The 72089-nt window shown below is 43.3% G+C and overlaps 1 protein-coding gene across 1 annotated transcript; it reads right to left on the bottom strand.

Moving 5' to 3' along the window:
• Positions 1–28796: 28796 nt before the first annotated feature.
• On the bottom strand, positions 28797–59580 carry LOC124797815. The gene is made up of 4 exons (XM_047260843.1): positions 59467–59580; positions 51163–51241; positions 36987–37078; positions 28797–29034 (listed from the first exon to the last, which is right to left on the bottom strand). The coding sequence occupies exons 1-4, from the start codon at positions 59543–59545 to the stop codon at positions 28973–28975; spliced, it is 312 nt and encodes a 103-aa protein (XP_047116799.1). The 5' UTR covers positions 59546–59580; the 3' UTR covers positions 28797–28972.
• Positions 59581–72089: the final 12509 nt, after the last annotated feature.

The following is a 72089-nucleotide window of genomic DNA, read 5'->3' as shown; positions in this document are numbered from 1 at the left end:
TTGTTGGAAGGTTGGAGTGTCGTTCGTGTTCGCAATGTGATCATTAACAGAAAGCGGTTCTGTGTGAGTACACCAGCAAATTTTCTTCACAAAGTAGCTGCTACAAACCTTCAGCTAAGCAGGTAGGAAGCTTGCTGAGTTAAGGTGTTGAGAATTAATTTGACTATCATAATTGTCCAAGATCGGTACTTAAGTTCGTTGCGTTTCTTCGTAAGTTCAATAAACGCAACAGATACACACAATAGATACTTAATCATGAATCATATAGTCTCCTTCACTATTTACAAGAGTCTGTCCACGCTGTGGTAAATTTTCGAGCCCACGACGACAGGAGAAATTGCATAGTTTTGAGTCAAAGAAGACGTCGAGTCATTTTCGGAGAGAATTTTTATTCAGAAAGGAAGGTCCTTGAAGGCTGTTCGATAGAGCGCCGAACAGGTGAAAATCTAAGGGCCCAAAGTCAGGTGCGGAATGGCTTCCCAGCCCAAGTCCTATTTAGTGCTTTTTTCTCAGCCTAGCAGAAAGCGTGCGGGCGTTATCTTAGAGTAGCATCACTTCACACAGTCTTCCTGATCGTTGTTCTTGGACTGGGTCTGTAAGACGTCTCATTTGTTGACAATAAATGTCAGCAGTGATAGTTACATCTCGGCTGAGCACTTCGTAGTACATCACACCGTGGCTGTTCCACCAGATGGATAACATTATCTTTTGTGGATGTGAGAGGGTCGTTGTATGGGTAGTTGCTCCATTGTTTGGGATCAACCATTCCTTTCTTTTGCTTATTTTAGCATAAGGACACCATTTCTCGTCCCTAGTAACGATACAGGACAGGAATGGTAGGTGTTGTTCACGACACGAGCAAGCAAAAATGCACTTATGGCCACGGGCTAATTTTTGTGATGTTGGTTTCGAGCATGCGGTACACATATACCAGATTTCTGAACCGTCCCTGTTGCATGCAGACGTCGCACTACGGTGGAATTATCGCAATTCACCACATTTGTCAGTTCTCGAGTACAACAACGTTTATCGTTGTAGAGTAATTCGTATAAACGATTTTCATCAAATCCCGTAGTTCTTCCTGATCGTGGAGCTTCACTAATATAAAAAAGATTCTTCTTAAAACAAGAAAACCTTTCACTGAACCTTTACTGAACTGAAACAGAAGAATATGTCGGAAACGTTCCGATTTCCCCACTTGACAATCCTTTTTAAAGCGACCATAGCTCCACTTACTATCTCTAAATGACAAGACGACAATATGTAAACTCGAATATCAACAATGAGCTACAATTTATAACGAGGAAGCAGAGATCCACGTATGGACACCCTCTGACTTTTGTGATTTTGGCTTAGAGCATGCGGTACGTATACACCCGATTTTTTAACCTTCCCCATTGCACACAAATGTCGCAAGATGGTGGAATGATCATAGCTCATCATATTTGCCACTTCTCTAGTACAGTGACGTGGATCATTGTTGATTAAAGCGTTTAAGCTATCTTCATCAAACCTTGAAGATTTTCCTGACAGTGGAGAATCACCGCTGTCAAAACGATTCTCTTAAAACGAAAAAATCATTTTCTTGCCGAGCTCTGTCCAGTGGCACTACCCTCGTGCGTGGGGCAAATGTTTCCGGTTGCCTTCGCTGCTGCTCAAACAGAAGAATACGTCGGAAATGTTCCGATCTCTCCAATTGGCACTTCATTTTCTAGCGTTCACAGCTCCATTCACTATCTCCAGATGACAAAATCAATATATTAACTCAAACAGCAACAGTGGACTACAAACAAAAATAAGAATCGATAAACAAACCAGTAACAAGCGGAACACGAAATGCAAAACAGAAACACTTCGAAATTATGCACCGACCTAATATTTCCGTATATGTTTACACTCATCACGATGAGCACAATGGAAACAATGTTACGGTAACTATGAGAAATCTGTCGATCAGTGGTAAAAATTAAGGGGAAAATTATTGGGCTATGAACAAATACACCGGAAATCGCCATTTGGAAAGACGTATTGTATTTACGAATCATTTAAGAAAGTCTTTGGACTGTGGTTTTTCTACTCAGTAGTGTGGTTTTAAGTCCCTCGGGCGTTTCACAAGAATCCGAATTAATCTCTTCATAGAGACGGCAATGAAGTGTCTATTTTTAGGGTTCCATACCTCAGTCGCTAGAAACTGAACTCTTATAGGATTCCTTTTTTGCCGTCCTGTCTGTCTGTCTGCCCGACAGTTGAAACCCATTTTTGTCAGGAATGGGTAGACGTATCATGCTGAAATTTATATCGCATACTAGTACCTCTGATCCCTTGGCGGTGTAAATTATTTTAGTTTCTGAGTCAATGCAGTCAAAAGTTACGGCCATTTTTGTCACATGTTTTGATACTCACACACTCATTATCATAACCTACACGACCGAGCGAGGTGGCGCGGTGACCAGCACAGTGGACTCGCATTCGGGAGAACGATGGTTCAAACCCGCGTCCGGCCACCCTGATTTAGGTTTTCCGTGATTTTGCTAAATCGCTTCGGGAAAATGCCTGGATGGTTCCTTTGAAAGGGCACTGCTGACTTTCTGCCCCATCCTTCCCTAATCCGATGGAACCGATAACCTCGCTGTTTGGCCCTCTTCCCCAAATCAACCAACAAACCAACCAACCAGAACCTAAAGGGTACTTCTGCTGACCTAAAATCATGAAATTTGGCAAGGTCTCACAGTAAAACTACAGGGAAAAATCCCAAGAAATTGCTAATTTGAAATTATTTGGCACAATGTTTTTCATTTGTTATCGGACTATCTGTCTGTTCATCACGTAAGATCCCTTTTCCTCAATAGCCAATAGGCGTAACAGCTTCAAATTTATATCACATACTAAGGTAGAAGTGAACACACTAGGGTTACTGGTCAACGATGACAAAGAAAATATGCCGTAGTCTCATGTCGACAAAATGACATGGGGGTCGTCAATAAGACGGTTACACTTTTGAAAAAGTCGAAACATTCAAGTACCTGGGGTCAATATTGTCGAATAAAATAGAGAAGGAAATTCTTAGAAGAATAATAAATGCGAACCGGGTGTACTACAGTTCAAACCACCTATACATGTCACGCATTGTGCCCCAGGAAAGCTAGGTATAGCTGTACGCGTCGCCAATGCGACCGGTTTTATTGTGTGGTTTGTGACACATGGGCAAATTATACAGGCAATGGAAGAGCACATGCGTGCATTTGAGAGAAGACTAAGAAAAATTTATGGTCCGGTATACAATACAGAAATTGGAAGATGGGAAACGAGGCACAGTGAAGACCTCTATCGGCGGTTTCAGAAGCGAATGTTGTAGTGATTGCAAGAAGATTTCAGTGGGTAAGACATAATCTTCGAGCAGGGAGCATTCTCCCTACCAAAGTAGTAGTACATCAGGAATGACAGGGGTGAATGGAATGGAAAGGGAACGGGACAGGAAAGAGATAGGAAGGAAATAATTACTTCCAGCTACACAGGGTATTGCGGTAACGGAACGGCGAGAGTTGAAAATTCGCACCGGACTGTGAGTCGAAACCAGATGTTCCGCTTCCCTAGAATAGTTGTTTTAGCTGCTTCGGCAACATAGATACGCATTCCGTCACACAAACATTCCTAACTTTCCGCTCACGCCACCGCAACGGTCACCGCTCGTTAACCCCTTACTCGTAGATTTCTGATTCCCGTAGGAGCTCGGACGTTGGCTGTGCATCGGCAATGAAACTTTTTTTCATCAAACAGCCGTCGCACCCATAGAATTATACATACGAGTCGTATCTGTTCTGTCCGACAGAACAGATGTCACTGAGATTCGTTATATTTTGTGTTCATGTATCACTTTATATGTGTTAAGAAACTCCATACCTAATATAATTTGTGTACTGAGTAATGAAACAATAATAAAATTATCAGAAAATTCATATTCTTGACAAATGAAATTTAAATTGGTCCGTTGTTTGACTTCCACACTTTTTCCAGAAATAGCTCCTCGAATTGTGGTTTTAGAAACAGGTAACACAGGACAAACAATAGTTCTTACTCATATACACATACGAAAAACTGATTCATTAATAACATTCAATGGGCTCCCTGAATCTAAAACCGCAGTGAACTTAGTCTTACTTACACATACTTCAATAACAGGATGCGTCTACATTATTTTCCTTTTCGTATAGCAAAATATCTCTCATGTCTTCCAAGCGTACTGTAATGGTACTTGAATTACGTAACCATTATGGTACCTCACCTGAACCTCTCGATACCAGTAATATTCTACTGTATTTCTGTTAACTACTTAACATACTTCTGAGACAACATTCAGATTTGATTTCACTTTTGATACATCGATATGTTTATATTGCAATGATATTATTCTTATGTGTATTCTTTCTTTTGTCACTATGATCTTTGACGTACTTGTAACTCTGATTTTTGGGCGCGTAAGCGATTATTAGTTAGTTGTTGTTGAGTTGTCAGAGAGTCGGACCCTGAGAAAGTCAAGTCTTGGACGTCATGTTGGAAAGACGCCTATTGTAGTCCACTTATAAAATGTGAACTTTAACAGTGACTGTGAGGAAGATGTTTTCAAGTATGTTTTGTATTGTGAAGTGATGTTTAGTGTGTCGCGTGATATTGCAAAAGAAGTTTAACTTAATTTCGGAGTGCTGATTACCTTTTTTACATCATCATTGTCCAGCAAAAGTGTAATCTTCAAGAATGGTTTGTGAAGCACATCTACAAAACTTTTGAATATAGCACGATAAAACCTAGGCCTCTCTGCATCCGAGCTTGGAATCATAACCACCTAGATTTTCAACGATTGAGTCATGATTTTAAGACGAGACCAGCGTGGGAAACACAAAAAGATGAGTGCCTAGTTTTTTCATTATTACGTGAAATGACTATTAACTGTGCTCTAATGACACCTTCCACATAATATGACTGTTGTTGCCCAAAAATGCAGTATTTAGCAGCGTGAGCAACACCACAATCATTAAATTTTGACCTTTGTTGTGGTAGTGTTGTTAGAGTACGTAGTGTAAAGTCGTAGTGTCATTACTTTCTGAACCGTCTGTATTGCTGCCAGAAGCCGAAGCTACAAGTCATTGTCGAGCGAGAGAGACTGAGCTAGCGAGGCGAGCGCATCGCTGCTGTTGCGCGCTACGCTTACTCGGCCGTTGAGAGCTCGTGAAGAGGCTTCTGTGCTGTGGGCGCCGCGGAGAGCAGATTGTCGTGCGTTGTTTTTACAACGCGTGCAGATTGTCGTGTTCCGCGCCTCGCAGCATGGGAAAGAAGGGTGCGCAGAGGAAACCTGCCGCTACGAAGGGTTCTTCGGTTGTGCAACTCACTGAGTCTGCAGACCATGCAAGGAACTCCCGAGAAGACGAGTTCCGGCCTGTCCCCCTTTGTACGTCAAGTGCAAAGGCGGGTGGACAGCGCTGTTCGACACTATGACGAATTGCGCTCGGAACGAGGTGGTCTACGAGTCTGTCGATGCAGACTCGCTGATCTGCGTTCGAGCTGCAAACATGGCCGACCACAGGGCGATCGAGGACGCAGTGGCCGACCACATCGTCGACGCGCCGCCCGCGCGTGTGAAGGCACCTTCCGTAGGAAGGTTGAAGACGACCAAGGCACTCCTCAGGGGGCTACCTTGGTGCTGTGATGAGGCAGCGGTCCGGGAAGGGCTGCTGCGAGCCGGGTTTGGTAATGCAACCGCAGGGTTGCGTAACCGGACCAACAGGAAGAGGGCGCCGCTCTATGCCGTAACCGTGCAAACGGTCGACGACGGGAGCGACATCTTCGACTTGCGGAAGCTGCTTGGCTTCCCGGTGACGACAGAGGCTCTCCCGACCGCCATTGATCCCCAGCCCCAGTGCTTCAAGTGCCAGGGCGAGGGCCATGTTGCGAAGTATTGCCGCAACGCAGCGCGGTGCGTCAAGTGCTCAGGGGAGCACGACAGCCGCGCCTGCGACCGCGGCAGCAACGTTCTGCCGACTTGTGTCCGGTGTGGCGGCCCGCACATCGCCAGTTGGCGCGGTTGCGCGGCTTTCTCAAGCCGCAACCGTGCCGAGGGCGGCGAGGCGGCCGCGGCCGCACCGACGCTGCGGCAGAAGCGAAGACGACGTCGGAAACGGCGTAGGGCGCAGAACAGCCCGGCGCAGCAGAGGGACGGCGCAGCAGCAGCTCCACCTGCCAGGGGCAGGGACGACCGCTCGGAAACGGGCGGCCAGGACGCAGCCCGCGCTCCCGAGAAGATACGTGACCTCGAACTCGGCACCGCCGTGAAGGGGGCCACTGCAGCCCTCAAAGCCGTCATTGTGGCAGAGAGGGCTGCCTTCGCAGCCGCCGTGGCTGCAGAGAAGGAAGAGGCCTTGAGGCAACTGCGTGCAGTCTTCGCCCAAGGCCCCAGCGCAGCAGTACCTGCGAACACTCCTGCGACCTCGCAGAAGGACGTTCGCGCGCCTGACCCAGCGGTTGCCCCAGCAGCACCGCAGGTGAAAGGTGCAAAGAAGAAAACCGCCGCCCCAGCTGAACCGGTGGCAACGCCGACTGCTGCGGGAGCGGGCCCCGCAAGGGATCGAGAAGCCAAAAGGGCAGCCTTCATCGCACAAGCGCGAGCGAACGGTAATACTTCCTCCGACGCTGAGCTGGCGCAGCTCTCCGAACAAGCGGAGCTCATGGAAGCTACATTACGGAAGGGCTGCGGCGTGCAGTAGAGGAGGACGCTGAGTGGTAGCCGATCGCTGCCGTTCTGCACCAGCCTGATGAAGCTGCACCAAGTCACTGACGACAAGGCGCAGCAGAGGGCCTAACAGCAACGCATGAGTTGCCGCGCCGAACTCTTATGTTACAGGGAGGAAGCCACTGCAGCCAGCACAGGAGACTACAAGCCAGCCCAGCCGCAGCACCCGGACTGACCCAGCTAACGAACACGCAGCACGTAGGTAACGATGTACGGTACCTCACGCTAACCTTACCTCACCTTGCATGCTCTGTCGCAGCTAGCAAGCCGCTACTGCCCTTACTACCCGTCCTACTGTCGCAGAGGTTTTTTTCCCTTGGCGCTGGCCTTGGCACATTTTTTCCTCTGCCCTTACAACCGCTACCCTTCGATCGTTTTCGACCACTTCTATCTCCTGATGGACCATGTTAATGAGTAGTCTTACCCAGACGCATGGATAACATCACAGCCCGCATCCTGTGACGCCTGATTCAAAAACTAACATGTTTACGTAGGTGACAGTAGAACTTTTGGTTTGGTCACCACGTTGGTGTGGGCGTGGAGGGGCCCCATCCCATGTAGTCATTGTCGATTGTTTGCGTCACGTCTTTGATTATTTGTGTCACTTCACGGATCAATTTCTACGATTTGCACTTGTCTCTTTGAATTTCTAAAAACGGTTCAAATGGCTCTGAGCACTATGGGACTTTACATCTGTGGTCATCAGTCCCCTAGAACTTAGAACTACTTAAACCTAACTAACCTAAGGACATCACACACATCCATGCCCGAGGCAGGATTCGAACCTGCGACCGTAGCAGTCGCGCGGTTCCGGACTGCGCGCCTAGAACAGCTAGACCACCGCGGCCGGCTCTTTGAATTTCTGTCACGTGGAGGATGCCAATTAGGTCCCTCCTGAGTGTTAGATGTAAATTCTTGGTTGTGTCTGTTATTAAAATTTCTATGTTCATGGCTATCTGCATTACTACTTCTTGTGTAATTTCGACTGTCACTTCTGAAATTATTGTTAGGTCTAATACCCTGGTTATTTCTGTAGTAAGAATTTCTATTATTGTATGAATAATTTCTGTTTTGATGATACTGACTACTGTTTCCGTATGATTGATCATTCCGGTAAGAATTTCTGTTATTATAATTGTCTGTGTAATTTCTGTTAGAACGTCTGTTATTGTCGTGAGGCTGGTATGTATTGTCCTGTCTGTTTCGTCTGTCATTTTCAAAACTTCAGTTATAAAGTCCGTTCCGATCATTATCCCTTATCTCTGAAAATCTATTGTGATTACCGTTACTAAAAAAATTACAAGAAGTTCCGTCGTCATCATACTCAAGTTCTTGTAGCAAAGTCTTATAAGTTTCAACGTCATCGTTACTTCTTCCGGCTAAAGCAATGTGTCTTATCGATTGTGGCAGCTTAATTAAACAAATACTAATTAATTCAGTCGGGCTATAAGGGTTGGAAAGGAATTGATTCTTTCGAATCATGTCTTCAGAGTATTCTACCGGCGTGCGGAACTCAGACTGTTTAAAATTACGCTGCATAATAAGACTATGTTTGACTCTGTCTTGCGTGTTTTCGGGCAAATATGCCGATAGAAATGCATGATAAAAATTATTTAAATTATTAAAATCTCTAATAAGTGCGCGCATGCGCGTCGCCGGTTCGTTTTCTAAATATCCACGCATAAATTCCAGTTTGTGACTTAGTGCCAATTTGATCTAGCCATGAACATGGATGTATGTCATTATTAGAATTGCGAAAGATCTTAAATTTCCGAACAGTTAAAAGTGTTTATAGTCAAACTTTTCGCCTCGTGGCGACAGAGACCTACCGCGTCCGTTCCAGTCCGAGTCTCGATTATTGTCAAGTTCGCGCGCCTGTCGCTCTCTTGTTGCATCTCGTAAATGAAATAAATTATTTTCTTCAAAAACCCCCGCTATCGGTGATTCTAAATTTCTTCTACTGTCTTTTCCTACTATTTCGCTTTCACTTTGTTTAACTTGCTTCTGTAAAGCCTCAAATTCCCTTTTAACGCGTTCATTAATTTTTCCATGATTTTCAACATGTTTATTTATATTCTGGTACTCTTCTGTTTCTGCAAATGGCAGTCGAGCTGTATCATCTGAATCTCTGTCCCCATTTAAACTAAGACTTGTCAATTTATCTGAAATCTACTCAACATTTTCCGTTAAATCACCTATTTGTTCTCCTGTTTATTTACGTCTTCCATAAGTGTCGCGACTCGGGTTTCAGTATTGACGCATTTACTTGTTAACTGTTCATACTGTTGTGTTAGGTTATTTATTCTGTCATTTTGTACGGATTCCTCGATTCTTTTAAATATTTCTTCCTTATTGCGTGCACGTTGTAAATTTAACTCTGAAAATTTTTGTACTATAACATGATCTCTTTCTTCCTGTTCTCCATCCTGCTCCTTTTGTCTATTTTCTATTGAAGTTAATCTATTATTCTGAGCATTCAAAATCGGTTGTACTTATTCTCTAATTTCTTTCTTTAATTCATCTTTCATGTTTTCAAAACTTGTCCCTATTCGTGAGTCTAACCGTATTGCCATTGTTCCCATCTCTGTTTTAAATTCAGATCCTAACTGTGTTTCCATTGTTCCCATATCAGTTTTAATTGTTCCTATTTTTGATCCCAAATTTAATATTGCACTCATCAACTGCTCCATATTAACTGGTTCGAAATTGTTTTCGCCTCTAACATTTCCTGTAAAACTGACTTCCTTTGTCATAGCCGTAAAGCTGTCTGTGTTCGATACTATTCCAGAATCTTCTATCGTTAATCTCGTATTCAGAAAATTTTCCGATTGTGAAAAAATCTGAACTGGTTCCGGACTATTTTCCTGGCTTATTAAATTGTTTTCTACTCCATTATTCACCATACTCTTCTCCTGTGTTGGCGAGTTCGCCATGTTAACCATTTCGTTATTCTGACTATCCATCGTTCTTGCCTTTTTCATCGATATCGTAATCATTTACAAAACATACAAAACTCGTCACTGTACGAAAATTACATACAATATAACACTTTAGCACCAACAATACCATTCACACGAAATGCTTCCCGACAAACACGATTAACGAACAATTAAAACCATCAGAATTGCACAAAATTGTCAAACCCGTATACAACACATCGAAAATTAAATTCTGCAAAAATACCGTTAGAAGAATGACAAGATAACTACAAATGTTCAATTACAAAATCTACACATGCACTATAGACTACAATTACTAAACTACAAATTACTACAACAATACTACTGTCTACTATTTTTACTATCAAAAGAATTCCAAGGGACGATCCTGGCAGGGTCGCCACGTGCATGGGGGCTTAATTAAAAAGAAATGACTAACATTAATGAATAAATGCAATAATTTTACTAGCTGTGTCACTGGTTACGAAGTCTCATGCTGGTAGTGTGACTCAACATACATGTATCTGGCTCGGTTCTTTCTCAATACGACAAAATATTTTAAACACCATTTACAATGAACTAATTGAAAAACCAAAAATACTATAATTGCACATAGAAACCAGAATTACAAGTCTAATAAATGAACATGAGCCAGATGCTTTGTTGACTGAACCTGTGAGCAAGAGGGATTGTTATTAAAGAAAACTGTAATACTTTTTTACCTCTTTATATATTGACGAAAATATTCCATTACACCAGCATTATAAATCAAAAGCCCACCTCCTTTCTCAAATATATTCTGACAATTGCGTCTTCTTCCATCTATACATTACACCAACCGATCAGTACAACATTTCAGTCAACACTCAGATCGTCTACTCTCTCGCCCAACAGAACAACGACTGCTCTCGACATCCTCTGAACTACTACTGTGCCCAGTGGAGGCGACGGAATAATAATCTTTGGCACAATCTCTTTCGCTGTGACTCAGTGTAGCCACCTTTCAAGGTGTGTTAATGCACGCCATATATTATGGCCATATGAGGCTGAAATGTTGTAGCTGTCAACATTGCTGCAATGTATGGTGATACAGTCAAACCTCGATATAACGAATTTCATGGGACCATGAAAATTAAGTTGCTGTACCAGTGTTATAGTTATAATGAGGTTTTATTATCGTGACTCAGAGCAAGGGGCCATGTTTTTCCGTGGCTGAGAAGTACATTACTGTAGTACTTTTCTGATGAAAAATAACATTAAATTACAAATAATGAAACACATTTTGTTCACTTCATTTATTAATACTGTGCCTATAGAATATCTTACTTTTGTGTACGGAAAAATTCACTATTTTCATTTGTTTCTTTTTTGTTAAATATTCTCTTCTGAATATTGTCTTTATCTCTCCTAACGCAATAAACTGCTGCGCTGAAACACTGTGGATTGATTATGCTACTTGCAGAATGGTTTCCAACTGACCTATTAGTTCCATCAGAGGAGGGAGATTCGCACTTATCACATCACTGTCATCGTCAGAATCTGAAGCAGGCGAATTACCCTTTAACTCCTCGATGACAGATTCGTCGGTATATGCTTCAAACACCGACGCCTCATCATCCACTGACAAGTATTCAGCTACTGAAGCATCTATGGTTTTAACAGTAACTGCGGAATAAATCTCCAGATCACTTTGAATATCATCCTGCGTCATTTCATCCCCCACAATATTCTCACCAACATCTTCGCTTTCGGAAATTCTTATATTTTTCCAGCTGTTCACAATCACATTCGACTGTACGCTGTTCCAGTCAAAAGCTTCATATTGAAACTGCGTGGATTGCCCACCTTTCTTTCAATGTCTGCGTTCACGTATTGAACTAAATGTGAAAGGTATTTTGTCTTAAAGTTCTCAATTGTCCACATATCTAGTGGCTGAAGAATCAAGGTACAGTTCGGGGAGAATTAACATAGTTCAACTTTCTTCAACGCTGGCCTGTTGTTATGCGCACTACAATTATCCATCAGCAATGCAATTTTCTTATTCTTCATTGACATCTCTTTAGCAAGCGAAAGGAGTCACTAACTAAAAAGAGAAGACGTCATCCATGCTTTTCCATTTACCTTGTAATTGACTGCAATAAAAGAAATCACATTTACAATACGACTGTAGCAAAACATAACAGCTGAGGCTATACTGTACTGAATTAACTTATAAATTGAAAGAAGGTAAGATAAAATGTATGTACCCTCTTACCTGGTAAGCTTCTTACATTTTTGAAGCACCATGGGTTTGCTGATCGTCACCAGTGATGTCAGTTTATGTGTCCTTGACGCGTTGCTGCAGAGCAGCGTACTTTACACTGCTTCCCTCCATTACACTTTTCTCCTCTAAAAGCCATCGTCTTCTCTGGTATCAGTTGATAAAACAATTCCTCTCATCTGCCTTGTACAAGTTTTCAGGACTGTATTTTTTCTAACAGTTTAAACATGGTGTTTTTCCTCCAAAATTCTGCATCACCTAAAGGTGCTGATTTTTCTTCTCCTGAAACCACTTTAAAAATGACCCCATGGCTGTTCTTAAATCTTTGCAACCATCCATTACTTTGCCTTAAAATATAATGGCCAAGCAACTTAGCGAAATATAAGGTTCTTCGACATATCAACGGACCATTAATTGGTACATTTTGCGCACGAATTTCATTAAACCACAGCAGTGTAGCTCTGTCCACATCGCCAGCAGCACCTCTCTTCATTCTTTTCCTTAAAGGGTTAAATTTACCACCTACAAAACTTTCTTCAACGTCTTTTCGTTTTTTAAGGAAAGTAGCTAACGTTGATTGTGCAAGTCATTACTTCCTCTCCACGTCCACTTGTTTCATTCCGTTATCAATGTCTTTGAAAATCTTCATTTTTGTCTCTAACCTTGTTTCCGGGTTTCAGCCATTGTCCAAATCTTAGTGAAGTATAAAGCGTTTATATCAACTAAAAACATTCACAGATTGCAAAAATCACGGAGCTAAGCCGCGTATGAGTCCGTTGCGGGACTAGTTGTATTTATTTAATTGCAACATAAAAAACGCGTCGTAACTCTTACGACTCCTTTACTAGAATATTAAACAATAGAACAGCGTAAAAACAAATGAGAAAACATAAGTCAGAGACTGCGCCAGATACAATAATTACAAATGGCAGTCACTCGCACACAGCAGTAAACTGCACGCAACACTGCGCTTCAAGCCCAACACAACACTGTTGCTGAAGCTCGACAATGGGCATACTAAACACTCGTTCAAAGGAGCTCTTTCTTTGACGTTTGCGCTCAGCACAGCTCGCTCGCGACTGTACGCCATTTTCTTTACCGCTAGAATAAATACAGTACTGTAGTATGTAGCGAAGCTTCTGGAAATAAAGCGCAGAAAGCCTTATAGATAAATAAACAATACTCACCTCTAAAGCGAGCTTCTTAGAACTAGGAAATAGCAAATTCCTCGAAATTTTTCCTTCATTATAAGAGGCTGTTGCTAAATTTACTTCATCGTTGTAATGAGGAGTAATTAAGATAGTACATATAGGAAATCAGGCGCGTCGATATAAAATTGTCGCTGTACCCGGGTTTATCGTTGTGTTGGTAATCGTTATACGGAGTTCTGACTGTATTACAAGGCCTGGCAGACTGATAACGGATCAGGCTGTCGCAAGTAGTTTCCGAGGCATGGCCACATGTTGACGGCGTGGCCCGCCTGCCTGCGATGTGGAATGTTTACTCGTATTCCGGCGGGATCATACTTCTCTGTGTGTTTAAAATTGGTCTCCTCTCACGCAAACCCTTGTGTCCTCTTTGCCGTGCCGATAGGGCAGCGATGCAAAATGGCTCTGAGCACTATGCAACTTAACTTCTGATGTCATTAGTCGCCTAGAACTTAGAACTAATTAAACCTAACAAACCTAGGGACGTCACACACATCCATGCCCGAGGCAGGATTCGAACCTGCGACCGTAGCGGTCGCTCGGCTCCAGACTGTAACGCCTAGAACCGCACGGCACAGCCATGCATTGTCACGTTATCTGAGAAGCCGAAAAAACATTATTTCGCTTTAGTTCAATTGTTGGTCCTCATACGTGTTGGCACTCAATTTAATTGTTGCTTACAAGAACAGAAATGGACAAACGAGAGAACCTCGAATTTCATAAATGCGCTGTATCTGCGACCACAGCTATGCAACGCTAGTTTAAGGTCGAAACGGTCGCCTGGGGCCCCAGGCGGGGAGATTTGTACACTGGGCGTATCATAATTAGTAGCGAAAACAATTTTTCCCCACAATCACAAGACTTAGATTTAGTTTTAAAATGTCTTACTAAGATTCCAAGGAACGGCAACAAATGTATGAGAGCGAGAGAGAAGAAGGGGAGCGGTTACTTGTGCAGAAAAATAGGGTGGGGGAACCAAATGATATCCGGTTCGTGCGGAAAAACGGCCTCGGAACGGCCCTGCAGCTATGGTAAGTACACTACAGGCCATTAAAATTGCCACACCAAGAGGAAACGCAGATGATAAACGGGTATTCATTGGACAAATATATTATACTAGAACTGACATGTGATTACATTTTCAGGCAATTTGGGTGGATGGATCCTGAGAAATCAGTACCCAGAACAACCACCTCAGGCCGTAATAACAGCCTGGATACGCCTGGGCATTGCGTCAAACACAGCTTCGATGCCGTGTACAGGTACAGCTGCCCATGCAGCTTCAACACGATACCACACTTCATCAAGAGTGGTGACTGGCGTATTGTGATGAGCCAGTGACTCGGCCACCATTGACCAGACGTTTTCAGTTGGTGAGAGATCTGGAGAATGTGCTGGCCAGGGCAGCAGTCGAACATTTTCTGTATCCAGAAAGGCCCGTACAGGACCTGCAACATGCGGTCGTGCATTATCCTGCTGAAATGTAGGGTTTCGCAGGGATCGAATGAAGGGTAGAGCCACGGGTCGTAACACATCTGAAATGTAAGGTCCACTGTTCAAAGTGCCGTCAGTGCGAACAAGAGGTGGCCGAGACGTGTAACCAATGGTACCTCATACCATGAAGCCAGGTGATACGCCAGTATAGCGATGACGAATACACGCTTCCAATGTGTGTTCACCGCGTTGTCGCCAAACACGGATGCTACTATCATGATGCTGTAAACAGAACCTGGATTCATCCGGAAAAATGACGTTTTGCCATTCGAGCACCCAGGTTCGTCGTTGAGTACACCATCGCAGGCGCTCCTGTCTGTGATGCAGCGTCAAGGGTAACCGCAGCCATTGTCTCCGAGCTGATAGTCCATACTGTTGCAAACGTCGTCGAACTGTTCGTGCAGATGTTTGTTGTCTTGCAAACGTCCCCATCTGTTGACTCAGGGGTCGAGACGTGGCTGCACGATCCGTTACAGCCATGCGAGTAGGATGCCTGTCGTCTCGACTGCTAGTGATACCAGGCAGTTGGGATCCAGCACGGCGTTTCGTATTACCTTCCTGAACCCATCGATTCCATATTCTGCTGACACTCATTGGATCTCGACCAACGCGAGCAGCAATGTCGCGATACGATAAACCGCAATCGCGATAGGCTACAATCCGACCTTTATCAAAGTCGGAAACGTGATGGTACGCATTTCTCCTCCTGACACGAGGCATCACAACAACGTTTCACCAGGCAACGTCGGTCAACTGTTGTTTGTGTATGAGAAATCGGGTGGAAACTTTCCCCATGTCAGCACGTTGTAGGTGGCGCCACCGGCGTCAACCTTGTGTGAATGCTCTGAAAAACTGATCATTTGCATATCACAACATCTTCTTCTTGTCGGTTAAATTTCGCGTCTGTAGCACGTCATCTTCGTGGTGTAGCAACATAACGTAAACAAAGACCACAGACTAAAAAAGAACAATGGGAAGGGATTCACGCGTCATGAAACTTGCTTACAATTTCGAAGTCTTCGAACCTGAGCAAAATTTGAGGTGAAGCACATTGCACAAAAAGAGTGGAAGCACTGACAGGACTTCATCCACATGATTTAGGTATGATGCCATGACTTTTATACTGTACAGAGATGTGTCAAAAGCAGTGGCTGATAGCGAAAAAGCAACTGCCGAAACGTCTTCTAAACATTTTTCACGCTTCTGATGATGGCTCTGAGCACTATGGGACTTAACTTCTGAGGTCATCAGTCCCCTAGAACTCAGAACTACTTAAACCTAACTAATCTAAGGATATCACACACATCCATGCCCGAGGCAGGATTCGGTCCTGCGACCGTAGCGGTCGCGCGGTTCCAGACTGAAGCGCCTAGAACCGCTCGGCCATTTAGGCCGGCTTTCACGCTTCACCACGTGCTATTTCCAGCGGTCATGGGCAACAATATGTCAATTGTTTTTTTAAAAAAGTAATCTTTGTTAAGGCTAGTTCCGCCGAAGCGACAATTGGGCAACGTGTGGCATGTGCCCACAACGCATGCTACAAGGAGGAATTCGACCAGGTCGACCCGTGGCAACACGCCGCTGGCGACACCGCCGCATCCGGCACTGCGTATGTCGTTATCAGCCGCATGCGTCGCCTGTCGGCGAGAAATGATTATATGTTACCTCTTGTCGCCAGCTGTCCAGCTATCAGTGGATCCTGCTGCTTTCTGGATGGGACGTGGAGTAGACGATTGACAAAAGTACGTCTTTCATTGCAGATTAGCGCAATTCACCTGACGTGGGCGACATGAAAACCAAATTACCAAATTTAGTGATCCTTTTGTAATAGCCTGTTACTCTCAGTCTCAGTGATTCACAGAAATTCATGGATTATTTAGGTATGAGTGTTCGTAGTTCAATTTAGTTTCCATTTCTTTGCATTTGTAAGTAGGCTGTTTAGGTTTTTTTATTGGTAACGCCACCTCTGTATGAAAATCACTGGCTGTGCTGTGGGCAGTCTGTGTCTGCTTTGCATTGTTGTAATACTCGCCATTGTAGTGTTGGGCAGCGGCAGCTGGATGTGAACAGCGCGTAGCGTTGCGCAGTTGGAGGTGAGCCGCCAGCAGTGGTGGATGTGGGGAGAGAGATGGCGAAGTTTTGAAATTTCTCATGAACTGCTATATTTATATATGATGATATCAAGGTAAATACATTGTTTGTTCTCTATTAATATCTTTCATTTGCTAACTATCCCTATCAGTAGTTAGTGCCTTCCATAGTTTGAATCTTTTATTTAGCTGGCAGTAGTGGCGCTCGCTGTATTGCAGTAGCTTGAGCAGCGAAGATTTTTGTGAGGTAAGTGATTTGTGAAAGGTATAGTTTAATGTTAGTCAGGGCCATTCTTTTGTAGGGAATTTTGAAAGTCAGATTGCGTTGCGCTAACAAAATATTGTGTGTCAGTTTAAGCACAGTCGTGTATAAATTGTTCAAAGGGGAAGTTTCATATGTCGACCCTTAGCCTAGGATACCTCACTGGAATCTTCTGATTTTTTCTTGTAGTTTGTGTATTTAGTGTACCTTTTGTTTATTGCTAGCGCGTAATTGTAGAGAGAATCTCCTTTGTAGTTGTAGCCTTTCATTGTTGTACAGTAAAACAGTTGTGGCATGCATATAGATTTGCACCAAGTATTTCGCAGCTACGCTTGCAATTAACTAGATATTATTTTCAGTGTTATGTTAATGTGTTCTCCTATTTTTGCACTTCAAATTGTGCTTTTCTGTGTTGTCGTGTGAAATACTGTGACAATAATGGCGTGTGAAAAACGTAATACTAGGCTCCAAAGTAAACTGAGAAATGACAGTGAAAATGAAAGCAGTGTGTTAGCGCCACCGAGTAATGAATTAACTGATGTTCAAAGTAGTAGTTTGGTAATTGTGCATAGGGAAATGGAGCGGGCGGCAAACAATGGTGTAGGCAGTGAAACAATTAGTGAAGAGGGAAGCATTATCGATCGATCGGTCGGCAATAGCTCGCCTCAGGAATCCGAAATGACAGGACACAATTTTTCAAATACTGTAGATTCAGGTTTTGCGTCCTCACCGTTTTCCCAAATGAGTCAAGACACGTTTTCCGCTTGTCAAAATGTGAATGTTGCCGGTGCAAATTCACTGCCGAAAAGCACTGAGGAACATGTTTTAGACACCAGTGCATTGTTATTACAGTTAATGCAACAAATGGGACAAAAGCTACAAAAGTTAGACACAACACTTGAACAAAATCAGAAACAAATGGGACAAAATCTTCAAAAGTTAGACACAATGGAACAAAATCAGAGACAAACACAGCAAAAGCTTCAAAAGTTAGACACCACACTTGAAAAAACACGTGAAGATTTAACTACTGAGTTACATAACATTGAATCGAAATGTCAAAAAGTCTGTAATGATGTAAAAACACAAATTTGTGAGCATTTTCAACCTATTTTTTCGCGGCATGAAAATGTATTACAGAATCACGAAGCAGCCATAAAAAAACTGCAAACTATTGTTCATGAAAATCATGAGACCTTGCAAGCAAAATTTGACTCAGTTGCATCTATCGATTCGGTTACGCAACTTGCAAAAACTCAGGAAAACTTAAAGGACACAGTAGATACTCTGAAACTTGGTTCAGAAAAACGCACTGAGGAAATAAGTACACTATCGGAGAAAGTAGCCGAACTTTCGGATCAGTTCACTAATTTATCTACAAAGGTAGATGATGATCTGAATAACACAACACCTGTAGCCTTCACTGACACAGAAGAGTATGAACAAATTAGAAAATTCAAACAGAATCAAAATCAAATCAATACACAGTACAAAAGAGAAATCCGGGAAGTACAAGATCAGCTGACACAGGTAATTCAAGAATTACGTATTTCAGAGGATACTCGCGCCCCAATACGGGAAGAGGGACATAGAAATACGGAACAGCCACAAAATAATAACACAGCGCATTTCGGAAATTATGAAAGAAATTGGCAATGTGCACCGAATTTTGAGATTGAACAGCCGACACGACGTAACAATGACCGATATGTGACTCGCCGACATGATGATTTTGACTATAAGCTGTTCATTACTACACGTAAATTCAAAACATTTAAGAATTCTGGCAACGACATTCATCCACAAGCATGGCTCCATCAATTCTCTCATTGTTTTCCTCCCAACTGGTCGTTGGAACACAGATTAGAATTTATGTGTGGCTACTTAGAGAATGAACCAGCTGTAAGAATGCGATCAGTCATTCACGATTGCCACAGTGAAGGAGAGTTTTACCATGCCTTCCTCTCAGCATATTGGTCTCAAGCCACACAAAACCGAGTAAAACATAGCATCATAATGATGAAACGTTTCGAACAATCTGAATTTTCCAGTCTTATGAAATATTTTGAAGACATGTTGCATAAGAATCAGTACCTGTCAAACCCATACAGCCCTTCAGAACTCATCCGCATTTGCTTAATGAAATTACCTGAACATTTACGACACATTATTTTGGCAGGACGTTGCAAAGACGACATTGATGCATTTCAGGGACTCTTACAAGAATTAGAAATTGACACTGACAATCGCAGAATGCGAAACCAGGAACACAACAATTACAGGTCACATCCGTCACAATTCCTAGACGACAGAAGCAATAACTGGACACGACAAGCCTATTCTGACAACGCAAATCGTGACCAAAACAGACACCACCCATATGACAACCACTGGCAGAGTAATAGTTACAGAGAAAGATCGCACTTCCGTAATTATGAATATGACAGAGATAACCATAGAAACAGACAATATGGAAACCAAAACAATTATTATCAAGGGAGACAGAATAATTTCAGACGCAACAGTTCAGCGCGCAGTTACGATTCAGGGAGAAATTCTCCACCACGTGACCGACACGAAAGAAACTGTGTAAACTACCGACAAAACGACAGACCTGAATTCCATCAGAACTGGCGAGCTTTAAACAGAGCTGGGCCCTCTCGGCAAGGCGAATTTGTGGAAGTTAGGCCTCCTAATCCCAGTAACGACGCGCGGCAACAAAGAGACAGACAATGACTCGCACCGCAGGCATACACGTGCGCCGGCTGGCTCCGAGAAAAATAACATTATATCTGGTACTGCTAATGAGATTTTAATGCAACATTTTGGTTTACTTGAAAATATATTCTGAATTTAAAGTACTTTCTGTGAGATACCAGACGACAGAGTGATTAGTTTATGTGACAGATACACGATTTTATCACGCCGCTACTAATGAGTGAAAATTTACAATGTTGCTTTTGCAGTGTTTCTGTTTTATATCTGCACAGTTTTCTGTTTTATTCTGGAAAGTAAAACAGGTTTTAGTAGTAACTTTTGTGGTATAGCTACAATGAGACTGCCTTTCCCGTAGCACAACAATACGTTACAGCAAAGTACTTTCCTCATCACGGCAATAAGCGTAATAACTAAGACATTTATACGCAAACCATTTCACTTTTGTGTATTATGAGGTAAGTACATTGACTTCTGCAGAACTTAGCTTTCGGAGGACGATAACTACGACACTTCCACACAGATTATGTTGCAACAAGACGCACATTTAGCGCTACAGCACACGTATTTGAGTGATTAATTTTGTACTTAAACCATTTATTTTTCAAGATTTTTGAATTACAAAGAAAGTTTTCCGTGATACATTTCATTCCATTGCTGTAATCTGTAACACCTGAGGGTATAATTACATTAATCCTCAGGGGGGTACACGCTTACTTTGTGTACCATGTGTGTGGCAACCACCAGGAACCCTAGCTAATATGGTATTTGCTTATACAACTTTACACATCGGTACCATATTTCTCTAACACACAAATTACACAGCTATCTGATCATTTAACTGAGAGATAAACATTTTTTTACTACATCAGTGACACATGTTTACGCAATACACAGTTGGGTAACTTCACACTTATGAAACTGTATTTTGTCTGTACTTTGTAAACTGTTCATATTTTTTCGGAATCATTGTGATACTATGAGAGCTTTGAATGATGTATTTGGTAAGGGAGCATGATTTTAAAGTACGTTTGAGGTAGATGACACTATTGAAATGAGCAGAGAATTTTTTTTAGGTTTTGAAATTATTGGAGGAAGTTACGACGATTTTGAGATTTGACTGAGGTGTTATGATGTTATTATTACGACGACGATGTGTACTATGCTGTTGAGATATGTTTATGATCAATAAGATGTTGCTACCGTATATGAGGAATAAGAAGTATGTTGGAAACCAAGAATCGTACTTTAAGAGTTATGAAATGTGCGTAAATGCGTGACTGTATCACAATGCTGACGAATATTTTATTTGGACACTTATATTTATAGGATTTTCTTTCTACAGATTTGCAACGCTAATTCCTGACCTGTGAAATATTTTTATGTGAGACTGTCACTGTAGCGGAAACTGCTGTCGTAAATATTTCCGTAAGAAAGTTAAGTGACCACCTGCACGTAATGCGTCGTGGGCACCCAGCTGTGTCGGATGCCTGGAGAGAGGGCCATTGGCGCGAGCCTTTCAGAGCACAGGAAGGAAAAAAAAAAGGGAGGCCATTATCCTGGCCATTGTCATTCCTTTAGAGAAAGCATCGCAAATCCGACACGCTAATTACTTGGATACATATCGTACTTTCTGATATTTACTGAAATGCCTAATGAAATGACAAGAAATAGTTTGTCCACACACCTGACTATGACTACTGTCTTTCTAGATGAGAGATTTTTTTACTACTTATGAAATGCCACATGACTATTGAACGATGTTCTTACGCTTTGCTTTGTACATAGTTGCTTATTTCATTTGATATCTAGTTTCTAGCTGCACTGCAGCATTGGTTAAAATAAAATTTTATAGATGTACTAATATAAATATTTTCTGTCTACAGATCGAGTATATAATAATTTTTTTCAAAAAAATGAGGGAGCACAAAGCGACATTTACCTTCACAGGAACTGCATTCATAATTTTCTGTCAAGTACTTGGTAATTTCTTTTGTAGAATAAATTGTGATGCATCACTCTAGTGTTAAGATGTGACATAGGTATTAGACATGGCCATTTTTAGTGTAATATTTTTTTCTGCTTGAGCTATGTCATGTTTTGATATAAGTTATTACATTTGCTGCTGCTAGCTTTGCCAATCTGTATTTTTTGTCATTGCTGCTTGTGTTAATTGTTTTGTGCTGCTGCATTGCCTCGTCCCTTAGTTTAGCATCTGAGCTCAGTAGATTTAAGTTAACTTAAGATGGGGTAGGCTATATGAGAGAACGAGATGTGATGAATTGGAAGAAATGCATTGAGAAGCTATAAGAAAATGGTTTGGCCAAAAAAAAAAGTATTTTGAAAGAGGATATGAGCAAAAAAGTAGGGTTTAGGGACAACAGGTTTACATAGGATTTTCTTGGAAATAAATAATGAGGTAAGAAATATGTGAACATATAAATACAGAAAGCATGCTTTGATAGGATTTTTTTGGTGGAAACAAATTTTGAAATAAGACGAAAGATCTATGGAATGAAGTTTTAGGTTGGACTGCAGTACCAAATGTTACACTGAAAACAACCCTGCCCTTTCCTCTTGTGTTAGTCTGCTATGTGTTTGTGTACTCTTGTATATTTGTGTTTTTCCTGTCTTTATGTGTTTAGCGGATATGAGTTACATTGTAGAATTTTTCTGATACTATGTTATTTACTTTGTAAAGATGTTAGACATTATTAATTCTGTTCTGTTTAATGCTCATGTGTGAAGTTGATGTTTCAAAAGTTATTGTGATCTTTTATGTATGTACTCATGTCATAATTCCACTGATGTATATGTTTATTTCTATTCTGTTGTAAAGCCGGTACTACAAATGTTATCTGTATTGTTATGTTTTTAATGATGTATTTTGTACCTTTGTTATTGTATTCTTATGTTATAAAATTGTAATTGTCACCAGTTCATGATATTATTAACTTGTTAGTTACATTTCACGGCACACGTTTCTGGCGGTCATAGTATATGAACAATATGTGAGAAGTAGGGACTGATAGTGTTTGCACGTGTGTTAATAATTCAGCAAGGGACTGGATAACAGCATTGCTGGTTCTAAGGACAATTCCAAAAACTTTGTGAGTGCACAAGTGGTGGTTATGGACTTGCTATATTATCCGCAAGACGCTTCAATGGTGATTGTGCACCTGCACAGTCACAACAGATGGCTGCTGGCTATCTCTACAAGGACTACAGTGGGTCTACATCAACCATCAATACCATCATCTCTACAAGGACTGCAGTGGGTCTGCACCTCTGGTGGCCCACCAATACCACAATCTCTACCAGGACTCCAGTGGGTCTGCTCTGTGATGACCTACCTACCAATATTCTTCAAAACTTCGAATGACTCTGCTGTGGGTTTGCTCCGTTGTGGCCCATTACCTGTCAGCATGTCAAGAGTCAGCACTGTCTTTCCGTTGGAAGGACAACACTGCTTCTTCAAGACTCCATGGAAATCCACTACTTCGGTGTGCATTTTCTTTTACTGCTCAGACTTTGAGAAAAACACTGAAATTTTACAGTGATGAACAATCTGGACTGTGTTTATGGACTGTGAAAAAAAATTTTAGCTTTTGACCAGCATTGTATAAATAAGTGTGTGCATTTGATATCTTTGTTATTGTAATTATGAAAAATTTTTTCAAATCATTATTGGCCACTGCCCAAAAATATTTTGTAAAATTTTTTGTGGGGAGCATGGGGGCTATGTAAGTAGGCTGTTTAGGTTTTTTTATTGGTAACGCCACCTCTGTATGAAAATCACTGGCTGTGCTGTGGGCAGTCTGTGTCTGCTTTGCATTGTTGTAATACTCGCCATTGTAGTGTTGGGCAGCGGCAGCTGGATGTGAACAGCGCGTAGCGTTGCGCAGTTGGAGGTGAGCCGCCAGCAGTGGTGGATGTGGGGAGAGAGATGGCGAAGTTTTGAAATTTGTCATGAACTGCTATATTTATATATGATGATATCAAGGTAAATTCATTGTTTGTTCTCTATTAATATCTTTCATTTGCTAACTATCCCTATCAGTAGTTAGTGCCTTCCATAGTTTGAATCTTTTATTTAGCTGGCAGTAGTGGCGCTCGCTGTATTGCAGTAGCTTGAGCAGCGAAGATTTTTGTGAGGTAAGTGATTTGTGAAAGGTATAGTTTAATGTTAGTCAGGGCCATTCTTTTGTAGGGAATTTTGAAAGTCAGATTGCGTTGCGCTAACAAAATATTGTGTGTCAGTTTAAGCACAGTCGTGTATAAATTGTTCAAAGGGGAAGTTTCACATTATAAGAAATTGTATTCCCTGTTGCGGTGCACACGTTAACACTGAACTTGCCAAGACACAAGTTCTCGATGTGACGTACCTCATAAACTCACCCCACTCTGGTTTTGCTTCAAGAGTTGGCATCCGTGGTCTGCATTGCGAAATCTCCATACGGATATCACTCTAGATCATGGATCCCCATTCTCCATGAACGACATTTCCATCACTTGTGTCAGTATCAGATGTTCCTTGGGGCGACCATGTGGTTCTGAAGTTGGGCTTTTTCTCAAGAAGTCGTGAAGATAGACACACACTGTAGTAACAGTTTCTACAATTTTGCCAGATTGCAACAGTGGTTTTATAAAGACACGAGACACTGTTGCCAACAACCCAACTGTTCTCCGCCACTCTGCGAGAGCTGGAGTGTCTGTAATTGTACCGTCTTCTACAAGAACCTCTTTCGTGGTGGCTTGAAGAGTTTCATATAATGTGTTCCTGAAGCGGAAATGCATCATTGACCACCAATACCGTACATACGGTGACACGTTTTGCTTCCCAAACATGTTTCAATACTGCTATACGATTATAAGAGAGGATTTTTTTTTTCTAACACTTCGTTTTACTGTCTACAGTTTGTTGTTTCTTTACAATCTCGAAGACTGTATTTCAGCCTACAGTGTGTCATCCTTACTTTTGCGATCACTAGTTTACAAAATTGTAATGCATGTCTACCGTATTAATATCATGTTAGCCACAGATATATATGGAGGTGGTATCTGTTCTTTCGGCAACGGCTTTGCTGCAGTGGATACACCGGTTCCCGTGAGATCACCGAAGTTGAGCGCTGTCGGGCGTGGCCGGCACTTGGATGGGTGACCATCCAGCCGCCATGTGCTGTTGCCATTTTTCGGGGTGCACTCAGCCTCGTGATGCCAATTGAGGAGCTACTCGACCGAATAGTAGCGGCTCCGGTCAAAGAAAGCCATCATAACGACCGGGAGAGCGATGTGCTGACCACATGCCCCTCCTATCCGCATCCTCATCTGAGGATGACACGGCGGTCGGATGGTACCGATGGGCCACTTGTGGCCTGATGACGGAGTGCTATCTGTTCTTTCGGACATTTCCGAAAAATCAGATACCATCGGTGACCATCGTTTGAATGAAATTACAGTGAAATGAATTCCCTTACCTACATACAGGCGTTGATATAAGTGAACAGGGACAGTTGAAAATGTGTGCCCCGACTGGGACTCGAACCCAGGATCTCCTCCTTACATGGCAGGCGCTCTATCCGTTTCTTTTTTTTTTTTTTAACTGTCGTGTTTGGTCGTTGTGGACGTCTCATGACATCCGTTGAAGTTTGTTGTTGATCCTTTCACTCAGTTTTTTTTTATTAGAGAGGCTAACCAGCTCTCTGACCGAACACGCTGACCTATCCTGCCAGCATCCATCAGAGCCACCGAGGACACAGAGGATAGTGCGACTGCAGGGACTTACCTCTGGCACGCCTCCCGTGAGAAGCACATTCGCAACTTGTTGTCCCGCACTGTATCCATAGTGCCCCTGCCCATCATACTCATGACTCGCGGTTTTTCTGCTGATTCCAGTAAGAGTTCGGGCGCTGTTTGTGCATCCGAACAGACGAGGATGGTCAAATGGCTGGTGAGCCATAACTATATACATATGAAGATGGTATCTGTTCTTTCGGACATGTGGGCAGTGTGTCGGATTAAATGAGTAGTTTCATGAAAAAATACTGTCGAATTATTCAATATTTTAACAAGTGTTCTCACCGATGAAAGCATTTTGATAGGTCAAATACTGTTTTTTTTTTCAGCTTTTGAAACAAAAATTGGAAAAATCTGCTGAAGTAATTAGTGAGTAAATGCTTAATTCCGTTTATCTGTATATCATTTACCTAGACTGGTTTATTGGTTTATTTCAAAACATTATGAGACAATACGGCAATCTGAGACACAGGGAAGTTTATTATTAAATTAAAAGCTAAATAAATATCAAGTACATGTCAAACAATTAGTTTCAAGTAACGTGTAGCTTGAAAGCGTACAGTACCGCCCGACATTGAAAATAGGTACAACATTCTTCATTATTCTTGTCAGAACAACATATTTTTTGTAATAATAACTCAATTTCACTTAATACACCGATGCCGGATACCAGTGTAGGAAAGAATGACAATTTATTTATTTAATTGATCACATGTGCACTCCCACAAAATAAATCCCTACATCCAATTTGGTGAGATCTGCGAAATGAATGAATGTATGGTCGTCTGCTAACCACAGATAGTGAATGTGCAATATATGATCATCTTTGAGACGGTCCTTTGGTCACCTTTGGTGGAACCAAAGAGATGAAATTTACCTGAGGTTTGAGTGCCTGAAATGTGGCTGACCAATACGGTAACAAGGTGCACCCCCACCTCGACGGAGGTGCGAGCTGACCTGAAGAACGGCCATGTTTTCGGCGCTCTGCCGCTGGCTCTAGTGTTGGTAAGACCTGTCTTAGGTGTGCTCCGTAAAGACAATAGAGTGGAGACATGGTATGCATGTGAAATACTTAAGAGTAGTTTGGAATATTAATTTCTCTATTTCAGGAACTTTTGTGGGGAGAATTAAATGTCAGGCAGGTAATATTAAGGGGATCGTAGTAATCTTCGGAAGTGACCAACGGTCAGAATGAAACCACGTGTAGCAATAAGTTGAAATACTTCTGAGTGCTTAAGTTAAGCTGAATTACTGGCGTGTGTACTATAAGTTGGAAATATTTAAGAAATGGCGTGTGCAGGACTTGAAATTAGAGACGAGTACTTCCACGTGGTGAGTACTGTGTGAGTCTCAATCTGTGTATGAGACAAAGGATAAAGAGAAGTACTCGCCCATGGTATCAGTTGAGGACTCTCGTGTGTGATGAATATGTTCTTAATATTACTTTGCATGTTATGTTTCCGTGTGACGCTTGATCCAAACTATAATACTCTGAGCGAGAAGCAACGTGAGTCAGCCGTCTGGGGCAACGCCACTTGGCTTGCATTGGACAGGAAGACGTGCATATATCCTCCAGAGTTCATAGTAGGAAAGAAAAGTTACGAAGTGGGGCAGTGTCGTGTGAAACTGGGATAAATACTAATTGAAGTGGGAAATCTGAAAGTGATGTGATTATAACGTTGTGACTATTCTTTGTATTGTATGTTGCCAGTGTGATGTATTTCATGAAATTTAAATATGTGTGGTTGGCATGGGAGAGTATCAAGATAGTTTCAGAGGCAGTGGGTTACGCATGTTCCTTTTTGTACCACTCGGTCTGGAGGAAATTTTTGTGATGATGGGTGTGAGAGTCGAAGTGTGAGATATACCAAAGATCCACCATCCTATCCAGAAAGTGCAGTGTAGCGTTAAATAATTTAGAGGCCATAAGATAGAGAATCACCAATGTAAAGCCATGCCCAGTGGGCGGAATTTCTCATGTGTTATTGTTGTAGGTTACAGAATTTGTGTGTTTAGGTTATAGAATTTATCGGAATAAATAAGATAGCGAAAAGAAAAAGATTGGTGGCCTTTTCCTTCGTATAGTATGTTGTCATGATACCCAGGATTTATAATGTGTGCGCCATTCATATTCAGTGCGATGGCCACGTGTTGATCAAACCCGTTAAATAAGAAAGAAAATGTGGTATTGCCAGAGCGTAGTGAACAGTCAGAGTTGTGTAAATTACTAATAGTCAGATGTGCGTTTCCGTTTCCGTTGCATAATATTCAAACAGGAGAATAACTTGTAACTTAATTGTGAGTACTAGAGTTCATGTTACTCGATAAATGAGTCCACTCGCTTGGCAGACCACTCATCTTGCAGGCCTGACTGCTTGATGCCACAGTATGAGCAAGGCATGTGGGTGCCTCTCAAGCTTTCAATTATTTTTATCTGTTGTCATTGCTGAAGATCTTAAGGGACATTAGAAATTCGGTGCCTTTGAAAAAAACTGATAACCAATATTTATTATAGCCTTTGGACAGTCAGTAACCTGTCAATACCGATTTAATGTAATGACAATCAGAATAGAATGAGATTTTCACTCTGCAGCGGAGTGTGCGCTGATATGAAACTTCCTGGCAGATTAAAACTGTGTGCCGGATCGAGACTCGAACTCGGGACCTTTACCTTTCACAGGCAAGTGCTCCACCAACTGAGCTACCCAAACACGTCTCACATCCCATCCTCACAGCCTTACTTCTGCCAGTACCTTGTCTCCTACCTTCCAAACTTTACAGAAGCTCTCCTGCGAACTTTGCAGAACTACCACTCCCGAAAGAAAGGATATTGCGGAGACATGGCTTACCCACAGCCTGGGGGAAGTTTCGAGAATGAGATTTTCACTCTGCAGCGGAGCGTGCGCTGATATGAAACTTCCTGGCTGATTAAAACTGTGTGCCGGACCGAGACTCGAACTTGGGACCTTGGCCTGGTTGAGGACTTGCCCGCGAAAGGCAGAGGTCCCGAGTTCGAGTCTCGGTGCGGCTCACAGTTTTAATCTGTCAGGAAGTTTCAAAATTAGAGTAGTTTGAAAGAAGGTAAACCGATGAGAGGGTTTAAAGAGAGGAGTAAAGTTACTGGTTCCGTATAAATAACTGCCTTTCGTCTCAAGTAGAGGAAAATAATATCCATAGTTCTCAAGGTTTATATTAAATTCATTTATTAAAAATTCTTTTAACAATGTGGAAATATACGTAAAAATGGAGAAAGAAAGACACTACTGTGAAGAACTTAATATATAAATAAATAGTTAGTCTAAGAGTCGTGTATTGCAGATTATATCGATGAGATATGCGAATGAGAGCACCAGGAAGGCGGCAGCTGCCCGCGATGGAGCGGTGAGACGCGTCGCCCACTTCTCTCCACGCGCCGTCCGACGTCGCCTCACGTGGGTGGCGCAGTGGCTCCCACCGTGTTCCCTGGCACAACCACCACACGAACCGCGGCTGGAACACGACACCACACACCGCCACTGAGACAGGCAGCTGCACGCAGCATGTAATAATTAATTCTGGCTTTCATCACACAATGCTGGGAGACACCGTCAGAGGCTGCAAGGAGATCGTTTGTCGCTTTTCAAACTCAAACTCAAACACACCGAACTGAAATTAGACAAGTTTTGCACATTAATAGACCAAACGGCACTGACTGTTGTGCAGTACAACGACCGTAACACACGCGGAGAGTATGTCAATGAATTTACAGCCCAAAGCTGAGGAGGGATGTCGTTGCCACTTTAAAAGCGGTGGCTCGTTATTTTAAGGTTACTATTCCTTGCTGTAAGGGCTGTGATTTTTGATATTTTGTCTAAACCAGCAAAGTAAAACAGAGGCCACTACTTCCACCACATCAAGTGGATTTAGTGTTCACACTGAGCTGTGAACACTTCCCAGTTTATCAATGGGGAATAGTTGAACATGATTACTACTGTTATCGGTGGGATGCGTGCAATGGTCGTGCCAGGCGCGCGATATTGAATCTTTATCCTATCGTTAATGGCGCGAGACCTGCACAACCTTATAGCAACCGTTGTAGTTCTGCATTATTCTATGACACTAGGTGTGATTTCACGTAATGAAAGGGTGAATGTAATATTAAAGGACTCATTTATTAAACAGTTGAAAATTGAACAATAATATAACCAGATGGGGGGCGGGGGAAGAAAAGATTTGAGTTCAGCAGCCTGCCCCGACGTTCGTTCATAAGAAAGATTTGAGTTCAGCAGCCTGCCCCGACGTTCGTTCATAACAAGCCACGATAGCCGGAGAAAAGGAATTTTAGCAACGATCGCCGTATTATCAAATGGGGTCCAATTTACTAAAGGAAGGGGTTGCAAGCATGCAACGACCACCACCACGAATCAACCAAAGACTAAGAAAGATGCTAATGTGCGTGAATCGCTAGGTAGCCTCCCGTACTAAAGGAATAAAACCCCAAAGACGCGAAACTATTCATAATGACCGATAAGGTTCCCTCTGGGCCGCAGGGCGCGAATCTAAAGAGCACATCGGCGCTCATGCTTACCGAACTTCATCTGCTGGAAGCAGCACGTTCAGTCTCTGGCACGGTCACACTAGTACTGTCTTACCGCCCCTTTGTCCGCTATCCACCCGCGCCTACCCGCAAAAAACGGGCGCGCGCCTGAACTGGCCAATCAGAGGGTCGGAATCTCTCAGGGAGGCGACCTCGCGACGTTAAAATCGAGCAGAAATAGCGGTTGCAAGGTTGGTAAGGCAGATTGGGGAACTGAGAACAGGAGAAACTTTGGCCACTGCTGAATTTTCAAACGACACCACGTGCTACCATGGCGATCGGAAAAAGGATGGGAATCGGGAAAGCATCATGGCTGCTAGGAAGACTGTTGCCGTCGCCCATAAATCTCATACATAAAGAAAATTCCTGGCGCCAAGCTCCTCTCACAGATCAATGTGAGACAAACTGTAAAAATCGTCAAATGAATCAGGCAACCCATAGAAATTATTAAAATTGCCTGAATTATTATTTTACCGAATACCACAATACTGGGATTAGATACATGAAATGCGAGCACTCAATGGTGAATGAAGTGCGCGTCTTTCAACATGGACTCGAATGGTCCGTGTTTAAGATCATTTATTTGCGTGTAAATAATATGAATTTAGTGGGATAGTGTTTATATATCTATCTAGTAAAAATGCGTTGCTACTCAGATCTACGACTCGATGAAAGACCAAGATTTTCAGACAGCACAATGTTAATGTCTAACTCATTACAAGCATTTTCCCGAGAAACAGGTTTTTCTAACGAATTATGCGTCTTCAGGCTATGGTTTTCCAGTCGTCTAGGTCCCAGACGATATGGTCACGATCCTAGAAGAGGCGCTGCGGGCGACGTCGTACTGCTAGGAAAGGCACTCGCAACATTCGTCTGCTGCCATAGCCCATAAACTTCAAATTTCGCCGCACTGTCCCAATTGATACGTTCGTCGTACATCCTACATTAATTTCAGCGGTTATTTCAAGCAATGTTGCTTGTGTGTTAGCACTGACAACTATTCGCCAGTGCCACTGCTGTCGGTCGTTAAGCGAAGGCTGTGGGCCAATGCGTTGTCCTTTGTGAGAGGTAATGCCTGAAATCTGGTATTATCAGCACAGTCTTGACACTGTGGATGTCGGAACACTGAATTTCCTAACGATTTCCGTAATGGAATTCCCCATGCGTCGAGCTCCAACTACCATTCCGCGTTCAGAGTCTATTAATTCCCATCGTGCTGATATAATCACGTCTTAAACGTTTTCACATGAACCACCTGAGTAGGGATGACAGCTGCGCCAATGCGTGGCCCTTTTTTACCTTGTGAACGTGGTACTACCGCCATCTGTACATATGCATATCGCTATTCCATAACTTGTCACCTCTGTGTAATAGTCACGCTGTACCCAGTGAAGACCTCAGAAAATTCGCGTCTAATGTAATCAGCCGTGGCAGACATGCGAAGCTTTGCGTCCTTGCCCTAATGTCCAGACGAGACAGACTGACCGCCATGTCATCCTCTTCCGATGGCGTCATTGGATGCGCTACGGAGGCGCGTGCAGCCAGCTCATCGTTCTCTCAGATGTTGTCGCCTTTCTTGACTTTGGCGCCGCTATTTCTCACTCAAGTAGCTCCTCGACTGGCATTACGACACTGAGAGCATCGGGAATCGAACTCGCGTCCTTCACATAGAAGCCAGATACGCTGCACGCCGAGCTACGGAAATCAGACGTATGTAGGAATTCAAACTTTTTCTACTTCTGACTTTTCAGTTCAGTCCATTATCTTCCGCTAATTTAATCAGTACAGACGGGTCCAACAACATGCTGAATGGACCGCTCAGGATCGACATCACGTTCTCTTCACCGATGGGTGTCCCATATACCTTCAACCAGACAATCGTCGGAGACGTGTTTGGCGGCAACACGGTCAGGCTGAACGCCTTAGACACACTGTCCAGCGAGTGCAGCAATGTGGAGGTTCCCTGCTGTTTTGGGGTGGCATTATGTGGGGCTGACATAAGCCACTGGTGGTCATGGAAGGTGCCGTAACGGCTCTATGATACGTGAATGTCATCCTCCGACTGACAAGGCAACCATATCGGCAGCATATTGGCGAGGCATTCGTCTTCATGGACGACAATTCACGCCCCCATCGTGCACATCTTGTGAATGACTTCCTTCAGGATAACGACATCGCTCGATTAGAATGGCCAACGTGTTCTCCAGAAATGAACCTTATCGAACATGCCTGGGATAGATTGACAAGCGCTGTTAATGGACGTCGTGACCCACCACCTACTCTGAGGGACTAACGCCAAATCGACATAGAGGAGTGGGACAATCTGGACCATATATATATATATATATATATATATATATATATATATATATATATATGTTGTGTGCAGATGACGTTGTTACAGTTAGGATAAAAAGCTGGAGCGTGAGGAAACTGTAGTCAAATGATGGGAGATGTGCAGGTGACTGATGATTGTTTAAGGACTGGCGGCTGCCCTCAAACGTAAATAACTGTACACAAAAAGGTGACAAATCATCGGAATGAGTAATAACTGGAGTAGCCATCTGGAGTTAGCTAAGTGGGGCGATTACATAAAATTAGTCGTAGCAAAATCAGATAGTTTCCTAAGTCAGTCAGGGTAGAACAACGGGATCGTTTGCCATGCAATCCTCCATCTAGCACCGATGGGTCCAAGGGTGGAACTGGACCCTCTTGGCCAGCGTCCTCAGCTGTCAGTGGACGTCGACAGCCAGACGCAAGGGGTCGGAGTTCGCTCCCCGCATGACACCGCCTCTGCCGCAAGCCGCTGCTGCCAGGCTAGCGAGAAGTTTACTTGTCGTGTGGCCGTGAAGCATGGCTTACCCGCTGTAACGACACCGTGATCTGTAACGTTACCAGTTAGTGTCCTAGCAGCAGGCTCTAGCTGGTGATCCTTAGATTCAAGAACAGTGTCACCAAACATTTCGGTAATTGAGAATGAGATTTTCACTCTGCAGTGGAGTGTGCGCTATATAAAACTTTCCTGGCAGATTAAAACTGTGTGCCGGACCGAGACTCGAACTCAGGACCTTTGCCTTTCGCGGGCAAGTGCTCTACCATCTGAGCTACCCAAGCACGACCCCTCAGGGGGATGAGGCGTGAGTCGTGCCTGGGTAGCTCTGATGGTAGAGCACTTGCCCGCGAAAGGCAAAGGTCCTGAGTTCGAGTCTCGGTCCGGCGCACAGTTTTAATCTGCCAGGAAAATTTCGGGTATTATTCACTCACAGGGAAAATTTAATTTTATGAGGGATAAAGACAAAAGGGTTCAATTGTGTATTCGTCAAGAAACTAAACTATTTTTAAAAGATCTTTACTGTCGTCTTTTTACCGCGTATCTGAATGACAGTTGAATTGGGACATGTAATTATGTCACATATGCTTACATATGTCATAAATGGCTTCTCTAAATTATAGGTAGTTTCCAATAGAGACCACTTCGCAATAATAAGCGAACTAACTGACAGCACAATACAACAGAAACTATGTAACAGGTACTACACCGGTGTTAAAGTCTACACTGTATTGTTCGTACTTCTGCTACCACATTACAAACCTAGAAGGAAATGATGCTGGCAATGTTATTGAACTGTAAATTTCAACACATCCGCCATTTTTTTTCTTCCGTGATGAATCTTCCATCAGTATAAGCTGTTTGAAAGTGACGCGGAACAAAGCTCATTGACAGGTGACCAGCACTCCGTTCAGAATCACACACTTTTCTCAAATTAAGCTCCTGGAATTCAGTCTTGTCATTCAGGGTTGATTTATTTAAAAAACAGAGGTTCCATACGCTTTGTCATACCTGATACAACGCTTTTTGTGCCAGTTGCTCCCATTTTCAGCAACATTGTACTAGGGAAATTAATTACGGCCTTCAGAGCGCTCCAGTGCAGACTATATGCATCGTAGGATTCTGAAACATCGTAGTTATGTTCATTAATCGGTGTGCTCACGGCGTATGCTGAAGAAAATAATAGTTCCACTTTCTACCACCAGGTGAAAGTATGGCGCTGCAAGCAGTGAGAACGTTGTGTGGATAGAGGAAAAAGAGGAGTCACGATCAAACACAAGATAACGGTCGTTCTGGCACGTTTATCGGAATAAGATTACGAGTTACAACATGTGTTCAATACAATCTGCCAACTCAGCAACATGCTGCATCCATAATTCGACATGATGGACTGTTGCTCGCAGGATAGCCAGTGTAATCAGAGCGACATGTCGTCGTATGCTATCCTTCAGATCAGGAAGAGTCCGGATACATCGTTGATAGACGAGATCATTCAGATATCTCCACAACCATAAGTCACATGGATTTAGGTCGGAGGATCTGGAATGTCACACATCTTGAAATTGCCTAGAGATGATGCGGTCGTTACCGAAATTTCTTCGAAGCAAGTGCTACACCTGGCAAATGACAGGTGCTATCGCCCCATCTTGCATGACAATAGTGGTGTGGACGCATGTGTTCTTGCAAAGCTGGAATCACGTGTTGCAAAAGGAATTCTTAGCAACCTGCAGGTGTCACTGTACACCAAACAGAGCAGCGAGGTGACATCTCCTCGAAGAAAAACAGACCGAGGATGAAGGTGTTTGTATGCAGTCAATTAGGCCGAGCGCAGTGGATGTTTCCTGACGACATGAGGCGAAGTAGAACCCCGCATGCGACAGTGATTCGCATCCGCGACACCGTGCAGAGTAAACTGTGCCTCGCCCGTCCAAAGAATATCTCAAGTCGCATGTCACACATTTCCATGAATGGAAAAAAAACCAAGAGCATAGTCACGGCTTCGTAGCCTATCTTGGGGCTTCATTTGGTGCACATTCTGAGTCTGAATACCAGTGTAAAACGTGTGCAGCACGGTCGGCTGTAGTTACAGCAACTTCATCAACAACTGCCATGAGAATGGGTCGCCTCCCTCTCCTGCGGCACAACATACTTCAACTGTTCCTTCAAATTTCTTGACCGTATTCCTGAACCGTTTTATTGACATGGGACCTCTTGGCAGCAGTTTCTGTCGGCGGTATTCCCGCATTGCAGCGCTTTTATTGCTGCTGTTCTGATAAAACAATTTTACCAGCAGCGCACGGTCTTCCTTCTCAACAGCCATTGTTCTTCGTACGGAAAAATTCAATAATCAATAACTGGAAGTTTAAGTGTTTGTACAAGTTGCTTTTTCAGGTCGAAAGGGTAAAGCTTCCTACACAGAAGAGCCAAAGAAACTGGTACACCTGGGTAATATCGTGTAGGACCCCAGCGAGCACGCAGAAGTGCCGCAACACGACGTGGCATGGACTTGACTAACGTCTGAAGTAGTGCCGGAGGGAACTGACGGCGCGATCCTGCAGAGCTGTCGGTAAATCTGTAAGAGTACGAGGGGGTGGAGATCTCCTCTGAACAGCTCGTTGCAAGGAATCTCAGATATTCTCCATAATGTTCATGTGTGGGGAGTTTGGTGGCCAGCAGAAGTGTTTAAACTCAGAAGAGTGTTCCTGGAGTCTCTCTGTAGCAATTCCAGACGTGTGGGATGTCGCATTGTCCTGCTGGAATTGCCCAACTCTTTCGGAATGCACAATGGACATGAACGGATGCAGATGACCATACAGGATGCTTACGTACGTGTCACATGTCAGAGTCGTATCTAGATGTTTAAGGGGTCCCATATCACTCCAGCTGCACACGCCCCACACTATTACAGAGCCTCCACCAGCTTGAACAGACACTGCTCACATGCAGGGTCCATGGTTTCATGAGGTTGTCTCCAGACTCGTACACGTCCAACCGTTTGATACAATTAGAAACGAAACTCGTCCCACCAGACAACACGTTTCCAGTCATCAACAGTCCAATGTCACTTTTGACTGGTCCAGGCGAGGCTGTCATCAAGGGTACGCGAGTGTGCGTTCGGTTCAGAAATCCCATATCGATAATGTTTCGTTGAATGGTTCGCATGCTGATACTTGTTGACGGCGCAGCATTGAAGTCTGCAGCAATTTCTGGAAGGGTTGCTCTTCTGTCACGTTGAACGATTCTCTTCAGCCGTCGTTAGTTCCGTTCTTGCAGAATCTTTTTCCGGCGGCAGCGTGGTCGGAGATTTGATGTTTTATCGGATTCCTGATATCCACGGTAGCTGCTGTGTCCCATCGCTCGTGCGCCAACCATAACACCACGTTCAAACTCACTTAAAACTTGATAACCTGCCGTTGTAGTAGCAGTAATCGACCTAACAACTGCGCCAGACACTTGCTGTCTTATATATTCGTTGCCGACCACAGCGCCGTATTCTGCCTGTTTACATATCTCTGCATTCGAATACGCAAGACTATACGGGTTTCTTTGCTACTTCAGTGTGTATTTTTGTAGGACATGGTGAGACGCTGATGCCTTCTTGCTCATTGCAGTTACGTGCTCAGTGTAATTTAGATTTTCGACTGTTATTACTCCTCGACTCTTTACTGAGGGAGAGAAGTTGGTATCTGTCCCATTTAGGGATAAAGTTGGTATGGATTCCCAATATTGCGGGCGAATGAACCTAGAGTGACGAGCTAACACTGCTTGGTTTTTGGATAGTTTGAGCTTTAACCCTATACCCTGCACCCACTTTAACAGCGCACGCAGGTCAGATATCGAGATCCTCGATAGCCATCTTCAGTTTTATTGGTTTCGCACTTAGGTCTCTTTCAAATTGTTACGTTGTGGTGTAGAAATTATTAACGTAGTCCTTGGCTGAGACTCTAGAAATACGTAAATTAATAACGCCAGTATGCAGCTCTGATGTACTGGGAAGTATACTGTAAGAAATGTCAGCTTACAGAGTTGACTTACCTTTGGATTTCTTGTGCTTCCAGATCCTGATGCCGATGGCGAGGCCTATTATCAATAGGATTGCAATCACTATGCCCGCGATGGCTCCGGCACTGAAAATGAAGATGCACGAAATGACTACATAAAGTCAACGGGTAATACTAGTGATATATTTAGTCATTTTCATAAAGGTACGTCCAACCGCAGTTGCACAATGTCAGAGAAAGAAAAAGATGATTAAGGTTCAATATCCCGTCGACGACGACATCGACAGAGACGACAAAAACGCTCAGATCCGGGAAGGAGCCACCTCGCCATTTGCCAATTTAGGAAACCACGGCAGTTCTCAATCTTGATGGCTGTACGAGGATTCTTAGCCGCCCCTCCCCCCCCAACTGCCACATCCAATGGTGACACCCTATGATATTGGCTGTCACTGGATACGTTAAATTATCCCTCTATTTAGCACGAATGCATTGTTTCAAGCCGGACGGGGTGACCGAGCGGCTCTAGGCGCTACAGTGTGGAACCGCGCGACCGCTACGGTCGCAGGTTCGAATCCTGCTTCGGGAATGGATGTGTGTGATGTCCTTAGGTTAGTTAGGTTTAACTAGTTCTAAGTTCTGATGACCTCAGAAGTTAATTCCCATAGTGCTCAGAGCCATTTGAACCATTTGAACCATTGTTTCAAGCTGAGATCCATGGATATTATAAAAATGGACATACTTGTGTATGTATGTTTCTATATGCGTATGTATGCTCCACATCACCTCCTAAACCACTGAGCCGATTTCAACCAAACTTGGTGCACAGATTTACTACTATATGGAAAGAACTGTTTTGGGGTAAAAACAACTTACCTATAAAAGGGGTGAGGGTAATAAAGGTGTGTTGCGCACCACACATGAATATCCTCACTTTATTCAGCCATTTTTTTGCGAATAGGAACATTTAGTGACTTGCAACAAACTTCACACATAACTTCAAACTTTTATGAAATTTTCTCTAGCTCACAACCCTTACAAAATGATGAAAGGAAAGAAATTTCTTCCTTATTATATTTTCGATTTTCGTGCAGTAAAACTGCCCCATAAAGCATGACGTTTTAATTTATTATTTCTTTACTACTAACTGTATTCGCGACACACTTTGCACACAGTATTCACCACTGAATGCACCAGCAAAATTATATCATTGTACGGCACATATTTCAGCAGATACGATGTAATAAACATTAAGATGTGTGAAAAACTGCCGCATCATGCATCCCGTTTTAATTTGTTACTTATTTACTACTATCCACATATTCCGCTGTATGTACGCAGAAAAATATATCATTCTAGGAGACATACACTATGTGATCAAAAGAATCTGGACACCTGGCTGAAAATGAGTTAGAAGTTCGTGGCGCCCTCCATCGGTAACACTGGAATTAGCCTTGACGACAGTTTTCACTCTCGCAGGCATACGTTCAATTAGGTGCTGGAAGGTTTCTTGGCGAATGCCAGCCCATTCTTCACGGAGTGTTGCACTAAGGAGAGGTATCGATGTCGAACAGTGAGGTCTAGCACAAAGTCAGCGTTCCAAAACATCCCAAAGGTGTTCTGTAGGATTCAGGTCAGGATTCTGTGCAGGTCAGTCCATTACGGTGATGTTATTGTCGTGTAACCACACCGCCACAGACCGTGAATTATGAACAGGTGCTCGATCGTGTCGAAAGACGCAATCGCCACCCCCGTATTGCTCTTCAACAGATGGAAAAAAGAAGGTGCTTAAAACATCAATGTAGGCCTGTACAGTGATAGTGCCACGCAAAACAGCAAGGGGTGCAAATCCCCTCACATGAAAAACGAGACCACACCGTAACACCACCGCCTCCGAATTTTACTGTTGGCACTACACACGCTGGCAGACGACGTTCACCGGGCATTCACCATACCCACGCCCTACCATCGGATCGCCACATTGTGTACCGTGACTCGTCATTCCATGCAACGCTTTGCCACTGTTCAATCGTCCAGTGTTTTCGCTCCTTACACCAAGCGAGACGACATTTGGCATTTACCAGAGTGGTGGTGGCGGTTGGTGGTTGGTTGGGGAAAGAGACCAGACAGCGTGGTCATCGGTCTCATCGAATTAGGGGAGGATGGGGAAGGAAGTCGGCCGTGCCCTTTCAGAGGAACCATCCCGGCATTTGCCTGGAGCGATTTAGGGAAATCACGGAAAACCTAAATCAGAATGGCCGGACGCGGGATTGAACCGTCGTCCTCCCGAATGCGAGTCCAGTGTCTAACCACTGCGCCACCTCGCTCGGTTTTACCAGAGTGATGTGTGGCTTATGAGCAGCCACTCGACCATGAAATCCAAGTTTTCTCCGCTCCCTCCTAACTGTCATAGTACTTGCAGTAGATCCTGATGCAGTTTGGAATTCCTGTGTGATGGTCTGGATAGATGTCTGCCTGTTACACATTACGACCCTCTTCAACTGTCGGCAGTCTTCGTCAGTCAACAGACGAGGTCGGCCTGTACGGTTTTGTGCTATTCGTGTCCCTTCACGTTTCCACTTTACTATCACATCGGAAACAGTGGACCTAAAGATGTTTAGGAGTGTGTAAATCTCGCGTACAGACGTATGACACAGGTGACACCCAATCAGCTGACCACGTTCGAAGTCCGTGAGTTCCGCAGAGCGCGCCATTCTGCTCTTTGACGATGTCTAATGATTACTGAGGTCGCTGATATGAAGTACCTGGCAGTAGGTGGCAGCAAAATGCACCTAATATGAAAAACGTATGTTTTTGGGGTGTCCGGATATCACATAGTGTAGCTCAGGACGTATGACATCATAAACAATGAAATACATGAGAAACTGCCTCATCATGCATGAAGTTTGAATTTTTTTCTTTTTTTCATCTGACACTATTCACAATACTTTTCGCATGCATGTGCGACATGTACCGTTGGATTTACCTACAAAGTTACGTCATTGAAAAGATACGACGTCATAAACCTTCACCTGCGTGAAATGGAACTGCAGGGCGAGATTCACTACAGATAAAACTGAAATATATCTGAAAATACCAGTGAAATATGTTAAATTCATTTGAAATATATGTAACGTGTGCATGGGCGCAAAGCCACTGGTAAAAAGCTCGTCCTAAATCTTTGGAACGATTTCAGTCAAATTTGGTTTGCACATTAGATATAATCTGGAAAGAAATAATGTGGGATAAGAACCACTAGTTGAGGTGGGAGTGATGCCATAGAGAATGAAGGGGGGAAGAAGATACGGAAAAAGAGAGGGGAGAGAAGGAGTTGGACACATATATGGGAGAGGAGGAGATTGCCAGATGGAAGGGAAGGGAAATGGAAAGAGAGAAGGAAGAGGAGAAGGTGGAGAGAGAAAGGAAAGAGGTGGAGATATACAGAACAAAAGAGAGGAAGAGCTGCATAAGGAGAGGGGAAGAGAGGATTCTCAGAGAGAGAGGGGAAGAGAAAATGGAGAGAAAAGGAAAGATGAAAAAATGGACAGAGACCGGGGAGGGGAAGACATGGACAGGGAGAGGGGAGGAAGAGATGGATAATTTTACAGGGAGGAGGAGATGGGAAAAGTGAGGGGCAGAAGGATATGAAGGGGCGTATTATAGTATTTGAGAGTTGTAGCATCGCGTTTTAGTACCTGAATAGTGTAAATTCGCGTAGTCGTTTGTCTTCTGTTTTTGTTTTGAACGGCCAGTGTCGGTTGGTCACAGTCAGTGTGCTCCCTGCCGCCGTTGGATAAGCAGCTGCAGCAGCAAGTCGTATACTCCTAGCTCACTCATTTGTTACATAGTTTAATTCTTAATTTCTTTGCGTGTTTTTGGTACTTGCATTGTTTAATTCGTAAATTTCGGGCGTATTATAGTATTTGAGAGTTGTAGCATCGCGTTTTACTACCTGAATAGTGTAAATTCGCGTAGTCTCCTTCCGCCGCCGAGCAGTGTCAGCAGTGCGCAAGTAGCAGAGTTACTGCATTTACCAGGCAATCTTGTATTTTAATAACTGTTTAAATTTTGTCGATTTGTTTGCGCTCTCTGTAGATTAGTTCAGACGTTCTTTGCAAAACAGTTTTTAGCATGGATAGGGACTGCAACTGCTGCGTTCGGATGCAGGCTGAGTTGGCATCCCTTCGCTCCCAGCTTCAGACAGTGTTGGCTTCGGTCACACAGCTTGAGGCTGTTGCCAATGTGCATCACTGTGGGGGTCCGGATGGGGGCTTGTCGGGGACGGCCAGCTCGTCACACGCATCCCCGATCGGACTACGACTGTGGTTGCCCGGGATACTGCCCGCATTGAGGCTGATCCCTCACCTGTGGTAGAGTGGGAGGTCGTCTCAAGGTGTGGCAGGGGGCGAAAGATATTCCGGAGGGCGGAACGGAAGGCCTCTCCAGTTTGTCTGACGAACCGGTTTCAGGCTCTGTCTCAGGCTGATACTGATCTTCGGCCTGACATGGCTGCTTGTCCTGTTCCAGAGGTTGCCCCTCAGTCTGCAAGATCCGGGCGGTCGCAGAGGGTGGGCTTACTGGTAGTTGGGAGCTCCAACGTCAGGCGCGTAATGGGGCCCCTTAGGGAAATGGCAGCAAGAGAGGGGAAGAAAACCAATGTGCACTCCGTGTGCATACCGGGGAGAGTCATTCCAGATGTGGAAAGGGTCCTTCCGGATGCCATGAAGGGTACAGATGCACCCATCTGCAGGTGGTCGCTCATGTCGGCACCAATGATGTGTGTCGCTATGGATCGGAGGAAATCCTCTCTCGCTTCCGGCGGCTATCTGATTTGGTGAAGACTGCCAGTCTCGCTAGTGGGATGAAAGCAGAGCTCACCATCTGCAGCATCGTCGACAGGACTGACTGCGGACCTTTGGTACAGAGCCGAGTGGAGGGTCTGAATCAGAGGCTGAGACGGTTCTGCGACCATGTGGGCTGCAGATTCCTCGACTTGCGCCATAGGGTGGTGGGGTTTCGGGTTCTGCTGGATAGGTCAGGAGTCCACTACACGCAACAAGCGGCTACACGGGTAGCAGGGGTTGTGTGGCGTGGGCTGGGCGGTTTTTTAGGTTAGATGGCCTTGGGCAAGTACAGACAGGGCAACAGCCTCAATGGGTGCGGGGCAAAGTCAAGACATGCGGGGACCAAGCAGCAATCGGAATTGTAATTGTCTACTGTCGAAGCTGCGTTGGTAAAGTACCAGAACTTCAAGCGCTGATAGAAAGCACCGAAGCTGAAATCGTTATAGGTACAGAAAGCTGGCTTAAGCCAGAGATAAATTCTGCCGAAATTTTTACAAAGGTACAGACGGTGTTTAGAAAGGATAGATTGCATGCAACCGGTGGTGGAGTGTTCGTCGCTGTTAGTAGTAGTTTATCCTGTAGTGAAGTAGAAGTGGATAGTTCCTGTGAATTATTATGCGTGGAGGTTACACTCAACAACCGAGCTAGGTTAATAATTGGCTCCCTTTACCGACCTCCCGACTCAGCAGCATTAGTGGCAGAACAACTGAGAGAAAATTTGGAATACATTTCACATAAATTTTCTCAGCATGTTATAGTCTTAGGTGGAGATTTCAATTTACCAGATATAGACTGGGACACTCAGATGTTTAGGACGGGTGGTAGGGACAGAGCATCGAGTGACATTATACTGAGTGCACTATCCGAAAATTACCTCGAGCAATTAAACAGAGAACCGACTCGTGGAGATAACATCTTGGACCTACTGATAACAAACAGACCCGAACTTTTCGACTCTTTAAGTGCAGAACAGGGAATCAGTGATCATAAGGCCGTTGCAGCATCCCTGAATATGGAAGTTAATAGGAATATAAAAAAAGGGAGGAAGGTTTATCTGTTTAGCAAGAGTAATAGAAGGCAGATTTCAGACTACCTAACAGATCAAAACGAAAATTTCTGTTCCGACACTGACAATGTTGAGTGTTTATGGAAAAAGTTAAGACAATCGTAAAATGCGTTTTAGACAGGTACGTGCCGAGTAAAACTGTGAGGGACGGGAAAAACCCACCGTGGTACAACAACAAAGTTAGGAAACTACTGCGAAAGCAAAGAGAGCTTCACTCCAAGTTTAAACGCAGCCAAAACCTTTCAGACAAACAGAAGCTAAACGATGTCAAAGTTAGCGTAAGGAGGGCTATGCGTGAAGCGTTCAGTGAATTCGAAAGTAATGTTCTATGTACCGACTTGACAGAAAATCCTAGGAAGTTCTGGTCTTACGTTAAATCAGTAAGTGGCTCGAAACAGCATATCCAGACACTCCGGAATGATGATGGCATTGAAACAGAGGATGACACGCGTAAAGCTGAAATACTAAACACCTTTTTCCAAAGCTGTTTCACAGAGGAAGACCGCACTGCAATTCCTTCTCTAAATCCTCGCACAAACGAAAAAATGGCTGACATCGAAATAAGTGTCCAAGGAATAGAAAAGCAACTGGAATCACTCAATAGAGGAAAGTCCACTGGACCTGACGGGATACCAATTCGATTCTACAGAGAGTACGCGAAAGAACTTGCCCCCCTTCTAACAGCCGTGTACCGCAAGTCTCTAGAGGAACGGAGGGTTCCAAATGATTGGAAAAGAGCACAGGTAGTCCCAGCCTTCGAGAAGGGTCGTCGAGCAGTTGCGCAAAACTATAGACCTATATCTCTGACGTCGATCTGTTGTAGAATTTTAGAACATGTTTTTTTGCTCGAGTATCATGTCGTTTCTGGAAACCCAGAATCTACTATGTAGGAATCAACATGGATTCCGGAAACAGCGATCGTGTGAGACCCAACTCGCTTTATTTGTTCATGAGACCCAGAAAATATTAGATACAGGCTCCCAGGTAGATGCTATTTTTCTTGACTTCCGGAAGGCGTTCGATAGAGTTCCGCACTGTCGCCTGATAAACAAAGTAAGAGCCTACGGAATATCAGACCAGTTGTATGGCTGAATTGAAGAGTTTTTAGCAAACAGAACACAGCATGTTGTTATCAATGGAGAGACGTCTACAGACGTTAAAGTAACCTCTGGCGTGCCACAGGGGAGTGTTATGGGACCATTGCCTTTCACAATATATATAAATGATCTAGTAGATAGTGTCGGAAGTTCCATGCGGCTTTTCGCGGATGATGCTGTAGTATACAGAGAAGTTGCAGCATTAGAAAATTGTAGCGAAATGCAGGAAGATCTGCAGCGGATAGGCACTTGGTGCAGGGAGTGGCAACTGTCCCTTAACATAGACAAATGTAATGTATTGCGAATACATAGAAAGAAGGATCCTTTATTGTATGATAATATGATAGCGGAACAAACACTGGTAGCAGTTACTTCTGTAAAATATCTGGGAGTATGCGTGCGGAACGATTTGAAGTGGAATGATCATATAAAATTAATTGTTGGTAAGGCGGGTACCAGGTTGAGATTCATTGAGAGAGTGCTTAGAAAATGTAATCCATCAACAAAGGAGGTGGCTTACAAAACTCTCTTTCGACCTATACTTGAGTATTGCTCATCAGTGTGGGATCCGTACCAGATCGGTTTGACGGAGGAGATAGAGAAGATCCAAAGAAGAGCGGCGCGTTTCGTCACAGGGTTATTTGGTAACCGTGATAGCGTTACGGAGATGTTTAATAAACTCAAATGGCAGACTCTGCAAGAGAGGCGCTCTGCATCGCGATGTAGATTGCTCGCCAGGTTTCGAGAGGCTGCGTTTCTGGATGAGGTATCGAATATATTGCTTCCCCCTACTTATACCTCCCGAGGAGATCACGAATGTAAAATTAGAGAGATTAGAGCGCGCACGGAGGCTTTCAGACAGTCATTCTTCCCGCGAACCATACGCGACTGGAACAGGAAAGGGAGGTAATGACAGTGGCACGTAAAATGCCCTCCGCCACACACCTTTGGGTGGCTTGCGGAGTATAAATGTAGATGTATATGTCGATGTAGGGTGGAGGAGATGGACAGAGGGAAAAGGAAAAGATTGACAGAGGGGGAGGAGCAGATTGACAGAGGAGCAAATGGACAAAGAGGGAGGTAGGACGATATGAACTGAGAGAGGGGGTGAAGGACATTGACGGAGAGTGTGGGTAGAGGAAATGGGCAGTGAGAGAAGGTTGGGATGGAAAGAGGGGGGGGGGGGGGGAAGAAGGTGGAGATGGACAGAGAGAGGGAAAGGAAGAGATGGACTAATAGAAGAGTGGAATAAATACATACCTGGCCAACGCCTGGTACGCAACTGGAAAGCTTATAAAGTTCTCACAGACGTCCAGCCGCGTTGAGTGGTTTAAATCAAAATCCCAGCTTTCTACAGAGCGGCCCTCAACCGCTGCCAATTGGAAACTGTCGAGCTGTTGCTGCTGCCGTCCTTGTATTGATCTCTTTGCTGCAAAATTTGGGCCGTGAGACCACTTTCATATATGTGAACGGTACAACCCTTCAAAGTGGACGTGCTTAGGTTTGTAGTCCGTGCACTAATCAAATAGCACAATGGTAAAAGCTTAGTGGGTTTATTGGACTTCACTACTGAAGACATAGCATCAAGTCAGTCCACAACAGTGCTGTAGCATACCACTTAGGAGTAAGACAATGTCCCGGACTAAGTACAGACACATCTCGCGGCTGTCTGGTTCGATATGTCGCTGTACGTAGTAAATAGTTGCTCCTCCTAATTTTAGGCTAGAATTTTTTCTCAGTGACACTCTATCTGTCAGCAGTGAAAAGCTTGTCTTCTGGCTCGCTATTACGAGTTTTGTTATCTGTGTACCACAGATGAACCATTGCTAGAACTCTCGCGAATCTTGTGGGAAGCCTTGGTAATGCGTTTGCTTTCCTTTAGCTGTGCAGCCTGTGCTTAATAACACGTCCACAACAGTATTCCACGTGACAATTGTGTGTGCTAGGACTTTCTTGAAGCAACTGTCTACACCTGTCAAATACCTGAAATAATGCATTGTAAATCACCAGCTGCACCAACACGACTTTATTCTTCCGGCGATTTCGGTTCACAAAACCATCATCACTGGTGGGCTATAGCAACACGATAAACGCAATGTTGTATGCAGAGAGAAAAATAGAAAAAGATTATGTTATAAGGTTACTTACAAAGGTGTACATTGGTGTTTTATATATACATATCGCTACCATGGCGCCTCACTATGAACTTATCTCTGGTTTGGCTCACGCAATATTTACTAATATTTACAGCGACTTATGGCAGAAGATCACAATCTCAAACTTGAAGCACATAAAAATAATCGTCATGCTCGTCTTATAACATAGACCGTATGGAGAAAGAGCGACGTACACACACACACACACACACACACACACACACACACACACGTACACTCCTGGAAATTGAAATAAGAACACCGTGAATTCATTGTCCCAGGAAGGGGAAACTTTATTGACACATTCCTGGGGTCAGATACATCACATGATCACACTGACAGAACCACAGGCACATAGACACAGGCAACAGACCGAGCGGGGTGGCGCAGTGGTTAGACACTGGACTCGCATTCGGGAGGATGACGGTTCAATCCCGCGTCCGGCCATCCTGATTTAGGTTTTCCGTGATTTCCCTAAATCACTCCAGGCAAATGCCGGGATGGTTCCTCTGAAAGGGCACGGCCGACTTCCTTCCCAATCCTTCCCTAATCCGATGAGACCGATGACCACGCTGTCTGGTCTCCTTCCCCAAACCAACCAACCACCCAACAGGCAACAGAGCATGCACAATGTCGGCACTAGTACAGTGTATATCCACCTTTCGCAGCAATGCAGGCTGCTATTCTCCCATGGAGACGATCGTAGAGATGCTGGATGTAGTCCTGTGGAACGGCTTGCCATGCCATTTCCACCTGGCGCCTCAGTTGGACCAGCGTTCGTGCTGGACGTGCAGACCGCGTGAGACGACGCTTCATCCAGTCCCAAACATGCTCAATGGGGGACAGATCCGGAGATCTTGCTGGCCAAGGTAGTTGACTTACACCTTCCAGAGCACGTTGGGTGGCACGGGGTACATGCGGACGTGCATTGTCCTGTTGGAACAGCAAGTTCCCTTGCCGGTCTAGGAATGGTAGAACGATGAGTTCGATGACGGTTTGGATGTACCGTGCACTATTCAGTGTCCCCTCGACGATCACCAGTGGTGTACGGCCAGTGTAGGAGATCGCTCCCCACACCATGATGCCGGGTGTTGGCCCTGTGTGCCTCGGTCGTATGCAGTCCTGATTGTGGCGCTCACCTGCACGGCGCCAAACACGCATACGACCATCATTGACACCAAGGCAGAAGCGACTCTCATCGCTGAAGACGACACGTCTCCATTCGTACCTCCATTCACGCCTGTCGCGACACCACTGGAAGCGGGCTGCACGATGTTGGGGCGTGAGCGGAAGACGGCCTAACGGTGTGCGGGACCGTAGCCCAGCTTCATGGAGACGGTTGCGAATGGTCCTCGCCGATACCCCAGGAGCAACAGTGTCCCTAATTTGCTGGGAAGTGGCGGTACGGTCCCCTACGGCACTGCGTAGGATCCTACGGTCTTGGCGTGCATCCGTGAGTCGCTGCGGTCCGGTCCCAGGTCGACGGGCACGTGCACCTTCCGCCGACCACTGGCGACAACATCGATGTACTGTGGAGACCTCACGCCCCACGTGTTGAGCAATTCGGCGGTACGTCCACCCGGCCTCCCGCATGCCCACTATACGCCCTCGCTCAAGGTCCGTCAACTGCCTATACGGTTCACGTCCACGCTGTCGCGGCATGCTACCAGTGTTAAAGACTGCGAAGGAGCTCCGTATGCCACGGCAAACTGGCTGACACTGACGGCGGCGGTGCACAAATGCTGCGCAGCTAGCGCCATTCGACGGCCAACACCGCGGTTCCTGGTGTGTCCGCTGTGCCGTGCGTGTGATCATTGCTTGTACAGCCCTCTCGCAGTGTCCGGAGCAAGTATGGTGGGTCTGACACACCGGTGTCAATGTGTTCTTTTTTCCATTTCCAGGAATATATATATATATATATATATATATATATATATATATATATATATATATATATATATAGAAGATTTGCGACTAACTAGTCAAATAATACGTCTATCATAAACTGGGGTAGTGACTAGCTGAAGCTGAAATATTGCATTCTGTTAAGTACTGGTTTCCGTTTACAATATGAAACGTATTGGTAGCCTATTTGTAGCCTAAAAATGAGTTATTTTAAGTTAAGACGACTGCACATAGGACATTTTTTGTTACTCTGTTATTTCGTTTTAGAAGGACAAATAGCCACATTAATGAAATAAATCTTGTGTATGAATGACACACTGTATTGCAACTGTGTTCTTTAACTGCATGCGTATATACTGATTAGTAAAGATATATGTGCACCGTAATTGTTGTCATGTACGGTCTATATATACAGCCATTATGAATCAATATGTAAGTGAATTCCAGACCTCGGCTGCGAGTGGTCGTTGATTGAAATCAGTGGGGAAAATTTGTGCCAGCCTGGATTCGAACCTGCCCACTAGGCACATCCTTTGCTCACTGAGCCATTCGGACACAGTGGTCATCTAGACTGTACGGACTATCCCAGCACGCCTCTCGTCAGACCCAAATTCTCGACTTATCCACACACTACAGATGTAGTGCCGTTGCCCATTAATCCTCATTACTCGTGGCATTTCACCGAGTTTCGTAAGAGTTCGCGCCTGTTGTGCATCTGCACTGAAGAGATCAAGCAGGAGACCCAGGTTTGAATCCCGGTTGGCACAAATTTTCAACTTTCCCCATTTATTTGAATGACTGCCAGCTCTCAGCCAAGGGCTGTAATTCCTTTGAGTATACGGTCTATGGTCGTTCCTGAGAACGCCATTTGATGCTTGGTGATCGTATGTTCTTGTTTGTTCTATTTATATCGTTTGGCACTGGCCACGGTGCAAGATGTAGCCTGACGATTATATCATATTTCAAGTTCGTGATCGTGATCTTCTGAAATAAGGCGCTGTAATGATGAGCAAATGTTGCGTGAGCAATGACAGAGGCGATTTTACAGTGGAATACCATTGTACTGATAGGTATGCATAAATCCATAATGTCCATTTCTGTAGGTAACCTTACAACTGCAAATTATCAGAACACGTTTCTGTATTTGTTTATGTATCTCACACTGTGTCTTAGCCCTCCTGTGATGATGGTTTAGTGACTCAAAACTAATAGAGTAATAAAGTTGTGTTGATACAGGTGCAGATTTACAATGCATTATTTCAAATTCCATAACAATTTCGGGATTTCAGAATCTCTTAATCGGGTGGCCACGTCAAGGCACCAGCAGTTACGAAAGGGGCCTATAATGTCCACAATTATAGCACAATATACACGGGCTTCGTCCATCGCGTATTAATTGCATCAGGCGACCGTAGCAGCCTATCAGAATCTGTGGTGTCCACCAATATAGCAGCTGCTTATTTCCTGGTGGCATCGTCTAACGTAGACGTTAATTGCTTCAAGGACGTTTTCCCCTTTCTTAATATAAATGACTGCAGTGCAGCTGGCAAAACTATGTGTATGACTAAATACTGTCACAGAACAGCTTGTCCTGGACTGCAACCAGAGTATGCGTAAAGGGTCTGGGGGTGTGATGCATCTCTATAGTCTCCTAACAATAACTGATCTTGATATCTTCCAGATCTCCAGAAGATGGACTTACACATATTAGTGAACTGGTGATAGGTGTTCCACTATCTATGCAACTGTATGATCTAAGATCTTCGGATGAATGTTGTCAGGAACTAAAGCTTTCGGTTTTTTTTTTCATTTCACAAGAGGACCACACGGTGGTAAAATTTCTGTAATTTTTTGAAATGTATGGCACATGAAGTTCGCAGCTCACGTATACATCTCCCCAAGCAGATGGATGTAAGTCTCAAAAAGACTTGAGACAAATCGACTTTGAAATTTTTCGACCATCCTAAACTAAGGTGGTGGTCTTTCGAGAAGGAACGTGACTACGTAGTAGAGAGCTCGCCTGACACATGGAACAAATACTGACGAAAGCAAATTTTTAAACAAAGGTGCAGGTTCTATGAGCATTTACGTGAAACAGAAAATACAAAAAGGTAGACAAAATTTTATTTGTAATTTTTTTAATTATACAGTACTGTTTAACAGTCTTTCACAAGTGATCGCATATTAGGAACTTTTTGCAATTAAAATTGGATTTTTGTGTGCAGTGTATTACTAGAAACAAGAATAAGCGCAGATTTCATAAAATTGGAAATTAGATGCGCTAATTTACATGTATTAGATGAATTTTAAATTTAAATGACCTAGGTAATCTAACTGATGCAAAAAGAACGAAAAAAATAATGACGACACGAAACTCAATCTAGAGATTACGAGTCTCGTGCGCTTTGTGCGTTCTACGGTTTACGGAAATGCTCGTAGAACATAAACCTTTGTTTAACAATTTGATCCCACTTGGAACCGAACCAAATTGCTCGTCTAAACCTTATTTCAGTGTATTAAACATGGTTGGAAAACTTGAAAGTCGATATTCCCGATAATTTTTGAGAGTTGCATCTAACTGCTGTCGGAGAGGTATATTTAAGTTCTGAACGTCACGTACCATAAGTACAAAAAATTGTTGATATTAATTCATCCATTTCTTCCTTCCGAAAAACAATGTACAGCACCGTTGTTAAAATACTCGTATTTAACATGAATTTCGAAGACGAGTGTGGTTACCGTTTTCGGTAGCAATTAAGTAATCAAGGAGAAGTGCCTGGTGAAGTTGTTCCGCTGTCTGATGATGTGCACCGCCAGGAAATGAAATGTGTCCGGGAAGAAGAGCCACGGGTGAAGTAACTGCCTACAAAATTTCTGTTTGAACCTCATCATTGCGACAGAGCAAGGTGGCTCTCTGGGGTCATCCGGCCATACACTTTTAGGTGTTCCGTGATGTCCCTAAATCGCTTAAGACAAATGACGGAATGGCCGCTTTGAAAATCGCACGCCCTATTTCCTTCCCCATCCTTCCAAAATCCGAGTGTTTTATCCGTCTCTAACGATCTCGTCGCTGAAGATACTATAAACTCTAACCTGCCTTTCTTCAGCGCTGTGCAACTGGCTGAGGAATACACGAGTAACTTACCTGAGGTAGTAGCAGCAGTAACCATCGTTGCAGCAGTAGTACCCGTCTTGGCAGTACGAGATGGAATCACACCACACCACTGAAACAAAACACAGGCCGTTATGAGAGTAAGCAAAGGAAACCCTTCAATCAAAAAAAAAAAAAAAAAAAAAAAAAAAAAAAGGCGAGTGGGGGTGGGGGGTTGGGGGAAGGAGGGTGGGGGGAGGGGTGTTTCAGGAGGCCACCGAAAGGCGGAATCAGAAACTGGACGCTGTGTCACAAAGGATCACTGAAGTCGGGTAATGGTTGGCTACTGAAAGTAAATAGAGTTACACATCTTACAGAACACGAAAAGTTTTAAATGATTTTTGTTAGACGGGCAGCAAAATAACCGATGGTGACCGAAGTAGGGAGGGTACGGTACGCAGACTGTTGACAGCAAGAAAAGCAGTTTTGTGAAAGATGGAAATATAAACATCTAATATAAATTTACTTGAATATCTGGATAAGCAGACACTAATGTCATTGACGGCCGTACGAAATTCATTCGCTGACTGTGATGTATATTGGGATCAGCTGTGTCAAGTACAGATACTGCACCTCTTGGTAACTTATGAAAATTTATGCCGAACCAGGAATCGAACCCGGGTTTTCCGTTTATTGTGAGCGGTCACCTTGACCACTTGAGCTCTCCGGGCGCACTTCGCGGACCGACCCAAACTTCCGTGTGTCACACTGTCTACATCCATATATGACAGACCCCAACATTAATCACTTGATGCCCGGAGCTTTACCCTGTGTTCCCACACCACTCAACTTGAGACTGTGAGGAGCCCCTTCATTCATCACTTAATGAAGGTAGCTTAACTCTGTATTCCAACACTAGTGAGAATGAGACTATGAAGCCTTGTGTCTCACATAATCGCATGATGGAAATACTCTCTTCGAAATTCTGAAGGTAGCAGGGGTAAAATACAGGGAGCGTAAGGCTGTTTACAACTTTTACAGAAACCAGACGGCAGTTGCAAGAGTCGAGGGAAATGGAAGGGAAGTACTGGTTGAGAACTGAGAGAGAGAGACAGGATTATAGTGTATCCCCGATGTTATTCAAACTGTACACCGAGCAAGTAGTAAAGGAAACAAAAGATAATTTTGGACTAGGAATGAAAGTTCAGGGAGAAGAAATAAAAACTATAAGTATCCGTCTTTTGATATGCAGCTCCTTGCATTGGCCGTGTTAGCAGTTAAAAATTTTTGGATGTCTGGTCCGCCAGACGGACCATTTACACACAAAAGGAATACTATATGAAAGACAATACACACAGTTAAGGAAGCACACAGAAAACACACACACAAAGATAAAATGCAAACAAAATTGAAATTTGGCGCCGAACTCTCTGGTGAACAAATGAACACTTACTGGGCTGGGACACATAACAAACCACAATCATATTGTGTTCTGGTGTAGTGAAAAAGTATTTTCCTACGTTATTTGTGGAAAATACTTATTATAGTTACGTATGCATCACAACATCTCAGCATGATGTGGAGAATGGAAGCGCTTGCCACACGAAAACGTAAATAAATACGAAAATAGGCGCCAAAACATCGCGAAAAACTAAATTACATTCTAGAAGATAGGTTAACTACCAGCAAAAAGCTTTCTAATCAACATCGTTTTGGTTGCAGATGACAAGATACCTGTAGTAATTAATACAAAAGTGATCCAGAAAGTTCATGCACACCAAATGTAAAGGTATTTACAAAAAGAAATGATCTGTTGTTTGGAGTAAAAATGCACATAATTTTATAATCATTTAACAAAATGTTCACATTGCAGAATAAATAAAAAAACAAAAACCCACCGATGATGGCACAGTGGTGCCGAAACATGTTTGGGTACTGAGAAAAACGGTGTTTTGCATAACTGGCGGACCTCACATCCAAAAAATTAAAAACTATAAGGTTTGCCGATGACATCGTAATTCTGTCAGAGGCAGCTAAGAACGTGGCAGAACAGTTGAACGGAATGGACAGTGCCTTGAAACGAAGGTACAAGACGAACATCAACAAAAGCAAAACAAGGATAATTAAATGTAGTCCAATTTAACAAGGCCATGCTGAGGGAATTAGATTAGTAATCGATAAACTTAAAATATTAGATGAGTTTTGTTATATGGCTAGCAAAATAATTGATCATCGCTGATGCAGAGATGATATTAAACGTAGACGCAATGGCAAGAAAAGCATTTCTGAGAAAAAGAAATTTGTTAATAGCGAATATAGATTTAAGTTTTAGAATACCTTTTCTGGAAGTATTTGTATGGAGTATAGTCACATATGCAAGTGAAACATGGCCGATAAATGATTAAGACAAGAAGAGAATGGAAGCTTTTGAAATGTGGTGCCGTGCGGGATAGCCGAGCAGTCTAGGGCGTCTTGTCACGGTCCGCGTGCCTTTCCCCGTTGGAGGTTCGAGTCCTACACAAGAATGCTGAAGATTAGGTGGGTAGACCATGTAAATAATGAGGAGGTACTGAATAGAACTGGGGAGAAAAGAAACCTGTGGCAGAGCCTACCTAGAAGGAAGATCGGTTGATAGGACACAGTGTGAGACATCAAGGGATCACCAATTTAGTATTGAAGGAATGTATGTGGGGTAAATATTGACAAGGGAGACCAAGAGATGAGAGTGGGAAGGTTGTAAGCTGCAGCAGTGATGTGCAGATGAAGAGGTTTGCACAGGATAGCTTTGTTGTGTCTTGGCAAGACAGCCAAGCCACTAGGAGGTGAAGCCGAAAGGCTGGCGTGAGGTCTGGAACAGTTAAAGGATTTGAGTCTAGCAAATAAAGTACGTAGCTGTTGGAATACTTAACTTTAATCCATAATTAGTGAACATCGGTCTGACGGTACATGCATCACAAGATAAATAGCAAATGATAATGGCGCCTTGCTAGGTCGTAGCAAATGACGTAGCTGAAGGCTATGCTAACTATCGTCTCGGCAAATGAGAGCGCAATTTGTCAGTGAACCATCGCTAGCAAAGTCGGCTGTACAACTGGGGCGAGTGCTAGGAAGTCTGTCTAGACCTGTCGTATGGCGGCGCTCGGTCTGCAATCACTGACAGTGGCGACACGCGGGTCCGACGTATACTAACGGACCGCGGCCGATTTAAAGGCTACCACCTAGCAAGTGTGGTGTCTGGCGGTGACACCACAAGATTAGCATGGAGAGACGCATCAAATAAGTCGTCGGACTGAAGACCACAACAACCACATATTCGTAGTCAGCGAACTTGTTTCGAATTGGTTTCGGGCGGCTGTCAGTCGTCAGTAACGTCTGTCCATACAGATATCCAAGCAAATATTATATGCAGAAGTGGGCACAAAACGATAGTATCGTGGGTCGCGAGTCTTCATAGTCTCTTTCTCACTGGTGCACGGTAGAACTACGAGCGTTAGGTGATGGATGTAGGGGATGTAGACAGTTCGGCATATGGAAGTTTGGGTCGGTCTGGGAAACGTGCACTGATACCCGAAGTGGTTAAGGCGAGCACTCGTTATAAATCGTAGATGCGGGTTGAGTCGCGGTCCAGCGCAAATTCTTATACACTAATAGGCAGTATACCGGTCTTTAATTCAGCTTTTGCCAAGATATTTTCAGCCAGCGAATTTACTTCGAATGAACGTAAATTTCAGTTACGGAAAGGCTTTTCGAGAGTGTAGCCTCATATGGAAGTGAAAGGTGGGCGACAATGTGTAAAGAGAAGATGATAATAGATGCTTTTTAAATTTATTGCTACGGAAGATTAGATGGGTAGATCGGATAACTGATAAGAGGTTCTACATCGAATTGTCGAAAAAAGAAATTTCTGGAACATCTTCACTAAAAGAAGGAACAGAAGGATAGAACCTATCTTGAGGCATCAAGGAATGATCGGTATGGTAATTGAGGAATGTGTGTGCGGTAAAAATTGTAGAGGGTGTCCAAGGCTTCACGACGGTAAGTTCAATTGGAGGTAGGTTGCAGTGATCAGTGAAGAGATTTGCTCAGGAATAACTAGAGAGACCAACTGCATCAAACTAGCCTTCGGACTATTCAGTCCGCAACACCACCACCAACTACAACAACAACAAAAAGTAACACAAATAATAATGGTAGACTACGAAACAAGATTCAGTGCCACGCCAGACAACTGGGATCAACATAGAGCTTCACCAGACTACTGGAAGGAGACGCGCTTATTGAATCAGCAGGGAGTACTGGTTGCGATCTTCCACTTTGCATCGATGACACAATTATCTATCTGATAAAACTGAAGCAAATATCCCTTAGATGTTGATAAAATATCTCCTTACTTCAACATCTACACGATATTTGGCAGAGTACAACACATCAGTTTCTAACTATATCTTCCGTTACACTCTCGAGCAGAGGATGAAAAAAATGTATACCTAAAGGGTTTTTCGTCAATTCTGATTTCCTTTATTTTTCGCTATATTCCTTCGTCCCTAAGCAATGGAGTAGCAACAAAATATTTTGGCTTTGGGAAGCGAAAATGGTTGATTAAAATTTCTTGAGTAGGTTACGCTACAAACAAAAACGCCTTTCTTTTAATAATTTTCATTCCAATTCGATTATCATTGTCGTGACAATCTCTCCAGTATTTCGCAATAACACAAAACGGGCCGTCGAGTTTTGAAATTTTTCGATATTTTCCGCTAATCCTGTCTGGTAAGGATCCCATACTCTGTAATAAGACAGACAAAGGTAGTGTTAACTCTTTTTTAAGTGTATTTGTTGCACCTACTAATTTTTTGGCCAAGAAAATGCAGTCTTTATTTCGCCACCTTTTGTATGATCCTTCCAGTTCAAATTGTTTCGAACAGTAATTGCTATTTATTTAGTTCAACGGACAGCCTTTAAATTTATGACACTATATATGCAACAGTAATTCAACGGAATTCTCATAGTACTCATGTAGAATACTTCACCCTTTTTATTGTATACGTTCAATTATCCCTTATCTCGACACTATAAATAATTTTCCAATTCAGCTTGATCTTCGACCAACTAGGGAGCTGCTCAGATTTTCTCCCAAATTATTTGTATAGATAAAAATCATAATGCCTGGTACACCTCCTTTTGAAGCGCCAGATACAAGTTCTGTTTCACTAGATTTGTTTGTTTATATCTCCTTTCTGTTAGGAAATTGCGAATCCATTCGCAAAGCCGAGATGATCTTTCATTGGCAATTTCGTTAGAAGCCGATTGTGTGAAAGCGAACAATATGAAATCACCTTGAAGTCCGCTGGTGGTAATACTCATTATTCCGTACGAACAGATACCCTCTGGTAATTCACGAGAACGATATTTTATTAATTCGTGCTAGTTCCGTGAAACAGACAGTTTTATTCGCGGTATATGATCCTGTTTGAACAAAACATATATTTCAAAATTCTAACACAAATTAATGTTAACTAGTGGGTCTATAATTTTCCCTATTGCTTACGTTTCCCGTTTTTGCGTATTCCTGTGACCTTTGCAACTTTCCAGTCTCTCTGTCGTCAATCGAGAGGTTGTACATGAATTTCAAAAGTCCAGCTATTTCGTCAGCATAATCTGAACGGAAACTAATTGATACAAAGTCTAAACGAGAAGACATTCCTGTATAAATGCGTAAGTTGCTTGGCTATACCAAGCGGATTTACTTTTCAATTAGTCATGTCCACAGTTGTTCTTAATTGAACTTCTAGAATGTTAACTTCATTTTCTTTGGTGAAATTATTTGCGCACATTTTGTCCAAGAGCTCTGATTCACTCCTGCTCTCGTCTCTAGCACTACTATTGGTCTCATGCAGTGAAGTTATTATTTTTCTCTCAACGCTCAAACAGACTACTCAAAAAGATGTTTTACGATAAAGGCAACCTGTTCGAAAGTTCACATTTTGTCACACCAGGGAGATCAAAATCTGCTGCTGGGTAACATTCAATATCGCATTGCTCCACCCAAGCAATGTAACGCGTTACTATGTGATTGGAGCCTTCTTGGCATGCTGTCCATCACGATTAGGTTGATTCTTGCCTATTGCGGAAGTTGCTTGTGTCGTGAGTGTAGTGTAGCCGTGCATTATCGCCTTGAAAAATGAAGGAATAGCCGAAATATACGGCTGGGCGACAGTTTGACGAAACCTGTTGCGATATTTCACGGACCTCAAATTACCCTCGTTTGCGACACCAGCACAAAACATGACTGGCTCGCCCCCCTGTTCAAACCGTAGGACTGCATGCCTCAGATGCACAGGGGAGATTCAATAACTAAAGATACAAACTGATGTAAAAATGAAACAGTTTTTGAAGAGATTTGTACTTTCATGACTAAACTTAAAGAACTGAGAACAGCTGACCGACCGTCTTTTGAGATGCACATGGTGCCGTCTTTTGTAATTATTTGGAAGACCATCGTACAAATAACCAGTGCCTACAACTCCGACATGCTAATGAACAAAGCAAAGCCAACAGTGAGAGAAAAACGTAACGGATCTCCAAGAAAAGGTGTGATATTGCTCCACGACAATACTCGCCCTCACATCGCGCAGCTGACCGAAGGAGCCATATTTGGTTCCCTCGGATTTACATCTGTTTGGTCCACTCAACGAGGCATTACGTAGAAATAAGTTCACCAATAACGATAAGATGAAGAATTTTTCGAGGCAAGTCGCTCAAACAATAAAACAAAAACTTTGAATTATCTATTAAAAGCTAGTTCATCGTTGGGACAAGTATATTAATGCTCGTGAGGATTTAGCCGAGAAGTAGTAAAAGTCCCATTTTTAGAAGTATACAGTTTTTTCTACATCAGTTTGACTCTTTATACTTAGACTCTTCCTTGACATACTGTTTTGCCATGACCGTTAGGGGTTTGACCAATCCTAGCTGTCGTCGGTGAAGAGAACACGATACCATTGATACGGATTTCATCCCCGACGTTCTCGTGTCCTCCTGCTTCGCACACGGTGATAGGGAACTTATAACGTTCGTAATGAAATTCTGGAGACCGATTGATCGTGACCAGACTTTTGTGAGCTGTCGGTATTGAGACAACGCTTCAAGTTGTCCAGAGAACATGCGCAGCCTTCTCAGCTCCATCGATCGAACAAACCAGTTACAAGTTGCGCCATATGCTACCGAGCATGTTCTGCAAAATGGCGGGTAGACCCTGCAGAAAGCGTCGCCGCTTCTTTCCCTGAGCTGCTCGCAGCTGGATCCCAACGGCCTCGTATCACTAGCAGTCGAGATGACAGGCATCTTATCCGCATGCCTGTAACGGATCGTGCAGCCACGACTCGATCCCTGAGTCAACAGATGGAGACGTTTGCAAGACAACAACCATCTGCACGAACAGTTCGACGACGTTTGCAGCAGCATGGACTATCAGCTCGGAGACCATGGCTACGGTTACCCTTCACGCTGCATCACAGACAGCAGCGCCTGCGATGGTGTACTCAACGACGAACCTGGGTGCACGAATGGCAAAACGTCATTTTTTCGAATGAATCTAGGTTCTGTTTACAGCATCATGATGGTCGCATCCGTGTTTGGCGACATCGCGGTGAACGCACATTGGAAGCGTGTATTCGTCATCGCCATACTGGCGTATCACCCGGCGTGATGGTATAGGGTGCCATTGGTTACACGTCTCGGTTACCTCTTGTTCGCCTTGACGGCACTTTGAACAGTGGACGTTACATTTCAGTTGTGTTAGGACCCGTGGCTCTACCCTTCATTCGATCCCTGCGAAACCCTACATTTCAGCAGGATAATGGACGACCGCATGTTGCAGGTCTTGTACGGGCCTTTCTGGATACAGAAAATGTTCGACTGCTGCCCTGGCCAGCACATTCTCCAGATCTCTCACCAATTGAAAACGTCTGGTCAATGGCGGTCGAGCAACTGGCTCGTCACAATACGCCAGTCACTACTCTTGATGAACTGTGGTATCGTGTTAAAGCTGCATGGGTAGCTGTACCTGTATACGGCATCCAAGCTCTGTTTGACTCAATGCCCAGGCGTATCAAGGCCGTTATTACGACCAGAGGTGGCTGTTCTGGCTACTGATTTCTCAAGAGCTATGTACCCAAATTGCGTGAAAATGTAATCACATGTCAGTTATAGTATAATATATTTGTCCAATGAATATCCGTTTATCATCGGCATTTCTTCTTGGTATAGCAATTTTAATGGCCAGTAGTGTACCAACGCTCGTACGTTGCTAAGTATTCTGTTGCAATACACCTTGCAGACAATTCATGAATCAAAACTAACCTGATAGCACTTGTTGCACTTGGAAGCACAAAACAAGGAAAATCACAGGCGAGACAATAGCGAGGGCGGCCATCGTCATCAGCGGTCCTCAGGTGCGGCCGAGACACTGGGTAAGTCGTACGCCACGCGTGTTTCTTTTATGGACGGTGATGGTTATCTGCGGCGGAAAAAGAGTCTGTTGCCACACCAGCCGAATTCGTAAAGCTCCGGGAACTAGTGATACGACACAGGCGAAACAACATCTGTTGCAAAATGTGACGCGCGTCACTTACGACCAATCCAAAATTATCGGGAGATAAAATTGCAGTGCTTCATTGTTCACAGCCTTTTTTCCTCAACTGCAGCCCAGTGTGTTGGGACGCAAATATATAGGATGCATAACATAACGTGCGCTATCTCTTTCAAAGGCGTTGTTTGTACGTCCTTGACGAGTAACATGTGTCATCTTCAACAGTCAAGTGAAGTCAACAGATGATCAAAACGAATTAATAAATTAATGACGCAACATATTCGCATTTTGCAAAAAGTAGCAGTAGAGGCTTAACATTACGTAGCCTGCGGTCCTAACGTGAGCGCTAAAGGATTGTCGTTGACAAAACTAAAATTTCAACGGCGCGCTTTAGATTTTTTAGTTTTGCTTATACTTTAACACCATTTCCAAATTTCTGTTTGGTTTCGTTTAGTGGGTGTGCATTGTACAGTGTGCTCAATGGATGTGAGATGGTGCTTCTAATACAAAAATAAATGGATAAACAGAAATTTAGTTTCACGTGGTATGCGATGGAAGAGGGAGAAACCACAGAGGCCGCCTTACAAACTTTGGAAGGATCCATCTTCGATGCAACGCGTAGTTTTAAAATGGATAAGGAGTCATGCGACATATCAAACAAATAGAGAATTGTGCGAGAAAGATAATCTGTCTGTTTGATATGTCAGCATGATCTGCTTTCCGTTTTAAAATTAAGAGTGGCATCAAGATGGTGGCTTCCCTCAATGGCCATCACACTGGTACCGTGGCGTCACAGGTTATCCCCATCTCCCGTCTCACACTGCTTGGCTTTAAATTTATGTTTATCCATCTGGTTTTGTTTCAGAATCGTGGTTCTCCACCTATGAACAACCCCGTATAGGCCGACCAGCGTGAGGGACGGGCTACAAACTAGTCTCACTCCTTCGTCAACTATTGACTCGATTCTACGTCCTCCAACTGTTATAACTACAGTTTGGCATATGTACAAGTCGTGGAACACCTTTCGCTCCCAATATTTTATCCCTGTTACCTGCAGAATTTCAGTGAGTGAATTCCATTCAACACTGTCAACGGCTATTACTAAATCTAAATGTAGCTTTTCCTTTTTTACGGTTAGCCTTCCAAGATGGATGTTAGGGTCAAGATTGCCTCGTGTGTTCCTATATTTCTCCAGACTTTCCATTCTTCTGTAAGTATTTTGCAATGATGACCTATTATACTGATGGTTTGCTATTAATTATACCTGCCTCTTTTAGAAATGGAATTATTAGATTTTTCTTGAAGACAGAAGGTGTGTCACCAGTTTCATGAATCCTTCTTACAATGTGGAATACTTTTATCATGGCTGATTCTCCGACAGATAATTTTGAGGAAATGTTGTCTACTCCAGGTCTTTCAGCGCTGTGTCAAATTCTTCTCACAATATCATATTTCTCATCTCATCGTCATTTACTTTCTTTTCGCTTTCCATAATATTGTCTTAAAGTTTTCCTTTACATTGCATTCCATATATCAGTCTGCAGTTCGTTGCTTGGTACAGGTGAGCTGTTTTTATTCATACAGCAGTTTCCTGTTCATCCAAAGGTTTGTTTAAATTTGCTACATGTGTGGCATATATGTTTACCTTACACATGTATGCTTTTACAGCTATCATGTATTCACCACAATTATCTACCATCGTGAATCTTTTTATCTCTGATGATATTTTTTCCCCAACATTTAGATACAACACGTGTCCTAAATTTTGTTCATAACTTAAAAACTAGCTGTCATGTATTGTTTCAAGTTGCAACCATCTTTTGTGTTCTTATTACTTCGTTATTAATTCACTGTTTCCCCGTCTTCATTTATAGTCTACTATTATTTTCAGGTTGAAACACGGAAGAACTGAAAAATCGCTGATTGAGATTGAATGTGAACTCCAGTCTATACATGATACAGACAGTGATGCTGATTCTGAAGTCGACACTTGCCATGAATCATGCAGTCATAAAGGGTGAACATTAATAAAACCAATAAACTGCGAGGAGATTAGATTAGATTAGTTTTTCGTTCCATAGATCCGTGCTGAGGAGATCCTCGTGGATGTGGAACATGCCAATTTTTTTTAAGCTGAAATAACAATACTGATAGTATGAATATATACATCATTTGTTTCTATTAAAAAATTCGTCTATGGAGTAGAAGGAGTTGGCCACTAGTAAGTCTTTCAGGCTCCTTTTAAACTGATCTTTATTTGTAACTAAATTTTTTGTGTTTGCTGGCAAATTATTGAAGATGAGTGTTCCTGAGTAGTGGACCCCTTTTGAACTAAAGTAAGTGCTTTTAAGTCTTTGTGCAGATAGTTTCTGTTCCTGGTATTGTATGTATGAACTGAGCTGTTTGTTGGAAAAAGAGATATATATTATTAAGGACAAATTTCATTAATGACTAAATATACTGTGAGGCAGTAGTTAGTATACCCAGTTTTTGAAGAGGTTTCTACAGGTCGTCCGTGAATTTACTCCACAGATAATACGTATTACACGCTTTTGGACTCTGAAAACTTTTGTTTGACTTGAAGAGTTACCCCAAAATATTATACCATATGACATTACGGAATGAAAGTAGGCAAAGTATGCAAGCTTTTTCATTTTTATGTCGCCTATGTCAGCTAACATTCGAATTGCAAATACAGATTTGTTAAGGCGTTTCTGCAGTTCTGTGGTGTGCTCCTCCCAACTGAATTTATTATCAAGTTGTAATCCCAGGAATTTAGGACTGTCAACCTCTTCTATCTACTCATCTTCATACTTCATGCATATGCTGGGTGGAAACCTCTTATAGGTTCTGAATTGCATGTAGTGAGTCTTTTCGAAGTTTAATGTCAGTGAGTTGGCTTTAAACCATTTATTAATGTCCATGAAAATATCATTAGCAGATCTTTCTGGAACTACACTCGACATACTATTTATTGCAATACTTGTGTCATCTGCAAACAAAAGTAACTCTGCTTCTGGCAGTGTAACTGATAAGAGATCATTAATGTACACAAGAAAAAGCAATGGTCGTAAGATGGATCCTTGTGGGACACCACATATAATTTCTTCCCACTCTGATGATGACTGATGACTTAATTCACTAGTCCCTTGCACTGACACCCTTTGTTTCCTGTTACCGAGCTATGACTGAAACCATTATGCAGCACTGCCTGTGACACCATAGAATTCTAACTTATTTAAAAGGATGTTGTGGTTCACACAATCAAATGCCTTTGACAAATCACAGAAAATACCTGCTGCTTATAATTTGTTATTTAATGAATTAAGTACATTTTCACTGTAGGTGTAAATAGCCTTCTCGATATTAGAACCCTTCAGAAATCCAAACTCTGTTCTTGATAATATGTTATTTCTGGTCAGATGGTTGAGAAACTGCCTGCACATTACTTTTTCAAAAAAATTTGAGAATGCTGGTAAAAGTGAAATCGGTCTGTAGTTTGATGGTATCTTGCTGACTGAAAATGGAGATGAAAAGGTCCTATGAACATGTGTCCAGAAATGCATCATTGTCACAACAGATGGCGCTGAACAATGAAAGTTCCTTTGACCACGTGCCACGTCTGTAGCTCACAGATAAGAATTATTCAAATTGATGATGTCAGTTCTAGTAAAGAGGGCTGACGACAGAAATTCCATAATTGTGATGGTCTCGTGCGAAAACCATCGACAGAATCTTCCCATAGAGGGAAATTCGCTGACGATAATCCTTGCACTCGTTGCAGGTGATATGGATGCAAGTAGCAGCGATTGTCATACAGGATACGCCTAATCGTACACCGTGTTAGCGTGCCGCTTGCCTGGAGCTTGTACTAGGGTCGTCTCAATATCCTGGACAATCTGGTCCTCCAGATGTAGTGTACGCACAGCCCGCCACCTCCCTGTCAGAAAGGACACAAAAAGGGCGTGAAATGTTGTGTGATGTGGTTGGTATCTGTGAGGGTACTTGTTTTGGTGCAATCGTGCTACCTTGCAACCGTTTCCACCATCTTGGCCGTACAGAAGCACCATCTCGGCTTGTTCCCAACATGAATACCGGACTATTCTGATGCTTTCCAATACGCTACGTCAATCACACAGCCTTCAACATAAAAGGAACACACGGCTCGTGGTCAGAGGAACTTTCAATCGTTAGCGCCATCTACCGTGACAACGACGCACTTCCAGACACCAGTTCATAACTTTTTTTCCTCTACATCTACATGGTTACTCTGCAATTCACACTTAAGTGGCTGGCAGAGGGTTCATCGAACCATTTTGTACTACTTCTCTACCATTCCACTCTCGAATGGTGCGTGGGAAAAAGGAACACCTAAATCTTTCCGTTCGAGCTCTGGTTTCTCTTATTTTATGATTATGATCATTTCTCCCTACGTAGGTAGGTGCCAAAAAAATATTTTCGCATTCGCAAGGGAAAGTTGGTGATTGAAATTTCGCAAAAAGATCTCGTCGCAAAGAAAACCGCCTTTGTTTCAGTGACTGTCACCCCAAATTGCGTACCATATCAGTGACACTCTCACCCCTATTGCAGGATAACACAAAACGGGCTGCCCTTCTTTGCACTTTTTCGATATCCTCCGTCAGTCCTACCTGGTAAAGATCCCATGCCGCGCAGCGATATTCCAGCCGAGGGCGAACAAGTGTAATGTAGACTGTCTCTTTAGTGGGTTTGTCTTATCTTCTAAGTGTTCTGCCAACAAAGCGCAGTCTTTGTGCCGGCCGGAGTGGTCGTGCGGTTCTAGGCGCTACAGTCTGGAGCCGAGCGACTGCTACGATCGCAGGTTCGAATCCTGCCTCGGGCGTGGATGTGTGTGATGTCCTTAGGTTAGTTAGGTTTAATTAGTTCTAAGTTCTAGGCGACTGATGACCTGAGAAGTTAAGTCGCATAGTGCTCAGAGCCAGAGAGTAGTCTTTGTTTCGCCTTCCCCACAATATTATCCATGTGGTATTTCCAATTTAAGTTGCTCGTAATTCTAATTCGTAGGTATTTAGTCGAACTGACACCCCTTAGATACGTGCGTATACCCAAAATTTATCGGATTTCTTTTAGTACCCATGTAGATGACCTCCCATTTTTCTTTGTTTAGCGGCAATTGCCACTTTTCACACCATACACAAATTCTCTCTAGATCACTTTGTAATTGGAATTGATCGTCTGATGATTTTACTAGACGGTAAATTACAGCGTCATCTGCTAACAATCTAAGGGGGCTGATCAGATTATCACCTAGATCATTTATGTAAATGAGGAACAGCAGAGGTCCTATGACACTACCTTGCGGAACACCAGATATCACTTCTGTTCTACTCAATGATTTACCGTCTATCTCTAAAAACTGTGACCTCTCTGAAAGGAAATCACGAATCCAGTCACACAACTGAGACAATACTCCATATGCACGCAATTTGATTAATAGTCGCTTGTGAGGAAATCTAGGAATATGGAATCGATCCGAGATCCCTTGTCGACAGCACTCATTACTTCATGGGAACAAAGAGCTAGCTGTGTTGCACAAGAATGCTATTTTCTGAATCCGTGTTGGTTATGTATCAATAAGTCATTTTCTTCAAGGTGATCCATAATGTATAGTATATGCTCCAAAATCCTACTGCAAATTGAGGTCAGTGATATGGGTCTGTAATTCAATGGATTACTGCTATTTCCTTTCTTTAATATTGCTGTGACCGGTGCTACTTTCCAGTCCTTAGGAACACACCTTTCGTCAAATGAGCGGTTGTATATGATTGCTAAGAAAGGCGCTATTGTGTCTGCATACTCTGAAAGGAACCTGATTGGTGTACCATCTGGGTCGGAGGACTTGACTTTCTTAAGTGATTTGAGTTGTTTCGCAAAACCTAAGATATCTACTTTTATGTCACTCATGCTAATAGCTGTTCCGGTTTCGAATTCTGGAATATTTATTTCGTCTTCTTTCGTTAAGGAATTTCGGGAAACTGTATTTAGTAACTCCGCTTTAGTGACACCATCATCGGTAACATTTCCATCGCTATCGCGCAGTGACGGTACTGGCTGTCTTTTTGCCTCCATTTCCAGTCAGTGATCCGTCTCTGCATTTTGTCGGTTTTATTAAAGTTCACCCTGCACAAGAAGAGGCCACCGAAGAAACGTCAATCTGTTGCCACTAGATAATGTCCCAGGCTGTCTCGGCCGAAAGCTGGTGGGAGTTCAACTCCCTGACGTGGCAGGAAACACGAGAAAGTTTTATTTATTTATACTGTTCCATAATTATGCATCAGTAAATTATGTAGAAATTACAGTTCCCTTCAAACTAGTTGCACTGCATTCGACTCTCTTTCACTAAATTATACTTTGGCAAGAGGTATATACAACCGCGTATTTGCAAATACGAGGCGTATTTGGAAAGTAAGGTCCGATTAGGTGCGAAATGGGAACCACTGTGAAACTGCGATGAAATTTTGCACAGATGTATTGGGCAGGTTCGTTAGTGTGCCTGTCGATCGCTTACGTCGCTCTTTCCGGGTGAAAGTGCAAAATAATCACGTATAAATGCCTAAAACAAAAGTGTCTCCCGCCAAATATGTGGACATGGTGAGAGATTTCGCCTGAAGCTATGCAGTCCACATAACATAGATGTCATGCGTTTCTTTCTTCAAGACAATTTTCAGCCGCATTCTGGAGGGGCAATGAAGACGCTCCTGCAGCACTTCCGATGGGAAGTGTTTGATCACCCTCAATACAGCCCTCAATTGGCTCCCTCCGTTGTTTATCTCTGCTCAAAAGAACCTCTGGCTACGAAGACAACATTTTGGCACAAACAACGAAAGGCAGACCAGCTTAGAGAATTGGAGGAAAGCACAGGCGGCTGCTTTCTGTGACGAAGGAGCTGGAAAGTGTGTACAACGCCACGACAAATGTCTATGTCGGAGCGGCGACTATTTAGAGAGGTAGCTGGGACGTGTGGTTAACTGTTGCGAATAAAAATTTCGATTTTCACTGTAGTTTTCATTTCAGGACCGTTTAACCAGTTGTAAATAAAAACCCAAAATTTCCTCCTAACTTTTTTTTCTTAAATCATTTATACCACAAAGGAAATTAATCATGACGCTTCTTGTGTAATTCAACTAATTAATTCTGTCCTGCAACAAAAAATCACCTTGTCTGAAGCAGAGAAACTTGGAAATGCTGTAAACTGTTCTACCTGGCCGTAATTTTTTTTATTCGTTGATTCACAATCAAAAGCTCTTCTTTTCATCCTGGTAAGTTCTCACTCATTGTCGATTTCTTCAGTACCCGCTCAAGCATCAAAAAAATATTTTTCAAACTCCAAAACTTTCCTGAATACCTCTAAATTTTCATCTGTCAAATGGTTCAAATGGCTCTGAGCACTATGGGCCTTAACATCTGAGGTCATCAGTTCCCTAGAACTTAGAACTACTTAAACCTAACTAACCTAAGGACATCACACACATCCATGCCCGAGGCAGGATTCGAACCTGCGACCGTAGCGGTCGTGCGGTTCCAGACTGATGTGCCTTGAACCGCTCGGCCACAACGGCCGGCTTTCTTCTGTCATTTTCACGTCATTTACGACTTCCTGAACAGCACAACGCCTCTCTTGTTGAATGTTGCTGGTGAGTTTAGTATAAAATATTATGCAGAACCGTATAAGGAGAACGATAACAATCTTCAAAGAATCAATATCCTTAAACATACTTTTGACTTCTGTATTTAGCGCATTGCTGTACGAATTTCTAAGGGCCAAATCTTTTTGCCGTCTTATACATAACATCATACACGTATCTAATATGAGTAGGGTTGTCTATCCAGTTCGATCACTGTATATTACTCTAAAGCTTTAAGCCAGTGATGTTACAAATAATTATACATTTTAAAAAAGTGGTATAAGCTTACTGCAATGGAAAACGGAAGGTGAAGCTGAAGACAGATTAAGAGAGGACCAGATTGGCTTTAGGAGAAGTAGACGCAATAGAAGAGTACTTTGAACACTGCGGTTAATAGCAGAGGGATTATTTTTAAAATAAAGTAGAAATGTACACTGCGTTCGTTGATCTGGAGAAGACTTTTGATAACGGAGTGTGGAATAGAAGTGTTCCATTGCTAGGCAGTGACGTGTTATCTGTAGGGAGACAGATGGTCTGTTCGCTTTTTGAGTGACAGACTGGTATAGTCGGGGCTGACTGAGTGAGACAAGAAGCCTTAAGAGACAGAGGGATGGAAGGTCGCTCGTATTTTATTGCTGTAATTAATTCGTATGCTGACGAGGCAAAGAGCAAAGTACTCGCAGCTGACAACTTCAGTTTAGGGATTGTCTGCTACGAAAAATAAACAGAAACAGAAAAAAGAAACAGGATGATACAGTTCGCTGATGACAAATTAGTAGCCGCCGAAAGCGATCAGGAAATGAATCCAGTCCTTTGAGAAAAAGAGCGAGCGTGAGCTGAAGGCTACAGCCCTCACACAAAGAATAATGTGGTGCTGAATGACTAAATGTTAAACTCGCAAGTGAAGCTCCTGAATATTTATATGAGTTCAAAACAGATAAAGAAGGAAAGGTGCAAGAAAGATACAACAGCAAGGACTGCCCAAGGAAAAGGGACTCACCAGTAAAAGCAAAAAGTTGTTTGGACCACACCTTGGTTCACACACTTGCTTACTTCCGTTCCGTATAACTGGATAAAAAACTAACAGGGACTGCAGACTACTCAGACAGGTAACATGAAGGTAGTCCGAAAGAGTTACCTGTTGTGTTCATTCCACTTGCTTACACCTCGGCATTAACCAGCTATAAAATTGTCACCTGACAACGGTAACTAGCAATATGGAGATACTTTAACAAAATTATTTAAACGCTCGATCTGACAAAAGGTCTGTGTATTATCTGTTCTTTTGGCCAAAACAGTTTACTCTTACCATCTGGCACTATTCAGGTCCGAAAAGCCTACCAAACTCCCAGATTTACTGTACTTAACAAATATCGGGCGCTTTATTGATAAATTTGCTCGCCTCATAAAGTGGAAAATCTAATGCTCCACTCGTTGCGCGGAATTTAATTACAAGCGGCACTCAAAGTCGCTAATACCGAAAGATCTAAGGTAATAACGCCAAATAGTCTCTCAAGTCGTTCACAAATGGAGACGGAATATTAACATAGCCTCGTTCGTCATACGAAAATTCAGGTGGTGCTCTCCGGCCCTGTGTTAGAGTAAGGAAGGAAGGAAGATTAGGTTTAACGCCCCATCGACATCGAGGTCGTTATAGACGGAGCACCTTTGTGGTACACACCCGGCTTACCGCAGTTGCAGCTTCAGTCTGGTCTGCTCGCATCATCTGACCGCAGCAGACAGTGTTCACTGCCTACGACGGTACTGCTTTTGTGACTCGCTACTGATTACTTTGTGAACACACGACTTTTCGCAGCTACCGCTTCCATCTGCTCAAGAAGGAAACTGGAGCGGCATCAAACCTGATGTTATTCCCAAGTGGGGATCTACTTTAGTGCCTTTTTTTCATAAAAGAGGATGTTCCTAAACACACTGACAAAATTTGTGGTATATATTTAAATAACAAAACAATTTGTAGCCCTTCTCCTCTGAACTAGGTGCCTCCAAACCTCTTTACCATACAGAATTACCATTATTATCTTGCAAACTGTTACATATTCCTGAACTTGTAAGTGAAGGACGGTCCTGAATTTTGTAATCGTTAGCTTCTCTCTAAGAGGTTGATAAACGGCAACGTTTTCACTTTTTGTGTCAAATTTTACATTTTCTGTAAAAAGTCGAAAAATAGTAGAAATACCGCAACAGGGACTTCAGGATGCTGATATAACATATACTGAAGCGCCAAAGAAACTGATACAAGCGTACGAATTCAAATACAGACATATGTAAACAGGCAGAATACGGCGCTGCGGTCTGCAACGTCTGCATAAGACAACAAGCGTATTTCGCAGTTCTTAGATCGGTTACTTTTGGTGCACTGGCAGGTTATCAAGATTTAAGTGAGTTTGAACGTGGTGTTATAGTCGGCACACGCGAGTTAGTGATAAAAAAGTAGGGATTTTCCCGTACGACCATTTAACGAGTGTACCATCATTATCAGGAACCCGGTAAAACATCAAATCTCCGACATCGCTGCAGCCGGAAAAAGATCCTGTAAGAACGGGACCAACGATGACTGAAGAGAATCGTTCAACGCGACAGAAGTTCAACCCTTCCGCAAATTCTGCACATTTCATTGCTGGGCCATCAACAAGTGTCAGCGTGCGAAACATTCAACGAAACATCGTATGGGCTTTCGGAGCCGAAGGCCAACTCGTGTACACTTGATGACTGCACGACACAAAGCTTTACGCCTCGCCTGGGCCCGTCAGCACCGACATTGGACTGTTGATGACTAGAAACACGTTACCTGGTCGGACGAGTCTCGTTTCAAGTTGTATCGAGCGGATGGACGTGTACGGGTATGGAGGCAACCTCATGAATCCATTGACCCCGCATGTCAGCTGGGAACTGTTAAAATTGGTGGAGGCTCTGTAATAGTGTGGTGTGTGTGCAGTTGGAGTGATATGAGACCCCCGACACGTCTAGATAGGACTCTGACAGGTAACACATACGTAAGGATCCTCTCTAATCACCTGCATCCACTCATATCCATTTCCGACGGACTTGGCCAATTCCAGCAGAACAATGTGACACTCAAGACGTCCAGAATTGCTACAGAGTTGCTCCAGGCACACTCTTCTGAGTTTTAACACTTCCACTGACCATCAAACTCCCCATACATGAACATTATTGAGCGTCTCTGGGATGCCTCGCAATGTGTTGTTCAGAAGAGACCTCTACCCCACTGTACTCTTTCGGATTTATGGACAACCCTGCAGGATTCATGGTGTCAGTTACCTCCTGCGGAAATCGAGCGCCTAAGAAACCCTTGAAACGTGATGTTATAGGAGACTGTTGAAGGTCAGGTGGAGTGACCGAATAAGGAATGAAGAAGTCCTGCAAACGAATGAACGTGGAACAAATCCTTCAAACGGAAGAGGATGAATCCAAGAGAGAGCACGGTTGGGCTCGTATTAATACATGTGTCATTGGTTTAAAGTGCAACTGGGTGGATGTTAAAAAGCCATGTATGAGGATATAACGACCGCTTTCGCAAAAGAGGGTGGCTGGGAAGCGGCAAGACTGTGCAAATGCGCCAGACCACCTTCACGACTATTGACTGCATCAACAACGATACACTGGCGCTTTGATACAGACTACCGTAACGGAGAATTTGGGACACTATATAAAGAGACGCTGAACAATGTCAAAAAGGCTGTCACTTCTATGAAGCATCAATCTTCTCGCGAGTTCAAATTTGAAGGCTGGAACGGTATAAAATCCACAGCTGTTTATATGAGAGTCATCCAGAATATAAGTCATCTTATTTCTTTCATTTCTGTTTTTATATTTCTTTTAGGTTAACTTATTTAACCGGACATACAGTGCACGCGCATGACGTAACAATCATATGACGGCCGACAAGTCTCGAGTGTTGTCGGTAGCGCTGCAACAGGGCTAAAAATGTCGACTCTTACTCTTTCTCCCGCCAACTGCAATGTTAGGTCTGTGATCAAGTTCCTCGGTCCACAAAACTTTGCGGCTATCGAAATTCACCGCTAGCTGTGCCAGGGCCGAAAATCATGAACAAGTAGACATTTGTGTCACTGACTGAGACAGTTTTCCGGAGGTCGTCAAAGTGACGAAGGGATGGCCATGGACGACCGTGCCTCAGCCATTACGACCTAGTGGAGAACTTAGCTGCCACTTTTCGTAGATATCCCGATCCTTTCTGCTTGAAATTGTCGCTAAGTAGCTGCTGTTCAAGTACCGGCAAGTGTGTACTGCGCTGGTTCATTCCCAAGGGGCAGACAATATCAAATCTGGAATACAAAAGGTGATCCCACGACGTGTAAAGTACACGGTTAAATTTCGAGCGGAACGCGCCGAAACAGCGTTCCGGCGTCTCCCTGGGAATTTTTTCTGATCTCACTGGAACAATTCGGCACAGGACATTTGAAATAATACATGTGTATTAAATCGCGTCGTAAATATAATTTGCCGCTACGATGGCACCAGTGAACGTGACAATGGGTAAACAACGTGACGCGATTCGTAGGGGCGTGGGGCGAGGTACTGGAAATGGAAATGAGCGTTTGGCGTCATTGGCCGGGAGGCCCCTTGCGGGGCAGGTCCGGCCGCCTTGGTACAGGTCTTATTACACTCGACGCCACATTGGGCGACCAGGGGGCAGGTTGGGGATGAAATGATGATGAAGGCAACACAGC

Source organism: Schistocerca piceifrons, chromosome 5, assembly GCF_021461385.2.
Source record: "Schistocerca piceifrons isolate TAMUIC-IGC-003096 chromosome 5, iqSchPice1.1, whole genome shotgun sequence".
Taxonomy (NCBI): Eukaryota; Metazoa; Arthropoda; class Insecta; order Orthoptera; family Acrididae; genus Schistocerca; species Schistocerca piceifrons.
This window is presented reverse-complemented; position numbering and strand designations above follow the sequence as displayed.

Bases quoted from the DNA above. Each gene is read 5' to 3' on its own strand.
- LOC124797815 (XM_047260843.1), bottom strand. From the start codon at position 59,545: ATGACGATGGCCGCCCTCGCTATTGTCTCGCCTGTGATTTTCCTTGTT. The intron at 51,242-59,466 runs GTTAGTTTTGAT...GTTTTGTTTCAG, and splicing joins AGTGCAACAAGTGCTATCAG to TGGTGTGGTGTGATTCCATC. The intron at 37,079-51,162 runs GTAAGTTACTCG...CTTCATTTTCAG, and splicing joins TACTGCTGCTACTACCTCAG to TGCCGGAGCCATCGCGGGCA.